General features: G+C 34.5%; 1 protein-coding gene across 1 annotated transcript; it reads left to right on the top strand.

Moving 5' to 3' along the window:
• The first annotated feature begins 15,510 nt into the window (after positions 1–15,510).
• LOC110028155 lies at positions 15,511–42,860 on the top strand. The gene is made up of 9 exons (XM_020729893.1): positions 15,511–15,903; positions 15,992–16,195; positions 16,660–16,717; positions 16,876–16,938; positions 24,379–24,454; positions 41,485–41,600; positions 41,719–41,808; positions 41,880–42,011; positions 42,272–42,860. Exons 1-9 carry the CDS (start codon positions 15,632–15,634, stop codon positions 42,434–42,436), a joined length of 1,176 nt encoding a protein of 391 aa, XP_020585552.1. The 5' UTR covers positions 15,511–15,631; the 3' UTR covers positions 42,437–42,860.
• The last annotated feature ends 22,036 nt before the right edge of the window (positions 42,861–64,896 follow it).

The following is a 64,896-nucleotide window of genomic DNA, read 5'->3' as shown; positions in this document are numbered from 1 at the left end:
CAATCAAGTAAGGTCTAAATTTATCAAAGGCATAGACAATAGCTAATAACTCTCTTTCAGTAGTAGTGTAATTAATTTGAGCATCATTTAGAGTTTTACTAGCATAATATATTATTTTAAAAACTTTAGTGTGCCTTTGTCCTAATACAACTCCAATAACATAATCACTAGCATCGCACATTATTTCAAATGGTTTCTCCCAATCAGGTGGGACTATTATAGGTGCAGTGAATAATTTTTCTTTCAATAATTCAAATGCTTTTATGCATTCCTCATTAAAATCAAATTTTTTATCCTTTTCTAAAAGTTGGCATAATGGCTTAATTATTTTTGAAAATTTTTTTCAGTAACGCCTGTAGAAACCAGCATGTCTTAGAAAACTTCTTACCCCTTTAACCATTGTCGGTGGTGGTAATTTTTTTAATTACTTAAATTTTTGCAGGATCTACTTCCATGTCATTTTCAAAAATTTTATGCCCAAGTACATTTCCTCCCGTAACCACAAATCTGCAACCATAAATTGATATTTTTCCCAATTTAGTACTAAGTTGATTTTTTCACATAATTCCAGAACTTTTATTAAATTATTTAAACATAATTCAAATGAAGTTTTGAATACAGATCCCGAATACAGAGAAATCATCCATAAATACTTCCATTCCATGTTCAATCAAATTGCTAAAAATTTGCATCATACATCTTTGAAATGTTGCAGGTGCATTGCATAGACCAAAAAACATTCTATCATAGTTTAAAAGGTACTCTACGAAAGAAAATGTTTCATAAGGGCTTGTAAATGTTGTCTTCTCCTTGATCCTCATGAGCAATCAAAATTTGATGATACCTGGTATATCCATCTAGAAAGCAGTAATATTTTTGCTCGACCAATCTATCCAACATTTGGTTTGGAAATGATAAAGGAAAATGATCTTTCATGGTGGCTACATTTAATTTTCTATAGTCTATACAAATTCCCCAGCCAGTAACTTGGCCTATTTTTCTCATTTACTTCAACAGTCACTCCTCCTTTCTTTGGAACACAGTGAATTGGGCTCACCCAAGCACTGTCTGAAATAAGATATATAATTCCAACATCCAACCATTTTAAGATTTCTTTCTTAACAACTTCTTTCATTATTGGGTTTAATCTCCTCTTAGGATCAACTTTAGGTTCCTATTGATCATCTAATAGAATTCTGTGCATACAAATAGAAGGACTATTTCCTTTAATATCAGTTAAAGTCCATCTAAAAGCAATTTTATATCTTTTCAATATTTCTATTAATTTTTGTTCTTGAATTTCAGTTAACACAAAAGATACAATAACAGGCAATGTCGATGAATCTCCTAAAAACACATATTTTAAATGTGCAGGTAATACTTTCAGTTTAAGTTCAAGTGGTTTAATACTTGAAGGAATAAGATTTTTATTATCATTTTCCAACAATTTTAAAGTTTCAAATTTGTCTTGACTATAATCTAAATTTTCTTCTTTTATTTCATTCTCATTCTCACTAAATTTTTCTTACCTTAATTTTTCTTCAAACACTTTCTTAAATTGCTCATTACTCAGATAATCAGTAACTTCTATCCTAAAACATTCATTGTCTTTTTCTATTGCAGGATATTTCATTGATAGCTTTTGCAATCTTAAATTTTACTTCTTGATCATTAACTCTCATTATTAATTCTCCTTTTTGCACATTTATCACAGCTCTCCCTGTTGCAAGAAATGGTCTCCCTAAAATAATAGGAATCTCTTTATCTTCCTCCATTTCTAATATTATTAAGTTTATAGGAAAAATAAATTTATCCACTTTTACTAATACATATTCTATAACTCCTTTAAGATAAGTTTTTGATCGATCAGCTAACTGAAGAGCTACAGTAGTAGGGGAAATCTCTCCTAAATCTAAACGTTTAAAAATCAATAGAGACATAAGATTGATACTCGCTCCTAAATCACATAAGGCTTTTCTATAAAACTTTTCACCAATTGCGCAAGGTATAGTAAAACTACCAGGATCTTTTAACTTTTCAGGAAGCTTTTTCTAAATAATAGTGCTACACTCTTCACTGAGTGCAACTATCTCATGATCTACAAACTTCCTTTTCTTGTTTAGTATATCTTTCATAAATTTCACATAACTAGGCATTTGTTTTAGAGCCTCAATAAAAGGAATGTTTATTGTTAACTTTTTAAGGATTTCCAAAAATTTTGTAAATTGTTTGTCTTTATTCTTCTGCTTTAGTCGTTGAGGAAAAAGAGTTAATGGTTTTTCTGAGGGAACTTGTGTTTGTTCATTTTTATTATGGTCACTTTCCATCTACTTCAGTTTCTCTTTGGATTCTTGTTTCAACTTCTTTTCCACTTTGTAATTGAATAGCTTCAATTTGCTCCTTATTTTGATCTTTTAGATTAAATTCTATAGTACTCTGAAGATTTCTTGAAGGCCTGTTACTAAGTGCAGTAGCAATATATCCTAATTGATTTTCAATATTTTTAATAGCAACCCCTTGATTTTATTTTTCATTTCCCATATTTAATATTAGTTCTTCTATTGTTAGCTTCTTTTGCTTAACTTGTGGGTTAAGGTTAGAGTTAAATCCAGGAGAATAATAAGGGCGATAATTAGGATTTCCTTGATTATTTGAATTTCGCGAGGGGTTCATTGAATTGTTATAATTATTCCAACTAAAATTAGGGTTATTTTTCCATCTAGGGTTGTAATAGTTAGAATAGGGATTATTATTTCTATTATTTATAACTTTTAAAGTTTCATAAAATGATTGAGAATCAATTATCTGTCCTAGCAAATTTTCCTCTAATACTGATGGTATTTTTCCTCTAATACTGATTCCTCTAATACTGATGGTATTTAAGAATAGTTCACTCCAATTTGATCAATCTTTTTTGATATAGTAGCAATTTGAGATGCTAAAATAGGCATTACATTTGAGCCATGAATAGTAGCTACTATCTTAGGATTTACCCGTTCATAGGGCCATTGAAAATTGTTAGTAGTCATTTCTTCTATTAAAGAGTATGCTTCATCAAAAGGTTTTGACATTAGTGCCACCTGCAGCAGCATCTATAATAGATCTAAGTGATCCTATAATCCATTGTAAAAAAGTTTGAATTATTAACTAATATGGTAAAGCATGGTGTGGAAATTTTCTAAGTAGATCCTTAAATCTTTCCTAGGCTTCATATATTGATTCCCCTTCAAACTGACAAAAACATTTAATATTGTTTCTAAGCTTAGTAGTTTTCGAGGGTGGAAAATATTTAGCCAAAATTTTTTTGTGATAGAAAGTGGAAAAAACTAAACCTCAACCAAAAGTGAGGTCAACATGAGTTTAACCAAGCTTTAGCTTTATCCCTTAATGAGAAAGAAAAAAGTCTAAGCCTAACAACATCATTAGAAAATCCGTCGTATTTAAAATTAGCACAAATCTCAAGAAAACTAGCAAGTTATAAGTTAGGATCTTCAGTATGTGTTCCTCAAAATTAATTATTTTATACCATTTGGATAATAACAAGTTTAAGCTCAAATGAATTAGCAGCAATATCAGGATTTTGATAGTTAAGTGAAGTTCATCTGCTGTTAGATTAACATAATCTTTTAAAGGTCTTTGACGATTTTTATTTATTTGATTATCTAAGTTATTTGCCATTTCGTTCAAATTTTCAATTTCATTATATTTTTTTCAAATTTTTCTAATAGTACGTTCTAATTCAGAATCGTAAGGTACTAAACCATCAGATCCAATATTTCACATAAACAAATACAATAAGCAAAGAAAAATTTCATAAAAATACTCTTAAATGTATGTATGTATATATATATATATATATATATATATATAGTTTATCTCTAAATTTCCTAATTTACCAAATCTATTTAATTTACCGTTACCTTCCCCGGCAACGGTGCCAAAAACTTAATCCCGCATTTAATATAGTTGTGTAAAATTAATAACATTTTGAATAATAACGTTAAGCACTTACTGTTAGGATTCTACACAAGTATATGTTTCATTATCAAGTAATATAAGACTTTCTATTTAAGTTCCAAATATCGATCCCACAAGGAATGTTTATATTTGAAATGATAATATAACTAAGAAATTCACAGAAATAAAACGAAATTGTTGTCACTAATTTTGAATGTTTAAGATACTATGAAAACTAAATTATTAACTACTAGCGGAATTTAAATGCAGAGTTTAAAATAGTAACTACTAAACTATGTTTATGTGAAGAAGTTTTTAAAGAAAAAACATCTTTCCCACTATAATGAGTTTTTGGTGAAATGAGATGAGATAAATGGTTTGAATTTGTATTGTGCCAAATATGGGTAATTTTAATTCTCTACCCTGATACAGTGTTATAGAAAATCATTAGCTAATCTTAGGTTTAGTCCCTAAATCTGTGGCTAAGCTAGGAGGATACTAGCTCCCACTCCAGGCTCCCACTTCCCTTCCCCTAAAGGCTAACTCTTGCTTTAGTTTTTAAACACTAAGATCAAATTGGGGATTTTTTTTAGTCAGTCACCCTAAAAATCTTCAATTCTACACCCAACAAAGTATATTTCCCTATTATTTTGCACTTAATTCCATGAACGAAATACTTCTTCATGGACTTAAATGTTATTCTCACTCTATTGTAGAACTCATACTCCATTTCCCAGATCATATGTTTCACAGCATATTCTAACAATTCAATTGGCCAGATTGAAAATTAAATTAAGAGAGAAGTTGAAAAACCATCACAATTTATTTTATATTTTAACATTGACACATCCAAATTTTCTCTTCATTTCACCATATCTCAGAGTAGGGAGAAAGATAAAAGAAGCTACTCATATTTCATGAGAAAGATACAATAAAACATAAATTTTATATATAAAAAAAGTTCATGCAACAATAATAAACAAAAAATACTTGTCTGAAACTCTTTCTCAAAATAAATCCCTTGTAGTCTCTCTTAAAGTCGCTCTCTTAGAAAATATAGGAAGAAGAAACCTCTCACTTCTCTTCCTCTCCAACACTTCTTAGAGAAGAATTTTCACTTAATTCACACTTAAACTCACCACATTCACACTTAAACTCACCACCAAAAACTCAAAACTATAAAGAAAATAAATGACTAATGGTGTGGAATGGCGTAAAGCGGCACGAAATGGCGAAGAAATGTGAATAGTGGGTCGAAATGGCAAGAGAGCGCCTTTTTTCTGATCAATTTCAACCCTAAATAAAGCCTAGGGTCAGTTCTCCAATAAGTGCATCCAAAAACTCTTTAAAAAGCATTCAAATTCATCAAATCTTCTAGAAATAGGGTCTGCACCGACACTGGCACCGTCAGCGCTCATTCTGGCGTTGTCGGCGACAGTGGTCTGTAAATAAAATCCATGCTCTCAGTCAAACGTCATCAGCGCCCATTTTGGAGCCGTCAGCGCTGAACAATTTTTTAAAATCTCTATTTTGACTCCACATTTCATCCTTTTTGCTCCAAGCCCTAAAAATCAACAACCTGCAACAAAACATGAAAAATATTTTCCATTAAAGTGCAATATCACAAAAAATGAGTACAAAATATGAGTCTAAAAATGCATATATTTCTGGTGTATCAAGTAGTTATGTTTTTTGTGATAGTAATTGTGTGAACATGGTTGTTTGGTTGTATTTTTTTGGTTTGTGAAGAACTTATTCCAGAGCTATTAGGAAGTTTTAGACTATTACTAACTTTCACTTAAGAATTTCATGTTTAAGTTTTCAATTTACTACCATGTATTTTATTTGTGTTGTAGTCATGAATTTATGTTAGTGTGTGTTTATTTGCTTTTATATTATCTTCCACTGCATAGAAGTCTGTTGAATCTCATATATGTTAAAGTCAAGTTAAAATTTGATCAATTTATTCATATATGTTAAAGTTAAGTTAAAATTTGATCAATTTATCTTTGATCAATTTATTTTTACTACTGTTTTTTATTTTTGTACTTGTATATTTAGTATATGAAAATTCATGTAAGCATGTTATTTTTAGTTTTCATTCCCGCCTCTTTATGTATTATGCTAAAATATTTTATCTATTTAAAATTTTAATTTTGGGGGATGAAAAACAATTTTCAAAACTTGAATTTTATTTGTTCTCAAATGTGCTACAAATAAATTTAATTTTGATTGGAAAGAATGATTATGTATATAAAATTATATTACGGAAGTAAAATTTTGAATATAGAAATGAGTAAAAATGTAGAAGGATTAGACTTTTATTCTGAATACTTAACTTTCTTTTATTAAAAATAATTTTTAAAACTATTATTATATTTTTAAGTAAAGGACGTATATCAAACATTTGCTTTGGGAAAAGAAGAGTGGAATTTAAAATCATTAAAAGTCTATCTAGATATGCTAATCCTCACCTAAAAAATAAGGATTAAAAAAATCTTGAAAGAAAAAGAAAAAGAAATAGAAAAAGAAAAAGGAAAAGAAAGAGAAAAAGAAAAGAAAAGTAAAGTTTTAAAAGGGTGGAGAAGCTTGAGGATTGGTGTCTAATGAAAAATTGGTTCCACATCCGATCATTTTAAAGTATAAGAGTTGAGAAACTCTTAAGCTTAAGAATATAATATAGTAAGTATAATTTTTTTTAATAAAAATGATAAGTGGGGGAGATAGAATGCCTAAACCCTATATTTGGTAAATCTACAAGTATCTCTGAACTAGATAGGAAATCATATTTTCGAACTTCTTTACATTAAAGATTTCTAAACTCTAAGTTGGTCTCATTTACTAAAGTTTTTTTTAAATTAGACTACTATATTTCTTAAACAAAATTTTAGAATATATTAAAGAAACTCATTAGCATAATCTATTTATTTTGGCTTTGAAAGATTGGAGTGTCACTTGAGGACAAGTAACGTTATAAGTTTGGGGGATTTTTATATACCTAAAATTATAGTATTTATATACACATTTTTGTACCCATTTTTGAAGATAATGCACTTTAATGGAAGATATTTGTGTGTTTTTCTTTCAGGTACAATTAAATGGATGAAATATGGTAAAATGAGTGAAAAATGATCAAATTTAGAGCAAAAATAAAGAAGGTGTGAAATTAACTGTGGTACCTAAGCGCCGAGGACTGACGCTTAAGCGTTAGGAGACAGAGAAGACCGCGCCTAAGCGTCGAAGACCTCACGCTTACTCATCAGAGGTAGTTATGATGAAATTTCAATGAACTTGGATAAATTTTGAAAAGGTGTTTGAAGCAACTCTTGGTGAAAACGTGAATTACAGTTAATGGACATGAAAATACATTGAAATGACTATTTAAAAAGGGCAACTCTTGGAAGATTCTTTGAATGTGGACATATTTTGAAGAGACACCAAAGCACCTTTTTGAAAACTATAAAAATAGGAAGACTTGGATTGAATTACCCCCTCCCTTTTATCATCCCTCTTACCATAGAAGAACTAGGATATTTTTAGAGAGAAGAAAGAGAGAGCTATAAGAGAAAGGAGGAGATTAAAAGAAACTTCAAGAGTTGGGTGGAGAGGAATTTGAGATAATTTTTTATCTTTGTAACTATATTTGGTTTTAATTTAAACTTCTTGTGTTGTTACATTTTTTCTACTTTTAAACTTTTGTTGTATTTTCTCCATGAATTCTGAGTAGTTTTCTTTATTTTTCTCCTTAAAATGATAAGTAATTAAGTGTTGGAAGGAAGTTGTGTGAAGTATTGATCTATAATGTTGGAATAAGTTGTGATAATTTAATCATTGTACTTCATTTACTTCTTGAATTGGCCAATTGAGATGTTAAAATTTGTTGTGAGAACATGTAAGATTCGTGATAGTATTGCCTCAGTCAACTAATGGTAGAATTATATGAGATTGTGTGAATGAGAATGTAATTCATATGGTTGAGTGCAAATAAATAGGGAAATAAACTTTTAAGCGTGTAGAATTAGAGGACTTTAGAGTGACGGACTAAAGCCCCCAATTCAATTTATTGTTTTAGGTCTTGATACGAGAAGTTAGCCCCCAGGTGGAGGAAGAGGAGGGAACTCTAGAGTGAGAGCTAGTATATTCCATACCTAGCCCATTTTCAAGACTATTTAAATTTTAGATTAGCCAATGTTCATTATAGAATTTTTAGTAAGGGTAAATAATAATATTGCTTCTATTTGGCACAACACAATTTAAATACTTCCACAACAGAATTCCTATATTTGTTACTGATTCATAATAAGAAAAAAGATATTCTATTTGTATTGCCTTCATCTTATAAAAATCTAGTTAAATTTAGTTAGTTTACTTTATTTTCAATTATCAAAAATTACCAAAAAATTAAATTTTCATTCATATCATAATATTTATAGTTTGAGTAAGACTCTTTTTTAAACTAAAATTTGTTGTCTAATTTCTTCTTAAAAATTTATAGTTCTACATGTGGGTTCGATATTTTCGGTTTTAATCAAAAAGTCCTATATTGCTTGATAACGTTACGTATACTTACGTAGTATCTAAATATTTAAATATAACAATTGCACTCTTACTTGCTTCGAAACCAAGTTTTTGGCACCGTTGTAAAGAAGAAATATAAAATAAAGAGAAATGAGAATCTAATCATACATACATCGTAATACTATTGTACCAGAAAGTGAGATCAGTATCCTTTAAAAAATAATAAAATAAAACATAAAGTAAAGCATTTCTACACCTTCTAGATGCTCTCTATCACAAAACACCAGTGGCTTTTAGCCCACCACTGTTGTTGGCTTAAGGTAGTCAGATTCAAAACAATCTGCAACAACAACCTTCATCTTTACAGCTTAGAAGGCAAATATTGCCTCTCACATAGCCTCTTAAGAATCAGATGCCACACGATCATTCTCGTTCATCCATCTAAAGGCATCTGACTATAACACTAGGTTGAATATTATTGGATCAAGGGACTAGTTGAATAAAAATAGACACCCTTTGACATCCTTCACTTCCATTAGTACCCTATTTGACACCTTATTCTTTGAATTAGAAGGGGCACCTACGGACGATACATTTTAGATGTACTAGCCCTTTGGAGAAGAACCAATGTAATAGTGAAGTTTCTAGCCCTTTACATTATTCTCCAGCCCTAGCAGTTGGACCTTACTCACCAAGTTAAATTGATTGTAATCATCTCGACTGACTCAAAATGATAATAAATATGTGAAGATCTCCATCGACTAGGAGAGTCTTGACTGATGGTAGAAAATGATGAATGTTATGATTGTTGCAATGGAGTTAGTATGTCGATCAAAATAACTCCATAATGATTGAATATGGTCTATAATTCTCAGTAAAAAGGATTGTCAGATTGAATCAAAATCGATCTTAGTAGAAAATAAGGTCAGCTCCAAATGGGTTCATTGCTCACTCGTTCTCATTGATGACCCAAAACTTCACATTAGGGTCAAAGATGTAGGTCTACTATAATCGACCCACTTCCCCTTGATTCTTTATGAATCAGTCGACGGAGAAGACCAACACAAAGGCCTTGAGAGAGTGATTTTGAGCAATCAAAGCAAATCAAAAAGGAGAAAGCTGAGGGAGTGAAGAGTAGTGATGAGAAAAAACATAGGGTAAAAGTGTAGCATCACCAAACTTCTCATCAATACATTAATGTCAAAAATGTGTTGATAGAGGGATCACATCAATACATGAATTATTCTGAAAAAGGATATTATAAATCGCAATAAGAACTCAAAATCTAAGCATAGAGGAAATATTTTCTGAAAAGATTGTATATCCTTTCAGCCAAGACATACCCCAGCTAATGTAGCCTTTTATAAAAAACTTTTCCCCAAAACTTAAACTCCATCTTGGCTTGAGCCTGAAGTTCAAAAAGGCTCTCTTCCATATATTCAACAGTTTCTAGTGAAAGTGGCCATGTCCTCCTACATCATTTCCACTTTCTCTACACTAGAAAGAACCTCACATATCTCTATGCCTAGGTGAATCCCGACCGAATGAAGGAGTTATCAATCTCATCCAGGCAGCAAATCAATGACTCAGAGGATGTTAGGAGTTCATTAGTTGCTTCCTTGTGGGCCTCATGAGGATTGCCTAAGTAGTCAACCCCAACACCCTTGCTTGAGATTTAGCCACTACAAGTCGGTGCCTAAGCACCTACTGCTGGTACCGTGGTCTGATTCCTCGACAATATTTGTTAGAGGTGAGGCATCATTCAAAATTATCAGGTCAGTTTCATCAAAAGCAAATGTTAAAGAAATGAGGCCAAGAAAAAAAATAAAAATATAACAAGCAAATTCGAGGCTCCTCATACCAAAAAGTAATTAACCTAAAACCCTCATCGAGTGAATGCAAAGCACCAACAACTTCTTGTACCCCGGGTGTCGATGAAGCACCATCATTTTCATGCACCCTGGATGACGGCAGAGTTCTCGTAGCTTCTTTCATAGTATGTTTTGGTCAGTATGTGATACACCAAAATAATATGTTATTTTGAGTATACATTTTATGTTTATTTTTGGTGATATTGCACTTTAAAGAAGGGTATTTTCATATTTTTGTTGTAGGCAATCAATTTTAGGCATTTGGACCAAAAGTAGCAAAAAGGACAAAATTGGGAGCCAAAACAATGAATTTTGGGAATTTGGCGCCAGATGCGGCAGAACTAGCTCCAGAAGCACCATTTTACAGAGAGTTGGCGCATGATGTGCCAGATTGGGCTCAGAAGCGTCATTTGACAGAGAGCCGATGCCAGATGCGTTAGATTTGGCACCTAAAGCTCCAAAACCTAGAACAACGTGGACTTAAGCAAGTTGGCACCAGATGCGTCAGAACTAGCGCCAGAGATTACTTTTGCAGATTAAGGCGGTTTGGGATGAATTTTGTGAAAATTTCCAAAATGACACTTATTCTAACACCCCTTGGAGTGATTCAATACATCTAGACATTTTGAAAGGTTCTTTTATGAAGGGATATATCTCTTGGACTGTTCTAACTGACTAGAAGCCAAGTAACCTCAGCTGATTGAGCCAAAGAGCAATCGAGCGATTGATTCGTATATATAAATTACCAAGAATACCCTATATAGCATCGCCCCCCAACCCCGCCATGTAAAAATGTTTATATTGTACTCTTTTCTATGAATAGGAATGTCATCTTATGACTAAGACACGATAAACACAACATTTTACTATTCCTTACTGTTCACTTCTCACTTTCTCTCTCTGTCTTTCCTAACTTACATTTTATTCCTTGGGGTACGACTCTCGGATAAATTTGGATTCAACACTCACGGTAAAACATCATATTTTTTTCCAATTTTTAGAATGTAATTTGCTATAAATGTATGCTTTAAAAAATATTATTTGAGGTGTTCAATTTTTTTTTCTTTAAGATTTTACAAGTCATAAAATTGCGTAAAGATGGGTTGGGTCCAGCACAAGTGCTTATTTTGCTCTCACGAGGAAAGAAGAAATAATTATTACATTTTTACAGCATCCACTCTTCAGATGGCTTAAGCTTCAGGTGCTTGCCTTTTACCTTAGAAAGATTTATATAAATACGCCTCAATTCTCCTGTATTTACATATCTAACACCAAAACATCAATTTTTGACGTACACCCCACCTTCCCTATGCCTAAAAAGGCATATATTTCAGCCTTTAAAAGTCAAACTGATGATAATTTCTATGTGATGAAAATTTTGAGTGGTGTAACGTCAAAAGTAAACTTTAGGCATTAGATATGTAAATACATTAGAATTGGGGGGCATGCATGTAAATACCCCCTTCTATACTGCTCCAGATTATTCAATAAGCTAAGGGTTGGACTGTAATTCCATGTTTAAAATATGCATCTCTTAACCGTTGAGCTTCTTATCAAATCACATTCAATAGGAACTAAATTATAAGATTTAGGATGGATTTTTGTTGAGACTGGAGAGACTGATGGCTCATTTAAACTGGCAAGTTAGGCTCAAAGATTTTAGATGAAAATTTTCTAAATTTTGAAATGAAAAAAAAGGATAAGTTCTTAGTATGTAGTGAGGTAACTTATATATGTTAGTTGCTTGCTGATGGGAAATCTAGTATTGGCAGTTTCTCAGTTATTTATCTTATTATTGAGAAATTTGTATTGGACTATTCGCTTTTATTCTACTATCAATTTCAAACGTGTTTTCGGGGGCAATTGTGAGAGAGCTCGGATAATAATTCTTAGTATTTTAGTCAAAGCCTTTGATCTTAGTCAGTCAACTCAAATATTTATTTGATTATCATCTCTTTGAGGCTCATTTGTCTCCTTTTACGAACTTTTTATTTTGGCAGAAGTTCTATTTTTTTATGAATATTTTTATATTCTTGTATATTTTATAGGATTTTTAGTTGGAGTTCTATCAAATTTATTTCTTTATTTTAGCTCCTTTGGGCTCTTTTGTGACATATAATTGTTGTTTTTTATTTTATTAATTTAAGTATTTGGCTCATAACATTCCTTTTAAAAGATAATCTAATATAACGTTTTAGAATAATTTTTTTGTAATTAATATTAGATTTACTTTAAGATAAACACATTACATTGTTAATAAATCAAAACTTTTATTACTCTCGTTTCAAAATAAATCTTATATTACAAAACATATAATGGTTAAATTTAATTTAGGATATTTTGATTAAAATCTATTCCTAAATTTTTATAGGATTCATATGTTTTTTTGGAGCTAATTTTTTTTAAAATAATTAATATTTATATTATAATATTTTATTAAGTGTAACTAGAACTCAATAATAGCTACTTTTGCTAAATTGATAAGAGATGAAAGTTACATCCTAATTTGTGGCATGCTCAGAAGCTTGGTATAGTTGTATTTTAAAACTGAAAAAATTTCTTAAAAAATAGTAAAAAAAATGAAATCAATATGATATTTGAATAGAAAAATGACTACTACTAAAAAAATAAAAAATAAAAACTCAAAATTGAGTAATTCATTTTTGTACTCCAAAAAATAAGTGAAAGTAAAATTTTCTTTCTAAATTATGTTTTTCATCTGCAAATTACTTAAATCACTTCTTATATTAATCTGAAGAGTCCTGCACAATACAAAGCTTATGTACAATGTGATTCACAAAATAAATTTATTCAATCACAAATTTCAATATCATTTTTTAGAGGTAACAACCACTTAGAAGTAAATTAAATAAATATACTTCATAGGTCATCTGAAATTTATTCTAATGAACTTACGATTGAGCATGTGTACACTTTGATTTCATGAATCTAACAATGCCCATTCAAATCAATATGACATTGAAATGTGAGCTCATAAAGTATACTTAAGGGTTTCTAGATTTATTTTAATGTCCTAACCAACTCTAAATTTTTAAGTGTTTATAATTAAAATAAGTGTATTATTTATTTGATTAAAAAATTAGATATCAAATAAATTTGAGTTTATTCGGGCACCATAACAATAAATAATTGAGAATTTTTTGAAATGTTGTCACAATAAATATAATTCTCTTTCTCAAATTCCCAATACAACATGTATGTACACCCATCCTTAGTGTTTACAGTTAATGATGCCTCTAATTGGTCACTAGATCCCATCATAGGTTGGGTGGCATCAATTAGACCAGCCAAGTCACTTTTTTATTAACAAAAATACATAATTAGTCTTCTTTTTGGAGAAGTATGCAAAATATTCTGGGTTTTTTTGTGTCTATTGGAGTAGCCCCATCAAAATCTATCAAACCTTAAATCATTTTATTTTTCAATTTTGAGCTAAAAAGCTTAAGATTCATAGAAAATTTTGAAGCTTTGATTGTTTTTAGGGTCACTAGATAGCCATTTTGATGTTCACAAATCTATCGAAAATATTTTGACCAAGAGCATTACATAGTTGCATTTTATTGACATCTATCAACCACAATTCTACTTCCTACGCTAGTTGTTACATTTTATTATCAATCAATTCCCACTGAGCAATATTATAACAACATTAGTCATCTTCTTTCATCATTAACTAACCTTCATCAACTTCTTATTTTTGATGTAGTAATCACCCCTTTTTTATCAATTAACATCCATTGTATCCAACCCTCGACCTTGTGTTGTCTAATCTAGATCTGTAACATCCGTCATTTTCAATGCGGACCAATAAAAGACTTTTAACTATCATTGACTATCGATGTTTAACATCAATCGGTAGGTTGCCTTATCCTCGTTCTATAAAAAGAGCAGTCAAGTTAATTTTCTTTCAATACTTGGTGTTCGTCAACATTTGACTTTCATCAATAATAGAAGTTTGACATCCATGGATTACCAAAAAAATGATATTTCTTATTTTTTTCTTTTCTAACTCGTCCATCAATTATCGACCTTTAGAGTTACAGTAGCATGCTTGTTTTCTCGGTCTCTTTTCATGTAAGAAAAATGATTGAGCTAATGGCATCAACACCACAGTCGTCTTTCATTGACATTGGGTACTAATATCATACAATGTGCTTGGTCAATTGAAATCTAACTCTTGATGCCAATCATCACTACTTTCAATAATATCACACACACACACACACAAACATGTATATATATATATATATATATATATTGATGCCATGTGACTTGCCAGTTGTACAATATTTATAAGTGTTCTAAACTAAACACTTGTCAATCAGTTTTGCCAACTCTATCAATTGGTAATCATTATCCTTCACCAAAGTTACTACCTCATATTGCTACACTTGGAGATAATCTCCATTATAGTTTTATTATTATAAATTTGCATTCTCTTATTTTTAAGAGGATAACACCATATATATTTTTTATCATGATACTTTTAATGTAAAAAAAATAAAAATTATCTTCTCTAAATTTGTACAATTTTTTCAATCTTTATTTGTGTACATGGGATCTTTCTACAAGCAATGACAACTTTTTTTCTATAATATTGTAATTGATCTACACACAATAATGACACTAGCACTCCTATTTCAATACTTATTTTTTGTGATTCTTATTTAATATGATTCCGTCTAACATCATGCCCTTTTGATAAATTATTTTATCATGTTTCACTTGTAATGATTTTTGAAAATTTAATGTTCAATGAGTTTCACTCTTAAAGTTTACATCACAAACTTCTATCAATTTATTTTTTTTTTTTTAAAAAAAACTATTTATTTATAGGAATTGGAGATAGTGTAAATTAATTTTATTTCATAATTTTATATTATTTCTATGTTTTATTAAATTATATTTAATTATATTTATTTCCAAATTATGAATGCTTTTTTCAGCAATAATTTTTTGTCAACTCAAGTGAAAATCATATTCAAATTTATTAAATAATCACAGAGGCTCCTATTCCCCCCTCCAGATTAAATTAAATTAAATTTACTAAAAAAAGCACTCCATTCCTCTTTCGTCTTTAATTTTGCATTCCCTTTTAGTTTCTTCAAAACAACTGAGCTCTACTAAAATAAGCCCAAAAGATAAGAAATCTTCAGGCCCATATTCTGTTACTCCACAGTCTTCAGGAATGTCGGCAAAAACGAAATCGTGGTCGGAGCGGGAAGTTGTGGCGTTCTGGTCGGTCTCCGTTATCTTATCTTCTGATGGAACTACTACCTCTCTCCATTCCTCGTCTCCGATCGACCTTCTCACCATCCTTTTTATCCTTGCAATACACGCGCCGAGCGCCCCTTGCATTTCTATCCAACAATGGTTACTTCGCCGGCACCCGCCGATTGCCCCGCAATGCCTCGAAAATCTACCGCCGGCTCGATTCTTGCCTTGTTGTTCCACCTCCGGCAGGGCGCCGGCCCATCGCCGTCGTGAAGTTTCTCGGTGGTGCCTTTATTGGTGCGGCCCCCGAGCTAACCTACAGGTACCGAACTTTTTTCTGTATTTCTTATTCAGTAGCCCTAGAAGTTATTTGAGAAATCCAAACTAGATAATTTTTCGTTTGCTGGCAGCTTTCTGATGGAGCTCCTAGCTAATGAGGGGTTCTTGATAGTGTCTGTGCCATACAGTGTGACTTTCGATCATGCCACAGTTGCAAGGGAAGTGTACGAGAAGTTTCATTCGTGTTTAGATCGTTTGATTTATTCCGGACTTCCTGAGTCAGATCTTTCTGGCTCTGAACTTTGTGATCTGCCTCTCTTTTCTGTTGGGCATAGGTTTGTACAGCTCCGTATGACTGTTTTTCTGTTGTTTGTTGTCGAAAGGTTTATATTTATTTTATAATTGAGAAGATAGGATTTGGCTCTATTATTTTATGATTTTTTTTACTAATTATGAATGGGTATTTCTTGTCTTTTTTCAATGAATCTTGTTTACATCTTTGTGTGACTGCTTTTAACTCTGGCAATCATGTTTTAGCCTTTCATTCCATCTAACCAACTAGAAAATGTTAGCCATGCGTCTCTTAGAGATTAATTTCGAGAAGCTTCTCTTTTCATTCTGACTATTTAAAATTTTAATTTTTATTCATTTTATGGTGTTCGTTATGGTTGCCACAGTGAATTACCAATAAACTTTCATAGTTGTTGTTTGGTAAAACCTTTTAAATTGCCTTTGTATCCTTGAAGAACTAAAATTGCATTTAATTCTTTGAGTGTATTTTGCTTGTTGAATTTTGCAGCAACGGTGCTTTGCTTCAAATGCTTGTTGGGAGCTATTTTCCTGAAAAGATACCCAAGGCAAGGATTCTGTCATTTACTGCTGCCATTTTTTTTCTCATTGTGATGTGCAAATAAAGATAGTTTGCTTGTGAAGATGAAATTGATTTTTAAACAAAATTTGGGCTTTCAAAATGTCTCAAAAGAAATTCTCTCAAACAAAATTCTCTTTCTTGAAGGCCAATGCTGTAGTCTCATTCAACAACAAACCAGCTTCAGAGGCAGTTCCTTATTTTGAACAGGTTTTTAAACTTTCTATACTTCCTTATATTGATTAAAAATGTACAATAGTTTTGAAAACCAAAAAATATGATAGATGCATCATAAATGACTCAAATACCAAATTGTCGGACAAAACAGATAGAACTAGTGCTTTGCAAAGAATTTTCACGAAAGTTTTCATTCAGAAAGCTATCTTTGTTACACAAGTCATGGCTTTAGAAAATAAATTCTCTCTACTTTCAAGAATAGTTGCTCAATTGGGATGTATCTTTGGATCAAAAGTAGGGACCATGTAGTTTAATAATAACCGTAGTATTATCACTACAATATTCATCATTCACAATATAAATTCATATGTTGTGCCCTATTACTTGTGCAATTAATTTCCAAGCTTAAAATTTGGCAAAATTTAAAGCTTTACCTCTATCCATTGCTGTTTGATTCATATTTTGTGTAATGATTGTTAATTTGGTGCAACTAGTCCACTTAAATCCTCTAACATTTACAACATTGTCATTACTCATAGGTTTTTTATATAATTTTTTTTTTAAATTATCAAATTAAACCAACACATCCAAAATATAATAGCCATTAAACTGCTAAAAACAACTGCTGTGTGTTGACCTCATTTTTGGTGAGGTCTTTCTTTCCTCTTAGTGCTTAAAATATAACCATAAGACTTTCTCTTTGACTATCGTAGAAGACTAGATATGAAACTCACATATATGGAAATTCAAACCACCTCCTAGTTCTCTTCGAAATGCTACGTGGCTGGTCATAAACCTCCAACACTTGAAAGGTTAGGACCAACTTGTGAGATTTCGAGGACGAGTTCCTATAGGGTTTAGAAGCCTCAGGAACACCCATTACGACTTTCGTACATTCGACACGAATATCACGATTCGGATGGTCGATATGTTAAGTATTGCAATTCACATCACCTACGTCTTTATATGTTGCATAATTAATCGAAACTTAAATGAAATTTTGAAACAGTCGATAGCAAACTAAAATTTCTGCAAAAATTAACTTGATACATTTTTGATCCCGAATGACGAAACAAATCACGCAAGTGCGTCCGAAACGTCGATTTCATCTAGGGAGGACGTTTGTTTCGCAACGGCTTCGCGGGCGGGCTAAAAATTTGTAAGTTATCATTTTTAAGCCTGATTGTTGAAAAAGAGGTCCAAACGACTTCGAATGACGAAATGGATTGTGCGATCGCGTCCAAAACGTCGATTTTACCTAGGATGAACATTCATTTCACCACAATGCCAAGTTCGGACGAAAAATATGCAAATAATGATTATAATATTATTATTGTTATAATAATATAATATTACTATTATTATCTATTATTTTATTATAACTTACGCATGTAGCTATCAATAAAAAATCCTATTCTATTAAATGCATCGCACACCTCTCTCTCTCTCCTATACGCATGTCTCTTTTATTACTGCAACCAAAATAAAAAAAAATATATAATAATAAAAAACATATCATCTCTCTCTCCCACGCCTCCCTCTTCTCTCTCTCTTTCTTTCTTCGACGCCTCCTCGCTCTCCCTCTTCTTTCTCACGGCAGCCAACATAAAAAAACAAAAATCTCTTCTATCTTTGTCTCTCTCTCTCCCTCTCTCCCATCCCTCTTCCATTCTTCCCCTCACCTCATAGCCGCCTCTCTCTCCATCTCCCTCCTATATAAGAGTCAACTCATTTCTTCTACACCTCAAGGCAACCACTTTTCTCCTCTCCCTTTTTCTTCTTCCACCAACGAACCCCCTCCGGCGAGCTTCCCGCTTCGGCCAGGTATGTGCCCCCCACCTTTTTTTTTATTTCTTACTTATTCGTATATTCCTCATAACAAAAAAAAAAAAAAAAAGAAAACAACATGCACGCCAGTAACTTTCTATGTATTTGCATGAGAGAGAGAGAGATTTACATGCATGCACCCAAATTTCATACCACTTGATTCTTACATATTTCCACATTAAAAATATAAACTTTGATAATTTCATGTATGCCACTCATGCATTTATATTTATAATATTTCATTAAAAAAAAGGAATTTACGTGCATACAACCCTTATGGTTCAAAAAAGGGGGACGTTTATTTTTACATCCATGCCACTCAATTCTTTTTTATTTACATAAATAATTTTCTTTAACAAAAAAAAAAAAGAATTTACATGTGTACCACCTTAAATTTTTTCATGTTTATGCGTCTATCACTTTAATTTTTTTATTTTTTTTATTCTTTTAAAAATTTACACCTATGCCACCAATTCCTTTGACTTACATGCAAGCCATTAAAACTTTCATGTTTCCATGCATGCTGCAAGACTCTTTTGGATTTACCCATCTACCCCCTAAGCTTTTATGTTTATCTGCATGGCTATAACAAAAAAAGGCTCCATGTTTACATGTATGCTACCTTGTCCCCATTGTGATTGCATGTGCTTATATGCGTAACATTTAAAGTTTCATGATTACATGTACGGTAGCTTATATTTTATGTATCTACATGTTCACCACCTTAACATATGTTTGCGTGAAAGCGTTCTTGCTCTTGGAGATTTACATATGATCACCGATTGAGCTTCTTATTTACATGCTTACGTTATTAATCCGTGTGATTGCTAGCCTACATGCTTACAAATCGTATATATTTTCATGTTAGCCACTTAAACATGTTATCTAAATAAGGTCACTTAGTTTTATATGATTAACCACCTCCAACATAGGTGTCACCTTCACAAACAAAAGCTTAAACCAAAAAAAAAAAAAAAATAAAAAAAAAATAAAAAAATAAAAATATATATATATATATATATATTAGTGTTACATATTTGATATTAAAAATATTAAATTTTGCGTATGTGAAAATTAAATCTTTTGTGTTATGTATGTGATATTAAAATTTAAGTTTTAAGTGGGTGCTGACGTGGATAAGTAAGAAATTAAGAGGTATTTCTGATTTAAAAGAAATTAAGAGGTATTTCTGTATTTCTGATTTAAATAATTATAAAAACTTTAAAAATTCATAACTCGGTGTAGAAAAATGCTAAAAATAAAATAAATAAACCTATGTGCTCAGTAATTAGAGGAGAATAATGTGAACTAAAATAATTACATGGATTTAGTTAATTAAATGGATTAATATTGACAGTTCCTATTTCTGAACTAAAATAATTACAGAAAATAAAATAACAATAAAAAGAATACAAATTCTTCTCTGGTATTTTAATTAACCCATGAGTAGCAATTAAACAAAAATTTTTAAAATTATTTGGATTGAATTAAAGGAATTATGAAGTTAAAGGTCCCGAGGGTAAAATGTTAATTATGAAATTTTGAACCCAAATAAAATTTTAGGTCAAACCAAAGGATTAATGGGTAATATTGATCATAATTGACTCTCTAAGATGACTGAAACACAAAGGGTTAAGGGATAGAGGCTAACTCATGATATTTTCTAAAAAAATGGTAAAAGCATAATTTATCCAATTATTGAGGGTTGGAAGATGATTAAGTATGAAAGATTCTCAAGTGAGGGGCTTGAGAAAGAAAGACAATAATTAACTAACTTGAAGCCTCGGATTAATGATTAAGCATAATATAATGTTTAATAACGATTATCATCATTTTACTTGACTTTTAAAATTATAAATCTATCCTTAATAATCTAAGAGCTTGGTAGTGAACTAAGATCGATATGAAACTATTCAAAGGGATTAGAAAAGAAAGAACATAGTTTGTCATAAGCACTACAAGCTCAAGTTCAATTAAGAGAGAGTAAAATTTTTTTAAGTAATTAAACTCACTCTTGGGACGATCACCCATTCAAGCACCGAACAAAATAATTGCTAGCCTACTTAATGAGTTAATTAAGATATACTGAGCATAACTTAAAAGACATTAATTTAGTTCAGATGGTTTAATTAACAGTCTAGCAAGACCAAAATGAACTTAAAATGATCTAGAAGATTCCAAGTTTGTTTAGAGTAATTCTCTGGACATCCTTGGGAGATTTCAGATATTTTAAATGACATCTGGATCTGCCATGATTTGTTGAGAAAAATCATCCTGAAAACACAAACGATCATTGAAAACCCCTAAGGGCCCACCAAGTTACAGTTCGGGACCTGATAATTCACGCAAATCAATAGAAATACCTCGAACTAATTATCCTACATTAATAACCTAATGCTCAAGGATTTAAGTCTTACCAAAGGTATTTAAATCTTTGTGTGTGAGCAGGGATATTTGTTTGTGCCACATATGGATCATTGGACTGATGCAAGTCTGAGGTCTAGGTGGCTAGGGCAATGACAATAATTCTAATGTGTGCTGAAATGAGAGATACAATGAGGGATTTTTGAATAGTATCTCTTACTTCTAGGATCTTTAATAAAAGGAGAGGATAAATATCGATGATACTATTCGATGACTCTTGAGAAGATGATTGCCTCCAATATCTTAGGTTGCCTGTAGTCCAAACTTGATTAGATTGATTTACCTGTGGACTACACCTTTTTACAAAATATTTTAAACAAAATTCTCTTTTGTATGATAAAATTGTGTAATAATAAAAATTAAATTCAAATGAAAATTTGTAAAGGTTCACGGTTAATCACTTGAATCGAGGTTAGAACTGTCCTCCGTAGATTGTCGGGTGGGTAGCTCTTACCCAAGGCCGGGAAACATACAGTCCAGCTCTGAGCCCCCACTTTTATCGATGTCTTATGCCTAGTCCTGATTTTCCATATGTGATTGGGTTTTGCTTTGCGTGTTTGTGTTTTTGTTACTACTTTTCCGTATTAGGCTTTCCTGCTTTCATTTCCTGCAACTTATTTAAATTTTCTACAAATTATATTATGCTTTATGAATGCTAAAATTTTAGCGGAACGAGTAGATGACATGTATGTATTTATAGTTTATTTATTGTCATTTCATTTCTACAATTTACTACTATTTTAATGTATCATGCATGTTTGGTTGAAACAAATTTTCAAATTCAAAACAAATAATTTTCGAAATTATGATAAACTTTTTCCAAAATTAAACAGCGTTTTTAAAAACAAACAAACAAAATAATGCGTCCTTTTGGGTTTACGGGAGTCCCTCGGATGAGGTAACCAACGGTTGCTAACGAGATCTTCTCAATTTAAATGAGCTTAACAACTCGTTTAGACTAAGTAAATTCAAAAGAAAATAGTGGTATCAGAACGAAGGAACCGTAGGATCCTAACCCGTGTCGCTCTAATCAACTTTAACCCCCTATAACACTTGAATAACAAAACTTGATGTGAAAATCGTAAAACCATTTGAACCTTAGATCTTAGGACTGCCACTTCAAGGAGGAGCTCGAAATTAATACCGTGGGCAGCAAGACAAAGATGATTAGAAGAACAACTTCGTGAGAGCAACCAGATCTATAACAACATACATTCCTTAGCTTAAACAACAAACCATAGGGTTTCGAGGTAGTCCGTTTAGTACGGCGTAAATCCTCAACTCAGCTTTTAGGCTTTTGCACAATCATGTTGTGTAATTTAAGCTCTAACTCGACTTAGACTCTGAGGTTGTCGTTCTTTACGCTTCCAGGTTATTTGTATGACCGTGTCATGCAACTGTAAGCCCTGAGTAAATACAACTGACATGATAAAACATCAAATAACATCTTTTCAAAGTTAAAACCAAACAGATAAGATAGCATGAGTAGTCACCGAAGTTTCTCTCGAATCAGTGACATCTCCTAACTTTCATTCATTTGGATTTCTGAAAATTATTGTTTCAGTTTTGATCTATTCCCTTTTGAATTTCCAATGTCCAATCTTGGAAACTTAAACTTAGAAAATTTTGAAGGCAAAACCACTGATATGAATCGAGAGTATTCTTAAGTGGTTTTGGTCACTTAAGATGTAAGATGTAATTAACTATAGGGGTTTGTCTCTATAGGAAACTTTGGAACCCAGCTTAATATAAATCCTATTTAGCCTTCTATATTAAATGGAGGAATTTGTCGGTCAATATGAATAGTTTCGCAGATCAGAACGGATGTCATTGACTTTATAGTTTATTTAATCGAGTCTCACTATAAGCAATATGTTCATTCTTTGGAATAGATGCATCGCTTGCAGTGTTGTGCTCGTTTATTTAAACTATTAAGTATATAAGATCAGTTCGGTCTCGTATATTTTTTAAAATTAAAATGTTAATTTTCAAAATTATATATATACATTAAATTAAATTATATTTTGAAAACTACCAACTCAATGTTTGGCGGCCGACACTGTGGAAAGCTTCCTTGGCGATTGCAAAACTGCTGCCGTAGAGCTTTGTACAGGAAAGCAAATATGGCGGGTTTGCAATTGTTTGAAAAATGCTTCTAGGTTTGTTGTGGTGGTTAAAACAGCCGTGAAAGCTTATTATAACCACTGCTAAAGTCCGCTTTTTTCTGTAAGAACTTTTCCATATTTTCTTAAACATACAAGGTTGTTTATTACTTTTTTTCTTACTTTATTTTTTGGTAAACAGTTGACACGCCTGCATATTTGTACCACCAACCTCCTCCCAATCTAAAAGATTATAACAAAGGTTTTTTCCTGGAAAGTTCCTATGATTTGTGTATTCAGGTGTATTCTACATTCTTATCCAATGATTTACTAATTTACTTCATCAATTTCTATCATATTTTCTTTCTGATACAGTTAAACTGGACTCTTGCTACAATTTGCACTAAGTTTAATTATTTGGTTTATACCTCAGGTTATAAAATCGATACACTAACCTAAACTTTGCTATGCCATAGATTCTCAATGTTATGCCGCAACTTTGAGTTATTTTGTTTTTTTGAGTCCTTACACTATAACTAGCATTATTATTAATTTTTTACACCTTGAAGAGTTAATCTGGATTCTTTTTTGTGCTTTAACAGTTGATTTTCCTCTCTTAACTCTAGCTGACATTGTCAAACTTATTAATTCCTACTGCGTCTTACTTGAAACTGGTCATAGTTTGATTGTTGATTGAAATAACGTTATGCACAAAATTAGTGTCTATATGATGTTGATGCATCATTCATAGAAAAGTTTTTAAGATGATTATGATGTTTTACTTTCTTATAGTTGTCATTTAAATGTCACCAATGACTTGATTACCCCCAATGCTTTTTCTCTTTAATGTTTGAATTGTGAAATGATATGGATAAATATGGTTTAATGCCATGCTGGTATCTAGCTTGTAGGTTCTTACAGATGTTTAGAATTACACAATATGCATTGAGCTATTTACAGTTCCTCTACTATGATCTAGTAGTCATGGTTCAAATTAAGTAAACGCCCCTGATCTGCAAGAGCCAATGTAAAAGTCTAATGCAATTGGTATTTCTTTTTATATTAAACTATTTTGCTATTATCTGATATGCTGACTTTGCTCTTTAATGCGATTGTGTAGATTGGACCAGCTGCTAGGCAACTGATGCCTTTAGTGGAAGCATCTCCCATCTACTCCATGTCTCGAAATGCCTTAGGTACTGGGATCGGCATAATCTGATGGGTATCATTTAAGGAAGTAATACAACTTATTTATGTTGCTCTAATTGCATATGCTACCCTCATCAGTCTGTTAGGCATGCTAGCGTCAATTATGAAAGATCTAGTTTGGCGGATGTAAATCTGTAGGATGATGTTTTGACTTTTGTAACTAGAAATTTAGGTGATAATCATCCATATATTATTACTATATTTTTGGTACCATGTCTATTGAATCAGTATTATAACTTTTAAAATTTGTACATTATGTTACCATATTTCATGTATTGATAATAAAAATGCATCGAGACTTTATAATAATATTCTAGTGAGGTTTCTGTTTTATGGATTCGAGCACATAATATTATTTCTAAATTTTTTTGTGGGTGACATCAAGAATATTGTTACTACCAAATGAGTTTTGAGTTTAGAAGAAAGAGAGAGAAATATAGGGAGATATGCTTTTGTATTCATTGTCAGTGTTAGAAGGTTCACGACTGATGTAACATGCCATGCGTTGAGTTCATCCTTTGACCACCTATTTAAAGATCTAGGTAAAGATTTAATTCTACATAAATGACTGATGAAAAAAATATTATTTTTACATAAAATGACTTGATAAAGCATATTGTGCGGTGGGAAAATTGAATGACTGCCTGCTGATCAAGAGCTTGAAGATTTTTGCCTGTTTTAAGTTGAACGCAAATTCAATGCCATAAATTCTTTTGATGAATTCTTCCGGCGAGATCTCTTGATTAGTGGGCGAGTACTTTTGAATGAGTATTCAAGATCTTATACCAAGTTCTTTTGGTGAGAAGGAGATTTTGGTATATGGATTCTATTAATGAGTAGTCTTTCATGGTTGACTTCATGAGATGCGGCTTTTTGGCGACTTATGGCTTTAGACGATTTCAACCTTAACGAGTTTTGAGTTAGTTCATGATCAAAGACTTGTTCAACTTGATTCAGGCTTACATGGCTAGTTGATTAACCTAACTTATGGGTGTATTAGCTTCTTTTTATTTCTGAGAAGCTGAAAAAAATAATAGAATAGATCTTCAAAATATAACTCATCCTTTGTGAGTTGGTACATTGAATGCAATAAATCATGCAGATTTAATTGTTCATGTCAGACACTGTAGTTCAAAGGAAGTTATAAAACGTTGCACTAGGAATTTATTTGAACTTTTTTTTACTTTGTTCTTCTCTTGTCTCGAAATGATTGCTGGACTTATGAAGTCATAGAAAAGAAATGACTTATAAGCTCCAAGGCTACATAGTTGAGATATTATTCCCAAAGTCGCCTATTAAACATAAAGTTGAATTCATTGAAGACAACCAAAGAGGTTATTGATCAAGATACTTTTGTTGATCATTAGAACTATTAGTAGTCTCACTAATTTTGAGAAGACTAATCTTGAGAATATTTATTGGAAAGAAGTTATCGAGAATGTTGTTGTAGATGCCCCACGTTGTATCCACCTTAACTAAAGAGGCTAGAAGCTGGTTATGAGATCTGGAGATATTGTTATAGAATTCACAATGATGAAGTTTTGGGAACCACTCAAGAAGCAGGAATAAATGTGATATTTACCCCAAAAGCAGTAATGAGTGCTTCCTTGTAGACTTCTAATTCATCATTTTTTGAGTTGAATAGTTGTCTTGGTGATTTTAAAATAGGAGATCCTCTTGTAAAGTTTTCAATTTTTAAGCCGGTTGATTGTTTATTTTGTAATGGTCTTCTCTCCCTCGCAGTACTTTGACAAAGAAAGAGTTCGAAAACAGGACGGCTTCAAGGAATAGTAGTTTACAGCCCTAGTTCCTACTGGGAGACAAGTTTGTTTTTATGATTCCATTCAAATCAAAACTATTGCTTGACAGAATACTTCGATCCAACACTTCATTGTTTTGTTTGGATGGGTTAGAATACATTTGAAGGAAGAGTTTGAAAACGGGCTGACTTTTTGAAGTCCTTTAGAAAGTTTATCTTGAGAATATACCTTAGAAGAAATAAGTTTTTGAGATTTCTTTTGTTTGTTTGTTCTTCTTTGTTGTATTGCTTTATTTATGGTTTAAGGTTGTCTTCTATTATGAAATCATCCCATACTATGAAGTTGTTGTTTTTTGTGAAGTTGTTTTTTTTGCTATGATTTGTTTGATCCAAGGATAAAGCACTGTTGGTACGTTTTAAAACGATAAAAATAAATGCAATTTGATTATTTAATATTTTTTCTTATATTCAATTTGATGTTGAAGCAACAACTTGACTCGTGAATTTGACCATGAGTATTTGAGGATTTGAATTTTTTTCCTATGAATAATTTCTTTATGGTTGAAGAGATTCATTCATATTTCTATGTTTTTGACCTGTTGCAACTTTTTTCTTCTTGTACTCTGCACTCGTCTTCCCTCTGCTAGAGTGTTGCCACCTTGCTCAATTTTTCTTACATCTTTGCAAAGGTGGAGATGATTTTTGCTTCTTTATAACTATAAAGTAAGACCAACCTAAAGTTTTTGGAGAATGCATATGATTTATGTGATGAACAATACATGATCAATTTTGAATTGGACAAGTGGGTTCCTTTCTTTCAGGATATCACACAAATCCTGAATTTTTATTGTTTGATCTCAGCATATTTTATGCCAAATTCCTTTGGTAGCATAGTCTCATTTGGATTTTTTCTTCTGGAACAAAAGGCAATATGGAATCTTTACTATCAAAGCTTTCTTTTGGCATGAAGCCTTTAGTTCATTCTTTCTAGAATTTTCAACTTTATCTTGATAGCGAGAAAGGATCTATTTTCTGCTGGAAAAATTATTTTTATGTGGTGCATATTGATTATAATGTTGATTCTAATTATCGATATCCAAGTTGATGGCAACTGCTTGCTCTTTTTCCTATATTTTTTCTTTTTCATTACATTAGCAGCTTGTCAAAGTCATGTTGTGATCTTCATATGGCAACAATACTTGCACATGTTGCGAGCTGGCATATTTATTTATTTATTTACGTATGAGGCATATGAGAATATATTACATGCTCCATAAAAAGTCAAAAAAATTTAAAAAAATTGTTGGAAGAGAAGGATTCAATGGTTTTCTTAGCCTTAAATGATGACTTAGTAGAGAAAAAACTATCTTCCATGATCGTAGTTATCCAAGGTAATAAAGCTTTATAGGATTTGGAAGTCACTTGATAAGAGTTGGTAACTCCAGTTGAAAAGCTTTCCAAATCGCTAACTTCTCTAAGTAGCTTGAAATATGAATTGCAATTTGCAACTGGTCGATTTTGAAGCCTCTAGAAAGAGAATGAAATGTGTAAAGACCCTTTAATCAAACATGAAGATTCAGTACAGTCTGAGTGTTGGAAGGGTGAATCGTAAGCATGTTTTGATTCCAATATAATGAATTATCCATATCGAAGAATACATCAATTGGTCTTCTGATAAATATGATCTAGTTGTTCAATGACTAAAATCCTTGAGCGAAGGATGCTATCCTTACTTCCATATACATTATTTATACGATGCTTAGACAAGTTCTAATTCATGTGATTGTAGTTTGAGTAAAGGACAAAGATAAAGATGATCAGAGCAATAATGTCAACCATGAATAAAAAAGATTGAATTCCGTTATTTATTTATTTTTATTTTTGCTTTTGCCTAGTTTTATTTATTTAAAAAGTCCTGTAGAAAGCATCATATCATGAATTTTCCAAAATTGAAATACAAGAATGAATTTCTCAAATTTTCTCTTATGGTGATGCCAATTTATGTTTAGAGTAACCATTGTCTTGAAGATTTTGCATTATGAGTAGTATATATTTGAATGTTACCTCAATTCTTATTAATTTATTGTTCACATAACCTTTTTTTAGTTAAGTTGGCAGGGACGTGACAATAACACAAAATAATGCACTCTTGGGTGCGGGCTGTTAAAATTGTGTACTATTTGCATCATGCGAGTGCGATAGTGCATAGCTCCCATACCACATGATATTTAAATTTATATAAGTTAGAGTTTAAAATTACTATTAGTATTAGTTATAGTTTTAATGTCATTCTATTTTGATTTGGTTTCATTAGGGCGGTGATGCCCTTTGACTCCTGAGATTTGCCTGAGGCCTTTGGACTCTTAACTTCGACAGTAAATGAGGGTTCTCAATTTTGCCTTCGAGATATGCAAGGGTTCTTGATTTTTTGTTCGATTATTGTTAGGTTTCTTAGTCTCGTGACTAGCACCTTCTTTGAAGTGCACAAGCTCTTGGTCTCATCTTTGATGCACGTGGGGGCTATCAATGTTCTTGCATTCAACAAATAGTAGCGCTCTAACTTTGATTGATGAAGAATGTTGTTCTGGTTCAGATGAAGAATCTTTGAATGCTTTACTCTCCACTAGCACTCTCAAGATATGAGGTTTGTAATATGTATTTAGGTAATATTGTTTTTAATAATTTTGATATGTATTCAAGCAATTATTAGTAAAAAAGAAGTTGAGGAGGCTTTAAAGAAAACCAAGGGTGGAAAGTTTGTAGGACCTGATGATATCCCAATTGAAGTGTGGAAATATTTAAGAGATTTGAGAGTTTCTTGGCTTACTAAACTCTTTTATATTATTTTAAAAACTAAAAAGATGCCTGAGGAGTGGAGGAAGAGTATTTTGATCCCCATTTTTAAGAATAAAGGGGATGCACAAGAGTGTGCAAATTATAGAGGAATTAAGTTGATGTGTCATTACTAGTTGATGTGTCATACTTTAAAGTTATGGGAGAGAGTAATTGAATATAGGTTAAGACGCGCCACAAAGGGTTAAGATGCGCCACAAAGGTTTTTCATAATCAATTTGGATTTATGTCGGACAGGTCTACTATGGAAGCTATACATTTATAAATAGATTTGATGGAGAAGTTCAGAGATAATAAGGAGAATCTACATTTGATTTTTATTGATTTAGAAAAAGCTTACGATAAGGTTCCAAGAGATATCCTTTGGAGAGTTCTCGAGAAGAAATGTGTTGATATGACTTATATTCAAGTCATTAAAGATATGTATACTAGAGCTGTTACTTGTGTTCAAACTGAAGGAGGATTGACAAAATATTTTCCTATTTCTGTTGGATTACATCAGGGATCGGCTTTAAGCCCATATCTTTTTGCTTTAATTATGGATGGTCTTACTGGACATCTACAAGAGGTGGAGGTCTACATTGGAGTCTAAAGGCCTTCGTTTAAGTAGAACTAAAACTGAATACATGGAATGTAATTTTAGTCGTAGCAGCTCTTGTGACAGAAATGTAACTATGGGTGATCGAATTATTCAAAGGTACGAATGCTTTGGATATCCCGGGTCTATTGTTCAAAGTAATGGTGATATTGATGGGGATGTTATTAGTAGAATTCAAGGTTGTTGGTTGAAGTGGAGGAATGCTTCGAGCCTTTTGTGTGATAGAAAAGTACCGCTTAGACTGAAAGGAAAATTTTATAAGACGATGGTGAGACCTGCAATGCTCTATGACGCTGAATGTTGGCCTTTAAAAGAGAAGCATAATCATAAGTTAAGTGTTGCCGAGCTGAGAATGATTAGGTGGATGAGTGACTTTACACTTAGAGATAAAATGCGAAATGACTATATCCGTGATAGGGTTGGTGTAGCTCCGGTGACGGAAAAAATTAGAGAAAGTCGTCTTAGATGGTTTGGTCACATTAAACGTTGACCATCTGATGATACAAGTAGGAGGGTAGATGTTTTAGATTCGACTTGTGTTAAGAAAGACAGCAGTAGATCTAGGAAGACTTAGGCTTATTGTATAAAAAATGATCTTAATTTACTAGAACTAAATGAAAATATGACACTAAATAGGACGCAATGGAGAAAAAAGATTCATGTAGCCGACCCCATGTAGTGGGATTAAGGCTTTGTTGTTGTTGTTGTATTCATGAAATCATTTTTTTTAACAAAAATAATTTTTTTAATAATCTAAAATTTAATTTTTTTATAGTTTGTAATTTTTTTTATATTCTTAAAAAAATAAATTTTAGAAAATACATATATACAGGCTTTCATCAAGTTGAGTATATATATTGTTGAGAACTTTTCTTTTTACAAGAAAGTCATCCACATATTTTCCGCATTTCTTTCTTTATGCTCTTTAATGATGTGTCATTCTTTAATAAGTTTCTCCTGTGTTCTTAAGTCTCAATTGCATAATATTATAATAATATAATTTTTCTCTAGTAATGAAAATAGTTTTTATTACATCAGTTAGGTGTAATATGATTTGGTGATTATTAGAATGTTAGAATATTAGAATATTAATATACAAAAATTTGTATTAATTGTTTTGATTTACTTTTATTCTGTTTTTATTTGTTGCCTTGCTAGTAAATCATGTAATGGGTATTTATATCCCTCTTTGCATAAATAAAATGAACCTGATTTTATTCTAACATGGTATTAGAGCCATCGCTCAAACCTAACTGCTGTCGGGCCTTCCTTCTCGCCGGCTAGACCTACTTCTAGACCCTTGTTTCTTCTAATTGAGTAATTGGATGGCCCTGTCAGCTCTGTCTCTCAATCCAGATTCCCGTCTTGTTTAATCGAGTCGCTGGGCCTCGTCTCCCGTATAGATCATGCCTCTCCGTTTCCCGTATAGGTCATGCCTTCCGTTAGAGTCTTTCCTCTCATCTGCTGTGGTCCTTGTCTTTTGTCTGCATTCTCTTGAGCCACCCAAATCTTACCCGTTTAGAGCCCAGCCGGCTGATGACTATCCAGAAAAGGTGGTCTGATTGTCAGAATCTTCTTCCAGCTAGTCTGAATATCTCTTTCTAGTAGGAAACCCTTCCAGAAGACATATATATTCACTTAAGTAGTCGAAACTTTACGATGTCTCAACAACCTAACATCTCATTTGGCTTAATCAGAGTCACGACGAACTCCTCCAGCACTGAGCCGTTATTAGAAGATGTTCTTGATTTCACGGGAGGATCAATTCCAATCTCCGTTCCTCTGCAGACCAGAGGATAAGAAAACAACATAAACCTCTTGATTCAACACATAAATTGAATGACAATAACTTTATCCAATGATCCCAATTTAAATTGAATGACAATAACTTTATCCAATGATCCCAATCTATGTCCTTGTTCATCAAAGGGCATGGGAAATTCGGTCACCTCACTGGTATGATAGCCCAACATATGGAGCTTGGGAAGTGGAGAATTTCATTGTCATGTTGTGGTTGATCAACTCCATGGAGACTTCTATTGGACTATCATATATGTTTCTTCCTTCCGCAAGTGCCCACTGGACAACAGTCCGTGATACCGACTCAGATATAGGTTATTCCAACAAACTCTATGAGATATCTAAGAAAATTTGTGAGGCAAAAGAAGGATCCATGACCATATCCCAGTCTTACAATGACCTAGTTGCATTATGGATATAATGCGACCTATATTATGACTATACTTGAGAATCTCCTGCCGACCCATCTCTCTTTTAGAAAATTATAGAAAAAGGACCGCATGTTCCAATTTCTGGCAGTTCTCAACAAAGATCTTGACAAATTTCTGAGACGTATCTTTGGTCGGGATCCTTTTACTTCAACTCGTGCTGCTTTCACTGAGGTTCGTTGTGAAGACAGCCGAAGACTTGTCATGCGTGGTGCTTCTACTCTTTAGTCGAAGTTTCCACCTTCATCTCTAATTTTTCCCAAATCTGAGCTGGTCATCCCACTTGTGATTATTGTTACAAACCCAAACACACTTGTGATAAGTGTTGAAAGCTATACGGGAAACCTACATCCAATCCTTTAGCCAAATCTTCCGCTACCAAGGGTTTTTTATGACATTTGAATCCAACAAGGTACCGCCAACTTCTACTTAGAATAATCTGGAATCCTCCAACTCTTTTAAAATTTAAATGGATCACTTAATCAAGTGTTGGGATCCAGTCCACTCTCGTCCGACTTGTTGACCTCCCATGTTCATCTAGTTACCAATCCTATTCACTTTTTTTTTTGAAAGTGTTTCATACTTTCCCACCTCAGCCTCCAGTTAGGAGAACTAGAGTTCTTGGACACTGTTCCTTATCCCAATACTGTGGATGTCCCCCTCACACCACTTACCATCAATGATCCCTCTATTCCTTTGGTCACACCCATTTCTCCTACCACCAAGGAGACCTTTGTCCCATTGGTTTCACTAGCACATCCTCTCACTATCTGTGTTTGCACTCGACACACTAGTTTTGATGTACTTTGAAGCTTTTTAACCCCTTGCAGGACCCTGAATCCCCTCCGGACATCCCCAACATTGCTCCTCCAAATGAGGAAGTCAGTTCCCTTAGTGATGTATGCAATCAGACATGCTCTCTCTCTTGTGGCAAATCATGTCTCTTTTTGCAAATTATCGTCCACCTACAAAGCATTAGCTATGACCCTGACCAATCATCAGCTTCCATCTACTATTGAGGCTGCTTTAGCAAACCCAGCCTAGAAAGTTGTTGTCATGGAGGTGATGAATGCTTTTAAGAGGAACCATACTTGGGACATTGTTGATTTTCCTTGGGGCAAGAAAGCAAAAAGATGCCTATAAATTTTTATCATGAAGTTTAAATTTGATGGATTCTTTGAACGCAACAAGGCATGGTTGTTTGCCAAAGGAGACTCACAGACCTACAGAGTTAACCATGAGGAGACTTTTGCTCCAATTGCTAAATTAATCACCATTCGAGCACTCTTATCACTTGCAGTAATTATGAATTGACCCTTATTCCAACTTAATGTCAAGAATGTGTTCCTGAATGACGATCTTACAGAGATATACATGACTCTTTCTCCAGTCTTTGACTCTCACTACCTCCCAGGGGCAAGTATGTAGACTGCGAAAATCCCTCTATGAATTGAAGCAATCACCACGAGCATGTTTTGAAAAATTCACAAAATTGGTGGTAGGTCACGGATTCACTCGGGCTCAATCAAACCACACTCTTTTCTTCCGACACTTCTCCAATGACCAGGTAGCTATCAATATTGTCTATGTTGATGATTTCTCTACATTGAAGTCTCTGAAAGGTATCCTTGCTGTTTCCTTTAAAATGAAGGTCTTGGAATCTCTCTAATACTTCTTAGACATAGAAGTTGCTCGGTCATCTCAGGGTATTTATCTGTCTCAACAGAAATATGTGGTTGAGCTTTTTACATATAATAATATTCTCCTATGCAAACTAGTGGCTGTCGCGATGGATCCTAATTAAAAATTTCTTGATGTTCCCAATGCAGTCCTGTAAACATGACTCACTACCAGCGCCTTGTGGTAAAATTCACCTACCTTGCCCATGCATGCCCCGACATATGCCATGCGGTTTGGATAATCAGTCAATTCATGTATGATTTGTATGAGCACCACCTCCAACTATTTAAAAGGCACACCAGACTAAGTTTTATTTTTTTCCCGCCACACCTCTCGTTCTATTGCAGCTTTCACAAACGCAGATTAGGCCGGGTTGGTCCATGATCAGTGCAAAAGCAGTCTGTAGTTGCTCGGAGTAGTGCGAAAGTCGAATTTCTATCCATGTCTCTGAGAATTTGTAAAACACTCTGGTTACGTATCATGCTCCACGAACTACATATGTCCGTATCCACTCCCCAACAATTGTTCTTTGATAACAAGGCTGACATTAACATTGCTCACAACCTAGTCCAGCATGATTGCACTAAGCATGGTGAAATTGATCGCCACTTCATTAAGGAAAAACTCGAGTCTGGACAAATTTATGTTCCGTTTGTGCCGTCTAATGACCAGTCGACATATATTTTATAAAGAATCTTCCTCAGCTAATGTTTGATGATTTCAAATCCAAGTTGAAGCATGAACATGACTGACATCTATGCTTCAACTTGAGAGGAAGTATTAGAATAGTGGAATATTAGTATGCAAAATTTTGTTTTAATTGCTTTGATTTGCTTTTATTCTGTTTTTACTTGTTGCCTTACTAGTAAATCCCATAATGGTTATTTATATCTCTCTTTGCATCAATAAAATGATCCTGATTCGATTCTAAGAGTGATAACTTGAAGAGAGGCCAAAAAAGTCATCAACTTGTCATGTTTATGACTATAATGTTTGGTCAACATAAAAATTTATTGTTAACTTGAAGATTGAACATTTTTAGTAGCTTCTCAGTTCCTATGGACATGTTCCTTAAATTTTTTTGTTAGTAATTTTATTTCTTTCAAATTTTAAAGCTCAAATAGTCAACATAATGTTTCCTTTGGAAAATGGTTAAAGACATCCAAAAAAATTGTTTTTTATTCCTCAATACATTTTACAAGTTCTTTCAAATGGGTGCCTCCCTTTCTAGGATAGAAAATTTTTATGTTATTTCCAGTCAATTTTTCAGTACATCATTGTTTATTTGAGTTTACCGTTGGTATCAGCTAGGGATCTCTTATTTGAAGCTGTGCTTGCCTACAATTAACTGCTGACTTGCTGCGTCCCCTTAATGAAGGATGAGATTCCTTGGTTAAATCTATTTTCTCAACTATTACTATAATTTTTTTGTAGCTCTTTTTGACTTATTTTTCATAAAAGCGCAAGTACTTGGCTCTTCAATTAGATCAGTACAAGTTTGAAGTCCATTTAGATTTCTCCATTTTCTAAATTCTCCTTTTCAAAGTTGGATGCTGGGACAACCCATTGAGTGTGAAGTTATACTTGATTGGTAATAGGGCCTTCCTTCAATGAGACAAAGCCAAAGTTTTTTGACCCATATTCAAAGATGCATGTTACACATAACCCAGTTAACTAAAGGTAATGTTTCAACTTATTTGCTTTTGGCACCTTTGACATTTTTGAAGATGAGAATAAGAATCAACTTGTTTGATACCTTTACTAGCTCATTTGTGTCTATATGGTGAACTGAGGTGAATTCCCTTGTTTTGGCATAATTTTATTATTATTTTTTTTGTTAGAAAATTGTGGATCTTTATTTGTTATAATGGCCATTTTCAAGCCATATTGACAACATCTTATCAATTCATATTAAGTTAAAATTCAATATCTAAGTAATATGTGCTAAAGCTTTTCAGTCTACCAAGTAAAATAGTCAAACCTCACCATTATAATTTTTTTGTAATCATTCGTTTGGGGAAAAGGGCAGGGCAAATCTATTTATTAAACAATGAATGACCAAGATATTGATTGAAGCTCACGAGAATGCTAAAATTGTGTAGAAGCAAACTTCTAGCATTGATTACAACTTCAAAACTCCTATCCATTATTTCTTAGTGTTGGGTAAGATAATTTTGTTTCAAGATTCTATCGGCAATTATTTTTTCCTTTTGAATGAATATTATATTTGCCTAAATGAGCTTATTATAGGATTTTAATAGCCTTAAATTCTCTTGCATAATAGAAATTTTTCTGAAGTGAGAGACTTTATAAGCAACTCACATTTTATAAGCAAATACTTGTGGGTTTGGTTTTAAATTTTCTTTATTCTACTGATTATGGATCAACTTAGTTGAAATTGACTTTGACTTGCACTACTGCTTCTTAGGTATGTAGATATGTAGTTTCAGTAGTAGGCCATTACTTAAAATTGACACACTTGAGCCACAAGTTGGTGGTTGATTTTCTTCTCATGGAATTTGTTCAATATAGAAGTATTCAAATTATCAATATTGATTTTAAATTTGAAAACATTAACTTGCATTGAGAAATAAATCCATAGGTTGTGTAAGCTGGATTCTTACTCAGAGGCCAGAGTAGATTAAAAAAATTGATGCTTTACAATTGGAAGTTAAAAGATTAAGTGACATGGTGTATTTACATCACTTGACAGTCCAATCTAGGATAGAATCAAGACAACTCAAAAGGATAATAATGAGTATCTGAAACTCCTAAAGCAATGTCAATCAGGAATTCAAATTGATATGGCTGTTGATGAAGATGACTTTATCTAAAATAAGTTGCAGATATGGGTACTTGTTGATTCTGATTTGAGACGAGGAATTTTACATGCTCATCGTTCAGGGTATAAAATTAATCTAGGCAACACAAAAATTTATAGGGATTTGAAGTTAGCATTCTGGTGGCCAAATATAAGAGGTATATTACTGAATATGTATCTCAATTCAAGCATGTCAGTTTGTAAAGGCTAAGCATCAGAGAGCCAACGGATTGTTACAATCATTGTCAATATCTGAATGAAAATGAGAAAAATTGTCATGGATTTTGTGGATTTCCTCAATCTAGACACAACCACGACAGTATTTGGGTCATTATTGATAGACTAACAAAGTCAGCTCATTTCTTGCCAATTTGACAACATATTCAGTAGAAAAGTTGGCTAGATTGTTTGTCGATGAAATGATCATATTGCACGAGATTCCAAAATTTATTGTTCCTGACAGAGATGAAAGATTCACTTTTAGATTGTGGAAAGACATTCAGTAAGGTTTGGGTTTGTAGTTACATTTCAACACCACATTTCATACACAAACCAACGAAGAATCAGAAATGTTAATTCAAGTATTGGAAGATCTTTTAAGGCTTGGTGCTCTCAACTTTAGAGGCAGTTGGGAAGATCACATTCCAATGATCGAGTTCAATTACAACAATAACCATCAGTCTAATTCAAAATGGCTCCTTATGAAGCACTGTATAGCAGAAAGTGCAGAACCTTAGTTGGGTCGAAGTAGGGGAACGCCAAATGTTAGGTTCTGAACTAGTTGATGAAGCTACTGAGAAAATTAAATTAATTAGAAACATAATGAAAGCTGCTCAGGATCAACAATAGAAATACTACTACCCAAAGCACAAAACAATCAAATTTGAAGTTGAAAATTTCATGTTTTTGAAAGTCAGGCCAATGAAAGGTACAACCAAATTTGGTTGAGGAAGCAAGCTGAGTCCCAAGTATATTGGTTTTCTTACAGTTATATAAAGGATCCGTCCAGTCCCCTACATATTAGTGTTACATGCAGATATGTCAGATATACACGATGTGTTTCACATTTCAATGTTAAGGAAATGTGGTTCAATTTCAGAGCAGATAATTTGAAATGAAGATATTGAAGTACAGAAAAACCTAATATATATTGACGAGCCTAAAAAGATTTTAGCAACTAATATTAAGAAACTCAAAAACAGACATTTCTTTTGTGAAGATAAAGTGAAAGCACAAACCTAAAAAGGAATCTACTCGGGAAAAAGATGAACATTTCTCTTTAAGTAAAGTCAAATATTTTGAGGATGAAGTTTTTATGAGGGGAAAGCTACAATGCTCAAATTTCAAGAAACAGGTAAAATTTGACATATTTCAGGAGAACCTCAAATTTCGTACATCTCAAAATTTGTTTGAAGCAATTTTGTAACATTCTATGCATGAAATGGATCAATTCAATATAAAAACTGTTTGTAAATTATGAACGATTTGGTTGATATTTAATTTTGAAGTTATAAGTATAATTATCTAAATTATTATCCTAATTTTCCCCTAATCTTCCGCATCTGGACTGTAGCCACCGACTCTTCTCGCACTTACTCGATAATGCGTCGATTGGATGATAGTGAACGACTAGGAATTTCTTAGGATGTTCGTGTCGCATCCCTTTGCACTCTCCCTACACTCGGTTTCTCGCACCAGGGAAGCTCCCGCGATCGACTACTGCAGCTAGGTTGCAAACAATATGGGGTGAGCTTCCGCTTGGGTGCCGCAGAGCACAATTCAGGGTTTCGGGGAGATTTTTGTAAGCACGAATCCTCTCTCATGCTAATTGAGACTTTCATTTCCTTTCTCTCACTTCAATTTTGACTTTTATTTTGTTTTTCATGCTATTCTCGTTTCTAACAGCGGTTGGAGGCGTCGATTGTGTTAGAAGTGTCGTAATTAATTTTGCAAGCTTCTAAAAATATTTTTTCAGGAAATCAGTGAGAAGGTTTGAGAAGATAGGAAGGAGAGAGTGAAATTGGTGATTTTAGAAAGACGGATTTATGCCGAAAAGCTCTTTTGAGGTATGTTTTGACAATTAAATTATATTATTGAGTTAATGCATGCTATAAACCAAATTTTATGAATTCTTATGCTGTATATGAGCCTCAGGTTGTCTGTCCGAATCGACGAGCTTGAGACGAGCGTGTGGGCACTTATTGTAGGGCTGTTCCGTCAAGTCAGGTGAAATAATCTTGTGCTAATTTGAAAAAAAATAATCTTCTATAGGTTTTCATATGATTTCTATCTTGATGCAGATGCATTTAGAATTTTTGGCATATTTTGAATGGATATCTGCAACACGTTTACTTTTCTTATGATACATATAATGCTATAATCAGCTTATGGCTATATATGATTATGTTTATGATATGAATCTCTTGCGAGTATTTATTTATTATGCTCCATCCTTATGATTCATGTAGTGCTTTATAAATGCTTGATCGAGTAATGAAAATGTCGCAAGGAATGTTATGGGTAGACTATTACATGAGTGCTTGCAATCATATTATGTAGGAATGCATTCCTGACTCATCATTTATGCAAGGAAAAAACTTTGGGAACTGTTGAGATTATGCGATGACAAAATGTTAGAGAACCATGAGTATCAGGGGGCTATTGATAACTGTTATGGTGGGGGAAACCCAATCTTTATCGATAATTTATATGGCCTTTGGGGTAGGATAACGACTCATGATGACGGGACAGAATAGTTGAAACTTATAAATTTACAAGTGACATTATTATGAAATAATACATATGAAATGATATTGTTATGATTACATACGATAAACAGTTTACGAACATGCTTTTGACTATACTTATGATTTCATATTTGTCATGTATAATTATATAGTAGTCCTGATTTTTACACCACCTACTTTTATTTTCATGTTATCTATGATTCTAACAAGTTGTGATTTGTGTATGGATGTGTAATGGCATATGAGCATGCACATTATTTTATGTGTACAAAATCATATTTTAGCCTTAATTATTTCTCTGAATTTGTTGTTGCTCACTCTATGTTGTTGCCTCTAGGTAAGAGCAACGAGCACCGGGGCGAGTAGTCAGGTTCTTTATTATGGTAGCGTGTTATGATTTGTGTGTATATATGTATAGTTTCATACATGAATGCATGTTTCTTTTTCATGTATAAAATTTTATGTCAGCCCTACTTATTTATCTGAGCTCATTGTTGCTCATTCTTTGTTGTTATCTTCTAGGTAAAGACAACGGGTATCAGAGTGAGTAGTCAGGTTTATCTTTGTACAGTTTTACATTAGGTACACATTTTTATTATGTTGGATTTGACAATTCTGTATCAATGCAATTTGATCCACTAGCAGCTTTAAGTTATAGATTTCCAGCATTTTGCTTTGCAAAAGATATATGAATTTTCAAATTAACTTGACCGGCTTTTGTCTCATGTTTAGAAGAGATTGTGAAATTTTTAATGATTTTTGGGCCTTAGAAAATCAGTCCATAAAATATTTATTGAAGTCGGAGAATGATGAGAAACTCCCAAGAGGGAGATGAGAAAACCATCGTAGCGGTGCCTTCTTAAAAATAGTGAAGAATTTTTGACATTTGAGCATATCACAAATGCTGCGAACAATTATCTACTTCAGCAATAAGGTTGGCTGAATCTAACATTTCTTTTTATGAATCAAAATGATGTATTTTAAACATGGGAGGTGGCTGCATCTCTTCGAATTACACGTAAAATTCATTGGTTGGGTAAGGTCAGCACTTCATGGCAAGGAATAGGTGTTTTGGCAGTAATTTTTTTTGAGAATTTTTTCAATACGTAGAATGGAGATAATGGCTTCTAGGTTAGGTTGATGTCTGCGAATCAGAGAGCTGACAGATTTGACAAAAAATTGATCGATTAGTCCTTGGATCATCTTTGATCTTCCATTTGATTGAGCTGCTCGGAAGCTACATAATCTTGCTGTTTGATTTGTGCAACCTCACTCTTTCATATGGGCTTTTAATGGCTTGACCTTTTTGTTCTTGACATCTTCTGCCCTCACTACAGTTTTTAGGATATTAAATCCAAATTTCTCTGAATTTGACGCTACCTTTATTAGTTAGTATGGTTTAAGCCTAAAAGAGAGAATAGAGAGGGAAATCTAAAGTGAATTTTTGTTTTTAAATTTTATTGTTAGAAAATATAAGAGTGATGTGACATGACCATGTGCTAAGTTTATCATCTAACCTCTTATTTATTGGTTCAGGTTAAGCTTTAACATCTGCAATTAGGATGCTTAAAAAAGTTTACATAAAGTAACTCAGTGAAGCATGTTTTGAAGTAGGCACGTAGACAAGTTTGGTTGATTGATAACTATCTAAGAGTTTGGTGACTTCTATTGGGTTTTAACTTTGATGCAATCTCTATGAGATGAATTCTCTTAAAGTGTTTAGTACGTTTGAACTAGTTAGCTAAGATCTTTTAATTTTTTTTTTTTTTTGTGAATCAGTGAGTCTGATATATTGAAGGGTAGGGACGGGAACTAGACAAAATGTGAATTTTTGTCGACTTAAGACTTTGGGCAACTTTAGCCTTATGGAGTAAGTTGGTTAATTGATTCAAGATTGTAGATTTGCTAAGCTTAGCTATCTGACTAGATGAATGTGCTTGTATATGCATATAAGGTAGTTGTCATCTTGAACTTGGTTTTTTTGTTTTTTTTTATGACTTTTCATAGTTAATATTGCACATTTTTCAGGTTTAGACATTACGAATTTGTATTGTGATGCATAATATTCAGTTATTTATACTTAAATAACAAATTTTTGCGCAAGAATTATTAAGAAAAAAATTCGTCATAATCACATAAATAATTGATTATTATGGTTCGTTAAGTATGATTAATTAGGTCAACTTAGGGGTTCACATTTGGCGGATCCCCCAAGATTTCCCATCCTTTCATTATTCATCTGGAATATAATTTGAAGCTAACACAGGCATTTCATGCTAATAAAGAATATCTAATGCTCTTCTGATTCAATTGTCATACTTGATTTCATAGGAGATGTTTGGAAAGCCCTACTGGATGGTGCGGGACCATTTGTACAGGAATTGGACCAGGAAATCATGCTATCTCTTACAAAATTTGCTGATCAGCTACCATCAGTAATTGGACAAGTCTGATCGAAGATATTCATACCTCTTGAATTGAATTACCTTGATGCTCATTTATATGAAAAATATTATTTTATTTTTGTTTTATTATGAATCATTTAAAAGAACTTAATATTGCCAGGTAAATGAAGGCATATCAGAATTCAGACCTACACCCCTTGAGAACCGTGAATTTTTCAAGAAGTCCTACCGGGTACCCCACACCCTGCTGGTAGGTGATTCGGTCAAATAAACTTGAATGCCTGTTTTTCTTGTCATTACAATGCAGGAAGTCCATTTCAGGTCAAGTTCAATATTGATGCCTTTGATGAAAGTGACGTTCTGGAGGAGATCTTGAAGCCTCGTGTTGAAGATTTCGGCGGGACTGTAGAAAAGATCACTTTATCTGGAAATCATCTTACCCCATGCATACAGGTATCATTTTTCTGCTCAATGGGAACATAATGCTGTGCACTTACTCTTCACAAATCTATTTTTTGACTGAAACTAATATGCCATAAATGCGATACTTTTTTCTTAAAACAAGTTTAAAGGTTCATGCAATTTTTAACACTTGGATTAGCCTTCAGCTATTTGATTTCCAGTTTCTTGAATGTTGTTTAAATTTCGTCCAACTTTTGTGACATTTCTTTCTGCAAGTTATTTAGAGATCTGAAGTCTCCTCATCTGAATAGGATATTAAATGGCAAGCGGGATACCATTACACGCCAGCTGATGCTCTTGCTCAGAGCTTGAAGTCCCTGTCTCTTATTGAAGTTAGGGTTCTAGCTAGAACCATTGCTGATTGGCTTAAAGGGATGGCAGGTGCAATGCATCATAATCTGGAACCACATACCTGATAGTCAATCATGGCTCGCCAACTTCTGGTAATCTGCAACGATCTAGCAAGTGGTAAATCATTGCTCATCAACTTTTTTAAAGGTATGTGAATGTGTGTGGCTGTGGCCGCTGCCTTCAGTGTATTTCTCATATAGGTTTTGTATAAAACGCATTCAAATACTATACAGGAAAGGTATTTAACATTGCTTGACCTTTAGGGTGCTGCCCCCTACCTTTCCTTGATTAGGGTTTTGCATATTTTTTTTACTCATGGGTAATATTCTTCTGCCATATTTTTCCATTTTACACACGCACACAAACACAGACACATCATTTTTTTTCTTGCTTCTTTTTCTATTGAATTAGCTTATCCCCACCTAAGAGGTGGTTTCGTCCACTTATTTGAGACGAAGTGTTTTCGATATTGTACTCAATACAGTTAAACCTAGGACGTGTTTATTCAATTTACTGTTATTTTTATTGTTTAGCAAAAGTTAACTAAGATTGATTTATACGGAATAAGACATCAATTTAGATACTGATGTGACTGTATTTTGCAAAAATGGGTTAAACTTGATGCATGAATTGGTTTGTGAGCTATAAAAGTGTCCAATTAGTAGTCAGATTCTTTTAATTTGGGCTAAAATAGTTTTAGCTCTCTCGTGGGACTATTTTAGTGCATATTTATAATATGGAGATTAAATTGGCATTTTTATATATTTTGGAATTAAAATGACTCATTACGATACTTCTCTCATAGGAATTCACAAATCACAAATATAGGATTGTCGTTTGCCTTGCATTCTATAGTGGCCAACTACGGGTACATTTAGGAATAATTTTACTTTTTTTATATTTTGATGTGAATAAAATAATATTTGCACCTAAAAGATATGTTATTTTCATTTTTTATTAAATATCTCATTAGTTAATTCATTTTATGGTTTGGAAGTGGACGACACTGTCGCGATTAGATGTGTCGGTAAACTAAATAGAGATAGTTTGCTTCAAGGGTTGGTTAGCTGCGGGCGTTGCTTTGGCAGAAGATGTGTTCAGGGTCGGTTGGTGGAGAAAATATTACATCATGACTTCAGACGTAATTTGTGTCCGGTGTCCAATGTTGGGGTGTCACGTGTCAAGTGAGCCCATCGTAATACACTGAGATTAGTTAATGTTAAAATTAGTGGGGGTCCCCTTGACACGTGACGCTTATCGGCCGAAGAATTGAAAATATATTAAATATGAAAATAATTTTAATATATATAGGTTATTTTGATTTTAAAAATAATATTTTAATTTTGAAAATATATGAGACCAAATGAGTCTCACATATTTGATAGTTTGGATGGCTGAACGCGATACCACAAGTAATAAACTATCCCGAAGAATAAATATATCACTTGTAGTAGGCTCAACCACCCAAACCAAAGAATTTTGTGAGATTCGTTTGACCTGCGAAACCTTTTATGTATGGCTGACAAATTCCCTTACCTAATATAAGGATTCGATAGAGTTTATTTTATCTGTGTTCTTAGTTTCCTATAGAAGAAAATCACTATAATTAATTACATCTTAAACGACCATAGTCACTTAAGAAAACTCTCGATTAAGATCAGTGGTTCTATTCTTCAGATGATCCACACACACACTATATATATATATATATATATATATATATATATATATATCTATGGATGGATGGATGGATGGATGGATGGATGGATGGATGGATGGATGGATGGATGCATGTATGTGCATGGAGGATGGATGGATGGATGGATGTATGTGTATGGATGTATTTTGAATTGTTCTTCCAAAGTGAAAAACAAAAACTTGTATAAATGGCCTCTACGTCCCGTACCTTCACTAAAATTCAACCCAATCCATCAGTTCGTAGTTCAACCACTATCTCTAACCCTACTATTGATGACCAAATTCGCGGATATCAAATAAGGTCTCGGGTCGCTTACGAATTACAGCGACACTTACCTAGGCGACCAGCCTATCACCAGTCTTGAAAGTCAAATTGATCTAGAAGCTGAACTCCAAATATCTCCGCGAAGGAGAGCAAATCTTATGCCTGCTGAAACTATTTATGAAGACGGGTGGTCTGCTACTAGACATCGCGTCTACCAGCATTACTATGAAGTACGCATCCTTGTAACTGAAGGAATGCATGTCAACTTGCCTTTCATGCGACAACAATTTTATCAACAACTAGTACGCGAAGGCATGCAACACATCCACCTAGGACATATTATGGTCCGCATACACACCTTACATCGCAGGGACGCAGGTACTATTGCCCTTATTGTACTGCAGGATACTCGTTGGCGTTCTGATGTTTCCATAATTGGCACCATGGAAATTGATTTATCTTCTGGCACACAATTGATGTATATTACTCCTAATCTAATGACATCCATTCATGATTTTCTACACCATATTGAATTAGTAGTCATGACTAGGGGTGTAAACGAACCGAACACGAACGAACAAAGCTTGTGTTCGTGTTTGGTTCGTTTAAAATTTAGTTTGTTTGAAATAAGCTCGTGTTCGTTTCTTAACGAACGAACCGAACACGAACCGAACACGAGCTGTTCGCGAACGACGAGTCAGTTTGACATCCCTAATATTAATATATAAAAATAATATTATATATTAATTATATAACTTATATTATATAAATATACAATATCTATATTAGTATATTACTACTATAGTATATTAATATATTATTATTATTATTTTATTATATATTATAATTTATAAAATTTAATGTTTTAAAATATAATAAATTTTTTATATATAATTATTTTATATTATTTTATATTTTAAACAATAACGATTCGAACACGAACGAACGTATCACTGTTCGTGTTTGGTTCGTTTAACTAACCGAACGAAAAAAATTTGTTCGCGTTTGTCTCGTTTACTTATCGAACGAATCGAACACGAACTCATTGACGAACCGAACACGAACTGTTCGCGAACAACGAGCTTTTTTGACAGCCCTAGTCATGACGCATGGCTATGAGCATTTGATAGGGAGGAGAATCTAATCTTCTGATCACCCGAGCACTGGTGGCATGATTAACGAACACCAGTCACACTGGGTTTCATTATAATGTTGCAGGAATTGCAGATTATTTAACATCTCACGGTATTACATCAATATCAGGGGAAAGACACAATATTGCTCAGTTGCAAGGATTAACTTGGAATCTTAAACCTTCGAATCACCCAAATCTCCAAATTCCTCAAACCTTACACACCCAACAACGGATCGATGGTTCTCTCCGTCTTTCCTTTTCTGGTTACACACCTAATCAACCACCTCCACTCCCATATCATTCTCCTAATGATACTGAAATTCCTGACCCTGATAAAGAACATTTCCTCAATTTGGCCTACTCTGATGATGATGATGATGGCCCTATTCGGGATGATTCGGCCTCAGAAGCCTCTGCGCTCGATAATGATGACGACTTCTTGTTATTCTTCTACTTCAATGCCTACAATAATGAAACTTCTTCAGTTTCCCCGGAAGGTGGTGGGGAGCTTTCTGATTCCCCTATAGATTATCCCTTGTTACCATATCCCAATCCCAACATTTTCCCACCTCAATTTTGTTACACCACTATTGAAGATCAGCTCGCTGATCTAGATTACTCCAAACTTCGAAAAATTGCCGAAAAAGCCAATGGCCTCTATGCCTCTGTTTCTTCCTCCTATTTACCCCCCAATGAACCTGTCATGGGTTCTATTATGGATCCTCCAGCTACAACTGGTTTGCAAGCAGGACCATCATCCTCGCATTCTTTTCAAAACTTTCGTTCCAAAGCCTCGAATTTCAAACGCACCTACCAGCAAAACATGTGGACACTCCCTTCCGCCCATAATACTCAAGATGTCTTACTAATCCTCCTCGATGATTTCTCCTTATACAACGACGTGATTTCTCGATGGGAGTCTATAACTTTAAATCTCTTCAACGACAAACAATTTCAAGATAACAAGGCTAAGTTCTTGTTCATTGAGAACCTACTCGGAGAAGTCAAAAAGAAGATATGGATACAATGGAAAATGACATAAGAAGCTAAATACGAAGCCCTTGTAAACATTGCTGATGATCCACAAAATGTTCTTTCTCAAATACACAGAATAATTCTACTTGAGGATCCATATCAAGGATCTACAGAGGAACAAAATCGAGCATATCTCGATTTAGAATGGCTGTCATGTGACCAAATAAAGATCATGTTTGATTACATGAACGACTACAAGGTGCTAGCTGTGAAATCCGGTCGTATGTACATTAAACCTGAATTATCTGATAAAATTTTTCAAGAAGATGCCCCCTATACTGGGTTATGAAATTGAAGAATCCTTTAAGCTTAAGTACCCAGGGAACACCATTGTTGTTCTCCCACGAATATACTTCACATATCAATACTTGGCTGATTTATGTAAGAAGGCGGCTATCCAACGAGGAATTAAAGATCTTTCTATCTGTAGAAAGATTCCCATACCTAGTTACTACAACAACTAGAAGAAATATGACCTATGCAAATCACGTAATTACAAAGGAAAAACACATGACACCCACGTGCGGGTAATCAAGAATAAGAACAAACTAAGGTCTACCAAATGCCGATGTTACATCTGTGGTGAAGAAGGTCACTTTGCTCGAGAATGCAAAAGCAAACGAAGAAATATGGTCAGGGTTGCCATATTAAATAATATAGACCTTCTTGATGATTATGACGTTCTTTCCGTCGATTTGGATGAAGAACAGTCAGATGCAATATGTAGCATCTCCGAAGGAGTTAACACTCTAACTCATGTCAGACAAGCCCTAGAAAATCTACCAGCCGATGAAATTGGATACATAATGAAAGAAGATTTAGGATGGCGATACGTCGTCCGATTACGTGACGACCAAGAGAATTGTTCACACATATGAGAACACAACAAGCCTATACAGGGGCCCTATACACAATGCGCCTATTATTGTATTTCTACAACCATACATATGCGCATACATTGCCCGGTATGTAAAATAACCACATGCCCATTATATTCTAACTTTTACCTTAAAATTTCTATTCACAAGGAAATAATTCTCCAACCATACCAATCTAAAAATGCAATAATCCAAGAGCTACTAAAATACTCAGACCACTTTTTATTGGATACATGATGAAAGAAGATTTAGGATGGCGATGCGCCGTCCGATTACGTTACGATCAGGAGAATTGTTCACACATATGAGAACACAACAAGCCTATACAGGGGCCTTATACGCGATGCACCTAGTGTTGTATTTCTACTAACATACATATGCGCTTATATTGCCTGGTATGTAAGTTAACCGCATGCCTATTGTGTTCTAACTTTTACCTCGCAATTTCTATTCAGAAGGAAATAATTCTCCAACCATACCAATCTAAAGATGCATTAATCTAAGAGCTACTAAAATACTCAGACCACTTGGTTGAAGAAAACCACAAATTACAACAGTGACTACAAGAGCTCCTGAAACCACAATTAGAAGAAGGAAGACAGGAGTTACTGCTACATGATAAAGCCAAGCAGATTGTTGAAAGCAACAGCGAGCAACTAGATGGAGAACCAAGCAACGATCTTGGTGCAAAAATCTTGAATGAAGCAGTCAAAGAACAAAGCCCAAAAGAGCCCACAAAAGGTCATCAACCGACTATTCAATTTAATCATTTCATTTGATGTACCAGGAGTCACACGCTTCAGTCTACGAGCCATAGTGGACACAGACGCAACATCGTGCTGTGTAAATATCAATGATGTGCCAGATTCAACACTTAGTGGACACAGACACAACATCTCACAGGCGCAACATCGTGCTGTGTAAATATCAATGATGTGCCAGATTCAACACTAGAGGAATTAAATTACCAGGTATCTTTTAGCGGCGTAGACTCTATAACAAAGGCTAATAAAAAGATAAAAGCAGGAACTATGTTAATAAATGAACATAGCTTCCGTATTCCTCTCATCTACTGTCTTCATATGGATTCAAAAGACAAAATGCAAATGTTGCTCGGATGTAATTTCATACGAAGCCTAAATGGTGAAGTACGAACACAAGGAAACATGGTGACCTTCTATAAATAAATTACATAGGTAAACACTACAACCAAGCTTGAAATTGCCATAAACAAATTCCCGAACTAGAAATTATGATTTTTACCTAGAAATGCAATCGGAGTGGGTGTATTCAGTAAATGAAGAAAATCCATTTACCCAAAAATTCGGAATAATATTTTGACGATTACAAGACAATGTGTTTATTGGTGAGGATCCAATAAGGCATTGGAGTAAAAATCAGGTTGTGAGTAAATTTGATATTATCAATCCCAATCTAATAATACAAGATAAATCTCTGAAACATGTAACGCCAGCAATGTAAGAACAATTTAAAAGGCATATCGATGGATTACTCGCATTAAAGGTAATCAGGCCAAGCGAAAGTCGGCATAGAACCATGGTGATGATTATAAATTACAGAACCTCAATTGATCCTAAAACTGACAAGGAAATTAAAGGAAAGGAACGACTGGTATTCGACTACCGATCATTAAATGACAACACATACAAAGACCAGTATTCTCTACCCGAGATCGATACACTTCTGAAAAAGATTGGAAATAACAAGATCTACTCCAAGTTTGATCTAAAGAGCGTCTTTCATCAGGTCGCAATGCATCCTGATTCTATCAAATGGACTACATTCATAGTCCCTTTTGGATTATATGAATGGCTTGTCATGCCATTTGGCCTAAAAAAATGCGCCAGCAGTTTTTCAAAGGAAAATGGATCATTGTTTTTCAGCATTGCTCTGACTTCTTAATTGTTTTTATTGATGATATATTACTATTTAGTAACTCTGAGCATGAGCATAAAATTCATTTGGAAAGGTTCCTGAAGATAATGGAAGCAGAAGGGCTAGTACTATCGACATCCAAAATGAAAATTGCGACACCAAAGATTGACTTCTTAGGTGCCGTCATTGGCAATAAGCGTATCAAATTACAGCCGCACATCATCAAAAAGATTGCCGATTTTCCTGATGCAAAACTCAAAGAAAGCTAGACCTACGATCATGGCTGGGTATACTCAATGCACGAGCATACATACCTAATCTAGGTACACTACTTGGGCCACTATATCAAAAAATGTCACCACATGGTGATAAACGCATGAACAAACACAATTGGGCTCTCGTAAAGAAAATCAAACTAGTCTAGAACTTGCCGGACCTAGAGATAAGACACATACATTATCCTCAAAAATGACGGTTGCATGGATGGATGAGGAGGAGTCTGCAAGTGGAAAATAAGGAAAGGCGATGCAAGGAGCACAGAGCGAATTTGTGCCTACGTAAGTGGGAAATTTCCCACTCTAAAGTCAACAATCGATGCTGAAATCCATGCATGCATGGAAACTTTAAATTCCTTAAAAATTCATTTTCTTGACAAAAAAGAAATCACTCTCCAAATATATTATCAGTCTATAATCTCTTTTTATCACAAAATGGCTCAAAATAAGCCATCATGTGTTCAATGGCTTTCATTTACAGGTTATATCAATGACTTGGGGGATCATTGTGAACTTTGAACAAATCGATGACAAAAACAACATCCTCGTCGATACACTTTCACGCCTAACATTTGTTCTATGTGTAGGTCATGAAGAAGAAGAATCTGTTCCCTTTATTTTTATAGATTTTGAAGAATGGACGACAACAACCATCGAAAAATTTATGGAAAGGAGTTTGTCAAGGCAGTTGGACCAGATGTTTCAAGTCTCCGTCCAAAGGAGGTAAATGAGCGTCACTGGGATCTCCTCTGTGCAACGTTTGACCACCCCATCACCCTGGATGCACACGATAAACTCCGAAAGACCGCCAGACGAATTGAGGAAGAGCAAGTAATGAAAGTACTGGACGAGTTACATATTTTACCAGCCATACTTGAGAATAAAACCATATACAGTCAAAACATGTCTTCAAAGTGGAATGTCTGGGTAGATGTTTAACCATACTATTGCCGTATGGACAACAACTGGCCAATCTATCAAACATCATCGCTGATGTCACAAATAAGAGCATGAATAATTCAGTTTAGCTTCACATGGAAGCAAATGGTGGGCCACTGCTGACTCTCCAGAATTATTTTTAGTTGTACGGTTATGTTGAAAAGCTGAAAGGAATCTTTTCTTTCGGTGAAGTAGGTTTGCTTTATGTACTATTAAGCTCGTGAACGATTGTCTTTATTATTTATTATTAAGTCCGTGAGCTGGAAAGCTTACTTTATGAGCTGAAAGGCTTACTTTGTCTATTTTCTTTATTCGGTGGGTGTACCGAATAAGTTTTTTTCTCATCCACTGTTGGTTGAGCTTATCTTTAATTTTCTTATAAATAGGATGTAAGAAGAAGATGCAGACAGACGAGAAGAGCTCACGAAGTCCACTCTTCAGTGTGTTATCAGTCTCTTTTAAGGGTTTTTATTAATAATATATCTTATCTTGTTTTTATTATTGTCTGACAATATGTTCTTTGTGACCCGAAACCAGCGATCCTGCTATATTCCTACATACCTTTGGTATCAGAGCCTAAAATACCTTGATCTATTCCTTGATAATCCTAAAACCCTTGATTTGTGTAAAAACACCAACCACAATCTTGCTGTAACGTACGATCGTTTACATCATTGCTTCCATGTCTCTCTGATACCAAAGGTATGTAGGAATATAAGAGGATCGCTGGCTTGGGGTCACAAAGAACTTATTGCCAGACAATTATAAAAACAAGATAAGATATATTATTAATAAAAACCCTTACAAGAGACTGATAGCACACTGAAGAGTAGACTTCGAGAGCTCTTCTCATCTACCTGCATCTTCTTCTTACATTTTATTTATAAGCAAACTAAAGATAAGTTCAACCGACTATGGTTGAGAAAAAGACTTTTTCGGTACACCCACCGAATTACGAAAATAGACAAAGTAAGCCTTCCAGCTCATAAAGTAAGCTTTCCAGCTCACAAACTTAATAATTCATAATAAAGACAACCGTTTACGAGCTTAATAGTACATAAAGGAAACCCACTTCATCGAAAGAAAAGATTCCTTTCAATTTTTCAACATAACCGTACACCTAAAAATAATTCTGGTGAGTCAACAGTAGTCGACCATTTGCTTCCATGTGAACCTAAATTGAATTATTCAAGCTCTTATTTGTGGTATTTGCGATGTTGTTTGATAGATTGGCCAGTTGTTGTTCCATACGATAACAGTATGATGAAACATCTGCCCAGGCATTTTCCTTTGTAGACATGCTTCGATTGTATCTGGTTTTATTCTCAAGTATGGCTTGTAAAATACGTAACTCGTCCAGTACTTTCATCACTTGCTCTTCCTCAATTCATCTGACGGTCTTCTAGAGTTTATCGTGTGCGTCCAGGGTGATGAGGTGGTTAAACGTTGCCCAGAGGAGATCCCAGTGACGATCATTTGCCTCCTTTGGATGGAGACTTGAAACATCTGGTCCAACTGCCTTGAAAAACTCTTTTCCCTAAATTTTTTGGTGGCTATTGCCGTCCAACTTCAAAATCTATAAAAATAAAGCGAACAGATTTTTCTTCTTCAGGACCTGCACATAGAACAAACGTTAAACATGAAAGTGTATCGGCGAGGATGCTGTTTTTGTCGTCGATATGTTCAAATTTCACTATGATCCCCAAGGCATTGATATAATTTGTAAATAAAAGCCATCGAACACGTGTGGCTTATTTTGAGCCATTTTGTAATAAAAAGAGATTATAACCTGACAATCTGTCCAGAGAGTAATTTCCTTTTGGTCAAGAAAATGGATTTTTGAAGAATTTAATGTTCCCATGCATGCATGAATTTGAACATCGATTATTGACTTTAGAGTGGGAAATTTTCCACTAGCGTAGGCACAAATTCGCTCTGTGTTCCTTTCATCGCTTTTCCTTCTTTTCCACTTGCAGACTCCTCCCCATCCTTCCATGCAACCATCAGTTTTGAGGATAATGTATGCGTCTTCCATGGGTATCTCTAGGTCCGACAAGTTCTGGACTAGTTCTTTGATTTTCTTTATGAGAGCCCAGTCGTGTTCCTTAATGCGTTTATCACCATGTGGTGACGTTTTTTGATATAGTGGGTCAAGTAGTGTGCCTATATTAGGTATGTATGCTCGTGCATTGTTGAGTATGCACAACCATGATTGTAGGCCTTGCTTTTCTCTGAGTTTTGCATTGGGAAAATTGACAATCTTTTTGATGACATGCGAATACGCTTTTTGCCAATGACGACGCATAAGAAGTCATTTTTTGGTGTCGCAATTTTCATTTTGGATGCGAATAGTACTATCCCTTCTGCTACTATTTTCAGGAACCTTTCAAGATGGCTATTATGCTCTTGCTCAGAGTTACTAAATAGTAATATATCATCAATATAAACAACTAAAAAGTCAGAGCAATGCTGAAAACAATGATACAGTTTTCTTTGAAAAATTACTGGCACATTTTTGAGTCCGAATGACATGACAAACCATTCATATAATCCAGAAGGGAATATGAATGCAGTTCATTCGATAGAATCAGGATGTATTGTGACCTGATGAAAGCTGCTCTTTAGATCAAACTTGGAGTAGATCTTGCTATTTCTAATCTTTTTTAAAAGTGTATTGATCTCGGGTAGAGAATACTAGTCTGCGGGATACTTGTTAGCTTTCTGATGTTTCTATAATTGGCACCATGGAAATTGATTTATCTTCGGGCACACAATTGGTGTATATTACTCCTAATCTAATGATATGCATTCATGATTTTCTACACCATATCGAATTAGTAGTCATGACGCATGGCTCTGAGCATTGACAGGGAGGATAATCTAATCTTCTAATCACCTGAGCACTGGTGGCACGATTAACGAACACCAGTCACACTGGGTTTCATTATAATGTTGCAGGAGTTGCAGATTATTTAGCATCTCACGGTATTACAACAATACCAAGGGAAAGACACATTATTGCCCAGTTGCAAGGATTAACTTGGAAGCTTAAACCTTCGAATCAACCAAATCTACAAATTCCTCAAACCTTACACACCCAACAACGGATCGATGGTTCTCTCCGTCTTTCCTTTTCTGGTTACACACCTAATCAACCACCTCCACTCCCATATCATTCTCCTAATGATACTGAAATTTCTGACCCTGATGAAGAAGATCTCCTCTATATGACCTACTCTGATGATGTTGTTGATGCCCCTATTTGGGATGATTCGACCTCAGAAGCCTCTGCACCCGATAATGAAGACGACTTCTCGTTATTCCCCTACTTCAATGCCTACAATAATGAAACTTTTTCAGTTTCCCCGGAAGGTGGTGGGGAGCTTCCTGATTCCCCCATATATTATCTCTTGTTACCATATCCCAATCCCAACATTTTCCCACCTCAATTTAGTTACACCACTATTGAAGATCAGCTCACTGATGTAGATTACCTCAAACTTCGAAAAATTGCCTAAAAAGCTGATGGCCTCTACGCCTCTATTTCTTCCTTATATTTACCCCTAATGAACCTGTCATGGGTCCAATTATGTATCTTTCTGCTACAACTGTCTCGCAAGTAAGACCATCATCCTCTCATTCTTTTCAAAACTTTTCTTCCAAAGCCTCGGATTTCAAACGCACCTACCAGCAAAACATGTGGATACTCCCTTCCGCCCATAATACTCAAGGTGTCTTACTAAGGGTCTGTTTGGGGCAGCTGCAACTTATTTAATAATCTGCTAATAAGTTGATTAAAAATAATTGCTGATAAGCTAGGTGCGGTGGCTATTAGAAATTTTTATGTTTTTGGAAAAGCTAGAAAGCTGCCAGCACACCTAGATAGGGGCGGTGTGGAAACACTGCTTTCAGCGTTTTTAAAATGCAATTTACTTAAACAGTCTAGTTGCGTTTTCAAAATGCCACAACACTAAATAAGCTTCCCCAAATGGACCCTAATCTTCCCAGATGATTTCTCCTTATACGACGATGGGATTTCTCGATGGGAGCCTATAACTTTAAATCTCATCAATGACAAACAATTTCAAGATAACAAGGCTAAGGTCTTGTTCATTGAGAACCTATTTGGAGAAGTCGAAAAGAAGATATGAATACAATGAAGAATGACATACGAAGCGGAATACGAAGCCCTTGTAAATATTGCTGATGATCTACAAAATGTTCTTTCTCAAATTCGTAGGATAATTCTACTTGAAGATCCATATCAAGGCTCTACGGAGGAACATAATCAAGCATACCTTGATTTAGAACGACTGTCATTTGACCAAATTAAGAATATGTCTGATTACATGAACGACTACAAGGTACTAGCTGCAAAGTCCGGTCGTATGTACATTAATCTTGAATTATCTGACAAATTTTTCAGGAAGATGCCCCTTATATTGGGTAATGAAATTGAAGAAGCCTTTAAGCTTAAATACCCAGGAAATACCATTAGTGTCGTCCCACGAATACGCTTAACGTATCAGTACGTAGCTGATTTATATAAGGAGGCTGCTATCCAACGAGGAATCAAAGATCTTTCTATCTGTAGAAAGATTCCTGTACCTGGATACTACAACGACCAGAAGAAATATGACCTACGCAAATCACATAGTTACAAAGGAAAACCACATGACACCCACGTGAAGGTAATCAAGAATAAGAACAAACCAAGGTCTACTAAATGCCGATGTTACATCTACGGTGAAGAAGGACATTTTGCTCGCAAATGCAAAAGCAAACAAGGAAATATGACCAAGGTTGCCATATTAAACAACCTAGACCTTCCCGATGATTACGATGTTTTTTCAATCGATCTGGATGAAGAACAGTTAGATGCAATCTATAGCTTCTCCGAAGGAGGAGTTAACACTCTAACTCACGTCAGACAAGCCCTAGAAAATCTACCGGTCGAAGTAAAGGGATACATGATAAAGGAAGATTTAGGATGGCGATGCGCCATCCGATTACGCGATAATCAGAAGAACTGTTCACACATATGGGAACACAACAAGCCAATACAAGGGCTCTATACATGATGTGCCTATTGTTGTATTTCTACAAACATACATATGAACATACATTGCCCATTATGCAAGTTAACCGCGTGCCCATTATGTTCTAGCTTTTACCTCACAACTTCTATTCAGAAAGAAAAAAATTCTTCAACCATACAAATCGAAAGACGCATTGATCCAAGAGCTACTAAAATACTCAGACCACTTAGTCGAAGAAAACCACAAATTACAACAACGACTAGAGGAGTTCTTGGAACCACAATTAGAATAAGCAAGACAAGAGTTACTGCTACATGATAAAGCCAAGCATATTGATGAAAGAAACAACGAACAACTAGATGGAGATCCAAGTAACGATCTTGGCACAAAAATCTTGAACAAAGAAGTCAAAGAACAAGCCCAAAAGAACCCGTGAAAGGTCATCAATCGACTATTCAATATGATCATTTCGTTTCATGTACCAGATGTCACAAGCTTCAGTCTACGAGCCATAGTAGACACCGACGCAACATCGTGCTATGTAATTATCAATGATGTGCCAGATTCAGCACTGGAGGAATTAAATTACCAAGTATCTTTTAGCGGTGTAAACTCTATAACAAAGGCTAATAAAAAGATAAAAGCAGGAACTATGTTAATAAACGAACATAGCTTCCGTATTCTTCTCATCTACTATCTTGATATGGATACAAAAGACGAAATACAAATGTTGCTTGGATGTAATTTCATACGAAGCCTAAATGGAGTACGAATAGGAGGAAACACAGTGATCTTCTATAAAGAAATTACACAGGTAAACACTACAACCGAGCATGAAACTAAACAAATTCCAGAACTAGAAATGGATTATACTTTTTACTTAGAAATGCAACTGGAGTGGGTATATTCAATAAATGAAGAAAATCCATTTACCCAAAAATTTAGAACAATATTCCGACGATTACAAGACAATGGGTTTATTGGTGAGGATCCAATAAGGCATTGGAGTAAAAATCAGGTTGTCTGTAAACTTGATATTATCAATCATGATCTAACAATACAGGATAAGCCTATGAAACATGTAACGCCAGCAATGCAAGAACAATTTAAAAGGCATATTGATGGATTACTCGAATTAAAGTAAATCAGGCCAACAAAATGTCGGCATAGAACCATGGCAATGATTGTAAATTTCGGAACCTCAATTGATCCTAAAACTGGCAGGGAAATTAAAGGAAAGGAACGACTGGTATTCAACTACCACTCATTAAATGACAACACATACAAAGACCAATATTCTCTACCCGGGATCGATACACTTCTCAAAAAGATTGGAAATAGCAAGATCTACTCCAAGTTTGATCTAAAGAGCGACTTTCATCAGGTCGCAATGCATCCTGATTCTATCAAATGGACTATATTCATAGTCCCTTCTGGACTATATGAATGGCTTGTCATGCCTTTCGGCCTAAAAAATGCGCCAGCAATTTTTTAAAGGAAAATAGATAATTATTTTCAATATTGCTATGAATTTTTAATTGTTTATATTTATGATATATTACTATTTAGTAACTCTGAGCAGGAGCATAAAATTCATCTTGAAAAGTTTCTAAAGATAGTAGAAGCGGAAGTGCTAGTATTATCGACATCCAAATTGAAAATTACGACTCCAAAGATCGATTTCTTAGGTGCTGTCATTGGCAACAAGCGTATCAAATTACAGCTGCACATCATCAAGAAGATTACTGATTTCCCGGATGCAAAACTCAGAGAAAAGCAGAGTCTACGATCATGGCTGGGCATACTTAACTATGAACGAGCATACATACCTTATCTAGGTGCACTACTAGGGCCACTATATTAAAAAAATGTCACCACATGGTGATAAAAGCATAAAGGAACATGACTGGGTTCTCGTAAGGAAAATCAAAGAACTATTCCAAAACTTGTCGGACCTAGAGATACCCTTGGAAGACGCATACATAATACAGAAAAGTCTTCAGACAAGGCTGCATTAATTGAATCATCTATTTCCACACTCTAAAACCAACTTCAAACTCTTTCTCTTGGAGATTCCACTACCCCACTAAAAATCTCTAAGCCTAAAGGTCCTTTATTTGTTTTTCATAATCCTCAAAAAATCTTCCAAAGTGAAAGACAAAAACTTGTATAAATGGCCTCTACATCTCGTACCTCCACTAAACTTCAATTAAATCTCCAAATTCCTCAAACCTTACACACCCAACAACGGATCGATGGTTCTCTCCGTCTTTCCTTTTCCGGTTATACGCCTAATAAGCCACCTTCACTCCCTTATCATTCTCCCAATGATACTGAAATTCCTGACCCTGATGAAGAACGCCTCCTCTATATGGCCTACTCAGATGATGATGCCCCTATTTAAGATGATTCGGCCTCAGAAGCCTCTGCACCTGATCCTGATGACGACTTCTCGTTATTCCTCTACTTCAATGCCTACAATAATGAAACTTCTTCAGTTTTCCCAGAAGGTGGCGAGGAGGAGCTTCCTGATTTCACTATGGTTTATCCCTTGTTACCAAACCTCACTTCCACTTCCAACATTTTCCTACCTTAATTTTGTTACACCACTATTGAAGATCAGCTCGCTGACCTTGATTACCCCAAACTTCGAAAAATTGCCAAAAAGCTGATGGCCTCTACGCCCATGTTTCTTCCTCTTTTTCCCCCCCCCCCCCCCAATGAACCTGTCATGGGTCCTGTTATGTATCCTCCAGCTACAACTGGTTCGCAAGCAGGACCATCATCATCTCATTCTTTTTAAAACTTCCGTTCCAAAGCCTCGGATTTCAAACGCACCTACCAGGAAAACATGTGGACACTCCCTTCTGCCCATAATACTCAAGGTGCCCTACTAATCCTCTTAGATGATTTCTCCTTATAAGATGATGTGATTTCTTGATGGGAGTCTATAACTTTAAATCTCATTAACGACAAACAATTTCAAGATAACAAAACTAAGGTCTTGTTCATTGAGAACCTACATGGAGAAGTTGAAAAGAAGATATGGATACAATGGAGAATGACATATGAATCTGAATACAAAGCCCTTGTAAACATTGTTGATGATCCACAAAATATTCTTTCTCAATTACGCAAAATAATTCTACTTGAGGATCCATATTAAGGATCTACGGAGGAACATAATCAAGCATATCTCGATTTAGAACGGCTGACATGTGACCAAATCAAGAACACGTTTGATTACATGAACGACTAAAAGGTGCTACCTACGAAATCCGGTCGTATGTACCTTAACCCTTAATTATCTGACAAATTTTTCAGGAAGATGCCCCCTATATTGGGTAATGAAATTGAAGAAGCCTTTAAGCTAAGTACCCAGGGAACACCATTGGTGTTCTCCCACAAATACACTTCACATATCAATACTTGACTGATTTATGTAAGAAGGTGGCTATCCAACGAGGAATTAAAGATCTTTCTATCTGTAGAAAGATTCTCATACCTAGCTACTATAACAATGAGAAGAAATACAACCTACGCAAATTATGCAATTACGAAGGAAAACAACATGACACCCATGCGCGGGGAATCAAGAATAAGAACAAACCAAGGTCTACCAAATGCTGATGTTACATCTATGGTGAAGAATGTCACTTTGCTCGAGAATGCAAAAGCAAACGAGGAAATATGGTCAGGGCTGCCATATTAAATAATATGGACCTTCTTGATGATTATGATGTTCTTTCCGTCGATTTGGATGTAGAACAGTCGGATGCAATCTGAAGCATCTTCGAAGGAGAAGGTGTTCACTCTAACTCACGTGAGACAAGCCCTAGAAAATCCACCAGCAGATTAAATTGGATACATTATGAAAGAAGATTTAGGATGGTGATGCGCCGTCCGATTACATTACGATCAGGAGAATTGTTCACACATATGGGAACACAACAAGCCTATACAAGGGCCCTATACGCGATGCACCTAGTGTTGTATTTCTACTAACATACATATGCACATACATTGCCTGCTATGTAAGTTAACCGCATGCCTATTATGTTCTAACTTTTACCTCACAATTTCTATTCATAAGGAAATAATTCTCTAACCATACCAATCTAAAGATGCATTAATCCAAGTTCTACTAAAATACTCAGACCACTTGGTCGAAGAAAACCACAAATTACAACAGTGACTACAGGAGCTCCTGGAACCACAATTAGAAAAACCAAGACAAGAGTTACTGCTACATGATAAATCCAAGCAGATTGATGAAAGCAACAACGAACAACTAGATGGAGAACCAAGCAACGATCTTGGCGCAAAAACCTTGAATGAAGTAGTCAAAGAACAAGTCTAAAAGAACCCACGAAAGGTCATCAACTGACTATTCAATTTAATCATTTCATTTGATGTACCAGGAGTCACACGCTTCAGTCTACGAGCCATAGTGGACACAGGCGCAACATCGTGCTGTGTAAATATCAATGATGTGCCAGATTCAACACTAGAGGAATTAAATTACCAGGTATCTTTTAGTGGGGTAAACTCTATAACAAAGGCTAATAAAAAGATAAAAGCAGGAACTATGTTAATAAACGAACATAGCTTTCGTATTCCTCTCATCTACTATCTTGATATGGATACAAAACACAGAATACAAATGTTGCTCGGATGTAATTTCATATGAAGCCTAAATGGTGGAGTACGAATAGAAGGAAACATAGTGACCTTCTATAAATAAATTACATAGGTAAACACTACAATCGAGCTTGAGATTGCCGCTAAACAAATCTTAGAACTAGAAATGGATTATGATTTTTACCTAGAAATGCAATTGGAGTGGGTATATTCAATAAATGAAGAAAATCCATTTACCCAAAAATTCAGAATAATATTCTGAGGATTACAAGACAATGGGTTTTTTGGTGAGGATCCAATAAGGCATTGGAGTAAAAATCAGGTTGTGTGTAAACTTGATATTATCAATCCTGATATAACAATACAGGATAAGCCTCTGAAACATGTAACACCACCATTGCAATAACAATTTAAAAGGCATATTGATGAATTACTCTCATTAAAGGTAATCAGGCCATGCAAAAGTCGTCATAGAACCATGGCGATGATTGTAAATTCCATAACCTCAATTGATCCTAAAACTGGCAGGGAAATCAAAGGAAAGGAACGACTGGTATTCAACTACCGATCATCAAATGATAACACATAAAAAGACCAGTATTCTCTACCCGGGATCAATACACTTCTCAAAAGGATCAGAAATAACAAGATCTACTTCAAGTTTGATCTAAAGAGCGAATTTCATCAGTTTGCAATGCATCCTGATTCTATCGAATGAACTGCATTCATAGTCCCTTCTGGAATATATGAATGACTTGTCATGCCATTTGACCTCAAAAATGCGCCAGCAATTTTTTCAAGGAAAATGCATCATGGTTTTCAACATTGCTTTAAGTTTTTAATTATTTATATTGATGATATATTACTGTTTAGTAACTCTGAGCAGGAGCATAAAATTCATCTAGAAAGGTTCCTGATGATAGTAGGAGCGGAAGAGCTAGTACTATCGACATCTAAAATGAAAATTGCGACACAAAAGATTGACTTCTTAGGTGTCGTCATTGGCAACAAGCGTATCAAATTACAACCGCACATCATAAAAAAGATTGCCAATTTTCCCGATGTAAAACTCGGAGAAAAGCAAGCCCTACGATCATGGTTGGGCATACTCAACTATGCATGAGCATACATACCCAATCTAGGTACACTGCTTGGGCTACTATATAAAAAAACGTCACCACATGGTGATAAACGCATGAAGGAACACGACTGGGCTCTCGTAAAGAAAATCAAAGAACTAGTCCAAAACTTGTCGGACATCGAGATACCCCCAAAAGACACATACATTATCCTCGAAACTGACAGTTGCATGGATGGATGGGGAGGAGTCTGCAAGTGGAAAAGAAGGAAAGGCGATGCATGGAGCACATAGCGAATTTGTGCCTACGCCTGTGGGAAATTTTCCACTCTATAGTCAACAATCGATGTCGAAATCCTCGCATGCATGGAAACTTTAAATTCTTTAAAGATTCATTTGCTTGACAAAAAGGAAATCACTCTCCGGACAGATTGTCAGGCTATAAATCTTTTTATCACAAAATGGCTCAAAATAAGCCATCAAGTGTTCAATTGCTTTCATTTACAGATTTTATCGATGGCTTGGGGATGATAGTGAACTTTGAACAAATTGACGATAAAAACAACATCCTCGCCGATACACTTTCACGCCTAACGTTTGTTTTATGTGCAGGTTCTTAAGAAGAAAAATCTCTTCTCTTTATTTTTACAGATTTTGAAGAATGGACGGCAACACCCATCGAAAAATTTATGGAAAGGAGTTTTTCAAGGCAGTTGAGCCAAATGTTTTAAGTCTCCGTCCAAAGGAGGCAAATGATCGTCACTAGGATCTCATCTGAGCAACGTTTGACCACCCCATCACCCTGGACACACAAGATAAACTCCGGAAGGCCGCCAGACAAATTGAGGAAGAGCAATTAATGAAAGTACTAGACGAGTTACATATTTTATAAGCCATACTTGAGAATAAAACCAGATACGGTCGAAGCATGTCTATAAAGGGGAATGCCTGGCATATGTTTCACCATACTGTTACCATATGGAACAACAACTAGCCAATCTATCAAACATCATCGCTGACGTCACAAATAAGAGCCTGAATAATTTAGTTTAGCTTCACATGGAAGCAAATGGTGGGCCACTGCTGACTCACTAGAATTATTTTTAGGTGTACGATTATGTTGAAAAGCTAAAAGGAAACTTTTCTTTCGGTGAAGTGGGTTTCGTTTATATACTATTAAGCTCGTGGACGATTTTCTTTATTATTTATTATTAAGTCCGTGAGCTGGAAAGCTTACTTTATGAGCTGGAAGGCTTACTTTGTCTATTTTCTTTATTCGGTGGGTGTACCGAATAAGTCTTTTTCTCAACCACTATTGGTTGAGCTTATTTTTAGTTTGCTTATAACTAGGATGTAAGAAGAAGATGCATGCAGACGAGAAGAGCTCTCGAAGTCAACTCTTCAGTGTGCTATCAGTCTCTTGTAAGGGTTTTTATTAATAATATATCTTATCTTGCTTTTATAATTGTCTGGCAATAAGTTCTTTGTGACCTCAAGCCAGCGATCCTACTATATTCCTACATACCTTTGGTATCAAAGCCAGCCTGGGCTAAAACTCTTCACGTATTCTAGGTAAGCTAAGTAAGGAGTGGGATTATCTATCTCAATAATTGTTCTTATTTTGTTATACTATGTTTGTGTTTTGGAATGAATAATCTCTTATGGTAAGACGCTGTGTCATGATATACCAATCAGTAACCCAGGGGACGAAGAGATTGTCGAGAATAGTAGGCGCAATGTCCGCAGGCGAACTGGGTTTATCAGGGTAGCATAGGAACTTACCAATTGAAATTATAGATTCTTAAATACTTACGTATGTCTGACAGATTTGAATGAAAAATTCCGAACGATAAACCTAGAATACCTTGATCTATCTCTTGATAATCCTAAAACCCTTGATTTGTGTAAAAACACCAACCACAATCTTACTGTAACGTACGATCGTTTACATCTTTTCTTCCGTGTCTCTCTGAAAAACTTTAAAATAATCTTGGAACAACAACTCGAAGCTAAAGAAGCTGCTGAAAACTCTTTTCACCAGATTATTTCTGATCTCTCTATAATTAAGACTGAATTAAACGCTAGTAAACCTTTCACTTCCTCAGAAGTTAGCTCACTTGTAAATCAAATAGCCCTTCAACCCAAGCTGGTTGAAGAGCAAGCTTTAAAGCTAACAGCTGATTTGTCTAGACTGGTACAACAAATTAAAGAACTTTTTGACGAAGTTAGGGGCTTCATCACTTCATGAACGATTGGAGGTTGTCTTCAACTAGTAGTGATTACAAAGCAGCGCTCCAGGCAACTGATTCATTGGAGCCACCGATATTGGGTTTCCTCAATCCAACTGAAGCTCAACAGGGCAGTGCATCGGCTCTGAGTTCCATCGTAAAACAAAACAACACAATTATTCAACTATTGCTCGTAATTATAGAAAAGCTTCAAACTTTGGAGGAAAAACTTAAGCAAACTACAGAAAAGTCATCAGACAAGGTTGCATTAATTGAATCATCTATTTTCGCACTCCAAAACCAACTTCAAACTCTTTCTCTTGGACATTCTACTACCCCACTAAAAATCTCTAAGCATAAAGGTCCTTTATTTGTTTTTCGTAATCCTCGAAAAATCTTCCAAAGTGATACTTGTTGGCGGTCTGATGTTTCCATAATTGGCACCATGGAAATTGATTTATCTTCGGGCACACAATTGGTGTATATTACTCCTAATCTAATGATATCCATTCATGATTTTCTACACCATATCAAATTAGTAGTCATGACGCATGGCTCTGACCATTGGCAGGGAGGAGAATCTAATCTTAGAATCTAATCTTCTAATCCCCTGAGCACTGGTGGCACGAATAACGAACACCAGTCACACTGGGTTTCATTATAATGTTGCAGGAATTGTAGATTATTTAGCATCTCACGGTATTGCAGCAATACTAGTGGAAAGGCACACTATTGCCCAGTTGCAAGGATTAACTTGGAATCTTAAACCTTCGAATCAACCAAATCTCCAAATTCCTCAAACCTTACACACCCAACAACGGATCGATGGTTCTCTCCATCTTTCCTTTTCCGATTACACACCTAATCAACCACCTCCACTCCCATATCATTCTCCTAAAGATACCAAAATTTCTGACCCTGATGAAGAACATCTCCTCTATATGGCCTACTTTGATGATGATGATGATGATGCCTCTATCGGGATGATTCAGCCTCAGAAGCCTCTGCGCCCGATAATGATGATGACTTCTCGTTATTCCTCTACTTCAATTCCTACAATAATGAAACTTCTTCAGTTTTCCCGGAAGGTGGTGGGGAGGAGCTTCCTGATTTGGAGCTTCCGGATTACCCTATGGATTATCCCTTGTTACCATATCCCACTTCCACTTCCAACACTTTCCCACCTCAATTTTGTTACACCACTATTGAAGATTGACCAATGAAAAATATGTTGAGATTTTCATACCTATTTTATAGTGTTTTTAATGATATTGCACTTTAAAGAAATGTATTTTTGATGTTTTGTTGCAGGAATGATGAATTAGGGTCAATAAAATAAAAAGATGCAAAAATGAGCGAATTTGGAGCGAAAAGGACCAAAATGTGGAGATTTGAACAAAGGCCGCCGACGGGGCCCT

This window comes from Phalaenopsis equestris, unplaced genomic scaffold, assembly GCF_001263595.1.
Source record: "Phalaenopsis equestris unplaced genomic scaffold, ASM126359v1 Scaffold000493, whole genome shotgun sequence".
In the NCBI taxonomy this organism is placed as follows: domain Eukaryota; kingdom Viridiplantae; phylum Streptophyta; class Magnoliopsida; order Asparagales; family Orchidaceae; genus Phalaenopsis; species Phalaenopsis equestris.
The sequence above is the reverse complement of the archived record's forward strand: the minus strand, read 5'-3'. Positions and strand labels throughout refer to the sequence as shown.

Coding starts and splice junctions, on each gene's coding strand:
- LOC110028155 (XM_020729893.1), top strand. CDS start 15,632: ATGGAACTACTACCTCTCTCCATTCCTCGTCTCCGATCGACCTTCTCA. Junction 41,601..41,718: donor TACCATCAGTAATTGGACAA/GTCTGATCGAAG, acceptor TAATATTGCCAG/GTAAATGAAGGCATATCAGA. Junction 42,012..42,271: donor ATCTTACCCCATGCATACAG/GTATCATTTTTC, acceptor TCATCTGAATAG/GATATTAAATGGCAAGCGGG.